Here is a 53,738-nt window from a genome sequence, read left to right as displayed (position 1 = left end):
AATAACAATAATAACTTTGAGGAAAGTAGCAATATATTTAGTTGTAGTCAAAATACCCTTAGAAGAAAATGTAAATGGGATTGCATACCAAACTGCTCATGCATCATTGTTATCAAGGGCGTATCCTGCCAAGGGAAAGATGGCCAGCTGCCTAGGGTGACATCTTTCAAGGGATACCATGGTGCGCCTGCACGACTGCATTACCGCACGTTTGCGCAGCTGGAGGAGATTTCCCCCAGGTCACGTATGCCAGAACCACTACTGATCATCACCACCACCGTCGTCATCAACATCATATTCACCTTTTCCCCTGGTTAGAGTTGTCCTATGACCCCAGTCATAAGTGCTCTGCAGATCTGCTCTGCCTTGCCCTGGGAGTGGGTGTGTCTTTGTGTTTCCGATCCCACCTCCCCATACATCAGTATACCCAACCTAACCTGTTGGAGGAGTTCCAGTTTACTGTTTCCAGTAAAGGTGCAGCCAAGCGCTGAACCAGGAGTCTTTGAATTTTACACATTTTTGTGCTTGCTAACCCTTTGTAAACTTCTCTGTGATTTATCGTAAGTGCGTGACCCTTGACTGTGTAAAGGTGCTGACCCCACATCAATCTGTAATGCTCTATCCATTTGGGTCTGTGCTGGTTTCCCTCCTGCAGGGAACCATTAAGCTGGCTACAATGAGACTGGACTCCCACACTGGCACACCTTGTGGATCCACCTCAGCCCCCACTGAATGTGAGGTTGCCCACAGGCAGATTCTCACATATCTTCTGCTCGTGAATCCATCTCTTACTCTCATCTGCTCCTTTTGCCCAACTTACGGTGGCCCTGAAAGCCCAGAGCACGTCAACATTATCACAACGCAAAAACATCAAGAAGATGCAAAAACATGAAGACAACACAAAAACATCAATGAAAAAAATTAAGCAAATTTAAAAAAAAATAGAAGCAATTTTAAAAAGTTAAAAAGTAGCACGGAGCACTTTAGCATTGAAAACCTCAGCACATTAAGAGAATACAACGTATTAAGAAAACAATACAGTACATTTAAAAATTAAATGTGATTTATTTTTGTCATTTTTATGTTTTTGTGCCTTCTTAATGTTTTTGCGTTGTGTAACTGTAATGTTGACATGCTCCGTGCTTTCAGGGTCACCATACCAACGAGATATGAGTAGTTACGTAATAAACCTCTGTGGAGCCTCTGTGAGTCAATCAGACAAATTGTCAGTCCATGAACTAGATCAAACTTGGTCTCAGTTGAATCAATCAAATATAAAATCCTGTGTGGCATCATAGTCTAGGATGAACAAACTTAGTTAAAAGTAAGAGAAGACTTGTAGTAATCACAACGATGCTATTAATTAACTAGAAGTCATAAAATGTTCTAAAATTAAAATAGATTCGAGTTAGATTTTATTTGGTTAGATTTAATTTCCTTTAAGTAACTTTTTCTGAAGAGCATGGAAAGATCTACACACACTCATTGTCATAAGCTACTCAGTTACATTCTGTTTTTGGGCCAGTGGGGGTTTCCTAATACAACTGCTCCGTACTGGATTATGCTTAACCCTCTTGGATTTGGTTGCATAGGTCTATATCATTTCTTGAAATAGTTTGCATGTGTCTGCATATATTGTATGTGAATTAGGACGCATGGCACCATGTGTTTTGATGTCTTTTGTCCCTGCTTATGACAAGAATATATAGGATACTGTTGAATTTGTATTTGAGTTTTCATTTAGTTAGGTTAGGAACACAGTTGCACTAGTGTGCCCAATGAGGCCACAGAAGACAAGGAGGTTTGTGCAGGGAACACTGCACAATAGGAGGGTCTGTTAAGAGGAGACTGTTCATTCAGGCAGTCTTCCTCCAGTATTCCCTTGCAAGTAGTAGGCAGCATTCGTTTCAGGGTGGTCATCCCCCCAGTATCCAGTCTCCCAGTATCCCCCAGTATCCCCCAATATCCAGCTGCTGAAACCACACATGCCTTTTGCCTTTTTTATTCTCCTCAGAATTCTTCCCAGCGTAGCCTTTAAGATCCACAAGGGAATATTGTCCTGCCCCCTGTCTGGGGCAATCAGCCATGCCTCGATCATTGGCACTTTCTGAGGATACATTTGTCAGCCTGCAAGGTGCCGATCGCTCTCTGCTGGTGCAGAGCAGAATTATTTATTTGATAGTTGGTTTATCTATCTATAATTTTGTAATTTTCGTACCGATAGAGGTTGGAAATACTTTAAAGATAAAATTGTCTTTTTTCTATACCTTATCTCTTCTTTTTTAATTATTATCATTACTTTTTAAATTATTTAAACGGTTGCACAGTCGGATAAGAGCGGTTTAGGAAACATTTCACTGGGTGTTGTACCCCTATATGTACGTGACAAATAAAGAATCTTGAATCTTGAAATACCATGGAATGTAACAGAATGCTATGGTCACAGAACAATGTACCATAGTATAAAATGAAATACTGTTCAAATAGTAGGAATACATACTATATGTGTATCATCATACTGTAAATGTACCATGCACAAAACAGAAAATTACTGTAAGGACAATGCAGTACAACCATACTTTTCTAAGGGACTCATTCTGAATGAAACATGAGGAAGTATCCTTCCCCGATGCACACACACACAAATAGAAAATCACATTATCATCGGTAGGAGGGAATTTGACCATGAAAAGAGCAAGTCAGAGATGTTTCTTTCGGTTTCGATTTACTGAAGTCACTCTGATAGCAGGTTTATAGCCTTTAAATATTTCACAGTCATAGGTATTCTTTCATAACTTTCGAGTAGTTAATCTCGGATCCTTCAGTACATTTGGTGTTCCTCGGTGACATTTAGTGACAAATTAAATAACTTGATAAAGCTTCCCATTTACCGTAGAAGATGTCAGCGAGTGCAGAAATTGACGAAAGCCTATACTCTCGCCAGCTGTAAGTAGTATCTCTGGAATTTATATGTAATATACGTGCTCATCAATTACTGCGTCGTATTTTCGTTATTCGTGTTTTGTGTGGATGGGAGTGTAAACTTAGAAGGCATGTTGGTATCGTAGAAGGAGGTCTTTATTAATCAACAGGGGGAGTTCAGAGAAGCTACAACTAATTAGACGATTACAACAATTAAATAATAAAAAGGAGTATTGGGGAGGTAATCAAACTTGTGTGGCACGAAGCAATTTGAGGGGGGGAGGTGCAGGTGAGGGGAAAAACTGAACTGGGGGGTTGGCGGATTAGTGATTTGGGGTCCCAAGGCAAAGACAAGTATAGGGGGAACTGATGCTGTAATCATCACAAGGGACAGTGGCGCTGTCATCCTCAACAACGGTATCAAAACGTTATCACACGTTGAGAGCGTTATAGGGGGGCTGCTGCTGGGATAGGAGCGGTTGGCGCTATCAGTTTCACATTCTGCTAGCGGAGAGAAAAACGCTGTTACCGTTTGGAGTTTTACAACATATATTTCCTGTTTCCTCTTTTTTTTGCGTTTCTCCGGCCGTTTGGACAACTACGCTTCATTTAATTCACAGGTGTCAGACTCCAGTCCTGGGGGGCCGGAGCCTTGCACAATTTTGGGTTTCCTCTCATTTAACACACCTGATTCAGCTCCTTGTGCTAATTACCACACAGCTAGCTCTTGAGCTGAATCATTTGTGGTGGAACAGGGAAAGAACTAAGCTGCACAGGGCTGCGCCCCCCCAGACTGCAGTTGGACACCCCTGACTTAATTGATTCTACGTTCTCTGCCATATCGCTCTCCCTGTAGCTTCCGCGCATGCTTTACGCGCAGCTGCGCAGTCTGACGGAAGGGGAGGCGCACAATTATTGACGTAAAACAAGCCACCTCGCGACGTTTTGAAAGTGATATTCTGACGAGCGTAAATTAGAATGAAAACATGACTACGTTACAAGCTATTGCTCTAAGACTACAAGGAAAACTCGGCCTCCCACATAAAATTGCCAAAAGAATTTAGTCAATGTATCAATGTAAATTAATGTTATTTACGATTAAAAGTTTAATCCAGTACTTCACGCATCTGGCGTGACACTCACGCTTTCAGACTTACGCTCACGAAAGAAGTCTTATTGGATATCTGAATTATTCCATTATAAACCTAAAATCAGCTACCTCAAAATGTTGCGGTAGTTTGCACTCCCTGCAGGATATTTACAAGGACATAAAACTGTTACATTACATGTAAAGGCGTGTGCACGTATGTACAGACTCATTTCGAGTTAAAATTCTGGCAACCCTGCTAATTGAAACACAGTGCTGATCGTTTCACGGGAATACGTATTAGCAGTTTTTTGGTAGTTTTGTCATTTTTTTCCCGGTAACTTGCTTTGGATTTAATCAAATGTTTTTTGTTTATTGCAGAAATAAATGGTAAGATAACAAAACTGATTAACTACCCTAGAAGCAAAATCGACAGTTTAGACAATTAAGTTGTATAATTTGAGTGAAAACCCTATACAAAAATACAAGAACACGACACTGGGCACCAGATAACCCATATATCCAACACAGTAGAAGCTAGCTGGCCAGCCTTGAACTGACAATGGTTAGGGATGCACAGTTATAAGCTGCACACTCAGCGGTCTGGGGATTTTTTTTTATCTCGTAAAAACAGTGCGTATCAAGGTCTGGGATATAGGAACTGAGAAAAGGCATGTAACTAGCAAAATACAGAAAAAGGAATGGGATGACTAGCGACACCTGCTGGCCACACGAGGAACCAACAGACAGAACAAGACGGACTGAATCTGACAGACAGGCGCCGCTTATTGAACTGTTTTGACTACTAACGTAACGAAAAGTTACGATGAGAAAGTTGCTCATTTAATGCTTACAAACTTGGAGTACCCATGAAGAAATTTGTAGCTGCTAGGTAGTGTTTAAATAAAATGTGATGGCAAAGCAAGCCGAAAAACGAGGAAAAATGTGACAACGCAACTCTGGAATACAATTTTGTGTGTGTGTGTGTGTGTGTGTGTGTGTGTGTCCCGGGGGGGGGGCAAAGTATTCTGACATGGATCACTCAAAACAAATAAACTGCATATTCTAATTGGAGCAACAGCTAAATGACATACGTAAACAAATCAACAAATCATCTACACTCTACATTCAACTGCACATGTGAACAATTGGAAAAAGAATTTCAGAAGAATTATAAGCATTTGTTTGGTTCTCCTGTGTTGGAATAATCATGAATTGTAATATCATTCCTGCTTTTATATGTTCTTTTATTATGAGTTTGTAAAGGAATAAAGACAAACATGAAGCCAGTCTGTGCTGGGGGGATTCAAATCCCGTCCCTGCTCTTAGAATTTGCACGTTCCTCATACATTGTGTGTTTCTTCTTTGTTTTCTGGTTTCCTCAGTCCAAAGACAACCAGTTTGGTAAATTAGTGCCTCTAACTTCACCATAGTAGTGGATAAGCCTTTGTCAGATGGATGAATAATAATAGTACTATGTACTGCAATACTATGCGTTACACACTATGCAGGAAACTCATCATATTTTTTTCCAACACTGGCAATTTCTAAGGTACGTCTTGGGCCATGATGCAATGAGTCGCATGAAATCCGCCAATGTCCTCATCTCGGGGATGGGGGGACTTGGAGTGGAGATAGCCAAGAATGTGATTCTGGCTGGGGTCAAGTCCGTCACCATTCAGGATGAGGGTGTCGCAGAGTGGGAAGACCTGTCTGCACAGGTAATGAACTGGAACGCCTGATGCAGCATGGCATTGTAAGGGTAAGGGTGAGGTCCATTGTAATGGAGAAAGTGAGATCATCCAGATCCTGGTTTGGAACAATCCAAATTCCTACTCATATCCTCTCAAATTGATTCAAGATATAAATAATTTTACTCTTAATTGCAATTCCTTTTGTGCTGCCATATACCTTACGTTCAGCATAAAGCAACCAGTATGTCACCTTTCACTATTATGTGATATGTCATAATTTTGATTTGTCCAACATACATCCATTTAAAAAAAATTATATATAGTAATATTACACAATTATAATATTTCATATGCACACATGCAGTGATTTCATATTTCATAATGTCTGTTATTAATGTATATTGAAGCTGTTATGGTATGTTAGCATGTTAATGAATATTTACATGCTTCTAATGAATGTCCTATCAATACATTATGAAGGTGCAGTTAATTTGAAGCGTTACCTTATAGTTAGTATCTAGGTCTGTCTCAGGCTTATCGCCCCTGTTTTATCCTGCTTTTTTCTGCAGTTCTATCTAGATGAATCTAGTCTGGGGCTGAACAGGGCCCAGTGTTCACTGCCCAAACTGTCAAAGCTCAACACATATGTAAGAGTGTCTGACTACACTGGTCCACTCACTGAGGATTTTCTGACCCAGTTCCAGGTAATTTATTCATGGAATCTCAATTCTTTGTGAAACTGTTTGGAACTGAAAACAAACTAAAATTGCTCACAATCACCAAGGAGTTTTTTTTTTTTTAAGTTTTTTTTCTTAGTTTTTTGCAGCTATCTTTTAGGTATATAGTTGTGTGTTTTTTGATGTTTAGTCCTCTAAAGATACATGCAAACATATGGAATTGTGGAAATATGATTTGATTAATACCTTTTTTTCCAATTTTCAATAATATGTACTTTTCAGCATTATCTACTAAGTTTAAGAACTTCTCGAATGTCTGTAAAGTGAAACTAAAAGTGTTAGGATTCATATAAGCAATATAATTGTGTGAGTGGTGTCTGGGTTTGTTTCACAGGTGATTGTTCTTACAAACTCCTCTCTGGATGAGCAGATAAAATTAGGGACATTCTGTCACTCCAATGACACCCAGTTCATCTTAGCTGATACCAAAGGACTTTGTGGGTAAGGACAGAATAGCAGCATTTCCTGCTGGATATGTTTAGCAGGTTTTTTTTTAAGAAGCACTTTTCTCAGTTTTAATACTGCAGGGTCCTACAGGCCCTAGAATTATGGCCACCATACTACTGACTGCCATGTTTTCAAATCAGTCAACAAGTGTTCTTGTGGTGAAATATTCCATCTTGTGACCATGTGGTTCTAATCCTGGTGGTGGAGGTTATAATTTTTAGCAATCTAAATTGCTGTTCCTAAAGATGCCTGAAAAACAAGGTATGTTGAAGGTACAGGAACAGCTTGTGTTGAATTTCAGGCAACTCTTCTGTGATTTTGGAGAAGAATTTGAAGTCACTGATTGTAATGGCGAAACACCTGTATACACCATGATCTCTCATATTGACAAGGTAACATTGCATTGCATATGATTCAATAAATATACAACTACACAAATTATTTTAGTTTAAAATTATTTCTTCCTCAATCTTCCTGGTTTGCTTGAATAATGCGTGTGCAAACTTCTTCCAATAAAATGAATAACTATTGTAGGCAAAATGTGTGTTTTAATGTACTGAAACCTTTTACAATAACAGGTTGAATTCCTAATTTACAAAAGCAAGATATTTTTTTTTTAAAAGTTTCAGAATCGTAAATCATTTATTCATATATGCATAATAATCATTTAACTCCATCTATTCATCCATGGATCGACTTGTTATTTAATCCCATAGGCTGCATCTCTGGTTTATAACCCTCTGTCTTTTAAGGCAAATCCTGGCATAGTTACATGTACAGAGAAACACAGATTTGAAGATGTAGAAAAAGTCACATTTTCTGATGTGCGTGGCATGACGGAGCTCAACAGCTGCGGACCAGTGGAAATTAAAGTCTTGAGTAAGTTATGAACTCAGAGGATATGAGGAAATATGTAGAGTAACGATGGTGATACTGAACACAAGCAATTGATCATCTTTTATTCCCATGGCTACAGATCCTTACAGCTTCAGTATTTGTGACACCTTGCACTTCTCGGAATATGAAAAGGGTGGAGTTGCCACTGAGGTCAAAAAGTCAAAGACATTTACTTTTGTAAGTAACTAACTTTTCAAATAAGCATAAAATGTCTAACACTGTGTTAAATTCTGTATATTCCAGTAACATTACAGTTCTGAGAAGTGATCTCGTTCATTGACATTTGTCTATTCAACAGAAACCCATCAAGGAGGCTCTAGCCAACCCTCAGATTATGACCACAGACTTTGGAAAAGAAAACAAACATAAAACCCTTCATTTGGCCTTCCAAGCTTTGCATGGCTTTGTGAAGAGCACAGGAAGGTTGCCCAAAACAAGAAACAAGGTCAGGTGCAGTGATCAGTGAACTACTTTCTGCTATTCACTAATTCTTTAGACAGTTATAGTGTGAAGATCTTATGTCTGGTGTCTACTATGCTTTGCTCTGGCTTGCTCCAATTTCAAATACAGTTTTCACTACTTCCTGCAGGAAGATGCAGAAATGTTGGTCTCTATGGTGAGGGAACTGAACAGGGATGGCAGGCTGGAGAAGCTGGATGAAGACATCATCCAAAAACTGGCCCTCACTGCCCGGGGAAATCTGGGACCGATCAATGCTTTCATTGGGGGTCTTGCTTCCCAAGAGGTGATGAAGGTGAGATCAGTTTTCCTGATGAATATGATTTCATATTAAGTGCATATTTGGGTGACTTTACCTCGATAGATATATCATGCACATGTTGTTCTGGATCCATTGTACAAAACAGAATTTATGGAAGAATTGTGGTTTACCTGTGACAGGTTTAGCACAGTGTTTCCCAACCCAGTCCTAGGGAAACCCCAGAGCTATAGGACAGTCCACGTTTTTGCTCCCTCCTAGCTCCCAGCCAATCAGGAACACCGACTCCCTGGTACAGGTGTGCTGGGAGCTTAAAGGAAGCAAAAACATGGACTGTCCTATAGGTGCCCCGAGGACTGGATTGGGAAACACTGGTTTAGCGCACCTCTTGATACAGCACATCCTCCTGTTCCCCTTCTAACAACACTTTCGTGATGGGTAGGCATGCAGCGGAAAGTTCACTCCTCTGCAGCAATGGCTGTACTTTGATGCCCTTGAATGTCTGCCAGAGGAAGATGTGGAAGAAGGAATGCTGCTGACTCAGGAGGACTGTGCAGCAGTGAGATATACTCTCCTTGACTTTTACCAATATTATATACACAGATTAGTCAAAACATTATGACCACACCCACAGGAAGTGAATAATGCTGATTATCTCGTAAAAACAGTGCGTATCAAGGTCTGGGATATATTACATGGTAAACTAACATTTGGTACTCGTAGTTGACATGTTGAATGCAGAAGAAATGGACAGGGGCGAAAATATGAGTGACTTTGACAAGAGCCAAATCGTTCATGTCAGAGCTGAAAGAAGGAGACTTGTGGAGTGCTGGCAGTCAGCCGTGGGGAATACATGCTGAGTGTGCTCAGAGGATGGATAAACCGCAATCCGCCGACAGGATGCTCAGTGGCCAAGACTTGACAATACGACAATGAACGAAGGCTACCCTACCTGGTTTGAACCAAGAGCAGTGCGACTGTGGCACAAATGGCTTATAAGTTTAATGATGGTTATGGGTGTGTCACAGTACACAGGGCATCAAGCCCTGCTGCATATGGGACTGTTGGTGCGTTCGATTATTTCTCTCCAAGTCGGAACTCGGATGAAAACGTAACGATACGTCACGAAAAATATCACTTCCCGTCGGAAACATGCCCCTTTTATGACGTTGAACTCGGACAAGATTTTGTTGTCCGAGTTGCCCCCGTGACGTAATTTCAACATGGCGACTTGGTTTGTTTGTAGTTTGTTTACCGTTCAAAAAAAGAATATCGCTATGAATGTACTAAAATATTTTATAAAGCTTTTAATGTGGTTTGACTAGTTCGTGTTTCTTGTTTGTCTCTCGGAAAAATCTCCATTTTCTCTATTTGGAAAACTCCAAACCTGCTAAAATATAAAGCAACAACACACAGCAACGTGTTCATGGAGGCAGCCATGTTTGTTCCGAGATGTGGGTAGCTCGAACGGGAGATTGTCGGACGTGATGTCACTCAACTCGGAATTTCCGAGTTCTGAGAGAAAAATGAATGCACCATGTGAAGGCACAGATCGGATTTGCTGGGCCAACACATTCCACAAACGCTTGACATGTTCATCCATCCACAAGATGCGAATTATAGTCATCTGACCAAGCCACCTTCTTGCATTGATCTAAGGTCCAGATCCCTAGATCCAACGCTTACATGTATGCACTTCCGACAGTGGACTGGAGCGGGTTTACCTATCCTTATGGGGACATAATGTCCCCATAACGTGATAAATATCTGTTTTTTTTTTCCCTTATGGGTACCGGTTTCCTGGTCCCCATAAGGGAAAACTCTATTTTATAAAAATCGGTGACTGCTATGAAAAAACTAAAAATGCAAAAACTCTTGTATTTTGCTTGGTTACTTATGGTTATGGTTAGGGCAGGGTGGAGGTTAAGGTTGTCATAGTTAGCGTTAGCATTTTTCCCATTGAAATTAATGAGCGGTCCCCATAAGGATATGTATACCCTACATGTGTGGGCTGGCAAGGGCCCTCTAACCACGTCCCATACAATTAACATTATTTGCTTCATGTGGGGGAGGTCATAATATTTTGACTCATCGGTGTGTGTGTGTGTGTGTGTGTGTGTGTGTCTGTGTTTGTGTGTGTGTGTCTGTCTGTGTGTGTGTGTCAGTGTCATAGTATTTTTTTCCTGTGCAATTACAGGCATTACATGTTAATTTATAGGTCAATATTATTGTATTTGTCATAATTAGTGTTGCAGTTTGTGTTTGTTGTTTGATATTTGTGCAAGAATTCACCTGTGTAAAATATTTAATCCTCATATTGCCTCCAGAGAAAGAGTCGCTATGATGGACAGATCACTGTGTTTGGAAAGGCTTTCCAGGAGAAGCTTGGTGTACAGAATTACTTCCTGGTGAGTGTACCAGCATAGACCGTCCAGAGGAGGGCACTCTCAGAATTACATTTCAGTCAGGCTTGGAAACCACGTGAAGCTTAATTTAGAAATTTTCAACTTTTTTGAAATATTCAGACATAAAACATAATCTTGGCTGATATAAATCACAGGAAACGAAAAGGGCACCAATTCAGGTGGCATTTCCTGTGATGTTTAGAGTGTGTAATAAATAGCTGAGATTCTGTAGTGTTCATGGTCATTGACTTTGTGGCTGATACTGTAAAGATTGTGTGTTTAGCACGAAATAATATTCCAAAACCAGATTTAGTTGCAGTATCTCTTCAAAAAATCTTTTAAATTAAAGCAATTGCTTTCTATGGTATGCGTACTTGTTCATGGAAACTCATTGGAACGCACATGGAAACAACCTTGATTCTGTTATATAAGCTGTTGATAAACTCCACTAGTTATACATAAATTGAACTTTTTATGATTCAAAATGTGAAAAAAACACTTTTTATGAATAAAAGCTGATTGGATTATAAAGATATGAAAAATGAATTTTGACTGATTCTCTAAATTCAGTCTTTTTTATGTATCTATTTGTATGCAAGACATAATAGTGTGGCACACATACAGTGATGACAATTGTTAATGGCAATTTGTTTAGGTTGGAGCTGGTGCTATTGGCTGTGAGCTTCTGAAGCACTTTGCTCTGATTGGCTTGGGTGCTGGAGAGGGTGGGTCCATTACTGTGACTGACATGGACTCAATAGAGAGGTCAAATCTGAATCGACAGTTTCTCTTCAGATCAGAAGACATTGGGGTAAGCAAAAGCACACTTATTTGTGTTCTTCCCATTTCACACATGTGGAGACCATCTATATTGACTTCTGGGTATATTATCTTACACTGTACAACTTCATTGTTCTAACCTATAAAATAAACATTGTTGCTTTGCTTCCTTTAACTACAAAGCTGTGTGTCAGACTCAGGTATAATGCAGAGTGTTTTCACAATAGCAGTCTATGTCTATGGGGTCTTTATAAGCCATCCCCTTAAGAGGGGATACTAAAGCTGGCCCACAGTGGGCAATGGCACAAAATGGTACTTTCATATCTGTTTTAACTAGGTAATAGTAATAATAACATACCCCTACCTACCACTAAGGACACTGAGGTAAAGTCCTCAGTATTTTTTCTGCAACTCCAATAACCACGATCCATTACAGGGCACCCCTAGGACAGGATAATGCTTTTGACCTCGGTATTTTAAAAATCTGGCTGCGGCCCAGAATAATAATAATAATTTATAGTGAAAACTACACGTTTTGCCTCTGGAAAGTCTTCTCCCCATTTATTTCTACTTTCTCTTTTCTCTTCGCCTTTGTCCTCCACAATGCTCCCCCCCCCCCCCCCCCCCCCCCCACCTTGGCCAGGGTTTGAAGTCTGTGGTTGCGAAGCAGGCTGTCAAAAAGATGAACCCATCTGTTAACATCACAGCTCATCAAAACCGCGTGGATCCAGACAGCGAGCAGATCTATGGAGACCAGTTTTTCTCGGGTCTGCATGGGGTGGTGGCAGCAGTGGACAGCATAGAAGCCAGTCAGTAGCTCCCATGTCGGGCTTCTACTTCCATGTTTGAAATTTGAGGGTTTCACTGTCGGATGGCAGAGTGACCTTACGCTAAATCCCCCCTGTGAGATCTTGGTGTGGAGCTTGCATGTTCTCCCCATATCACACACGTCCCTCAGGTTTGCTGGTTTTCCCCTACAGTCTAAAGCCATGACGTTCGGGTAGGTCGCTCATAGTGAATGTGTGTGCATGTGCCCTGTAATGGACTGGCATCCTATATACAATGTAAGTGGTAAGAAGAACGACGGATGGGATTCTCTGTGGTACTGTAGCTCCATACATTTTTGTTATTCTTATGGAGCTGACTTGGAGTGCAATGCGTTGGCCCAGACATATTCTGGAATAATAAGGAATAAACTGGCTAGTGTCAAATATGTTAATAGAGGTGCATAGTTCACATTCAGATAATCAAAATCCAGACCAGGTTTTTGTTTCAACCAACCATTTGAGTTTGCTCATAATGTTACTGTGTTACTGACTTTATGCTCAGCTGGTTGGTTGAAACAAAACCTTGATCTGGATTTTTGCTTTCTGGATTCAAACTATCCACCTCTGGAAATGTAATTATTTCATTTTAGTTTGCCTGCTGTATGCCTCTTTGACATTACTGTCTGGATGCAGAACTACATTACACTGATAAATGAACTTTACTAATCAAATCTATAAGAGAAATGTGTTTTTTTATTTTTATGTTTTTCATTTAAACAAGTGCGCTGCATGGCATATATTTACTTTCAGTTATCTTTGGAAGATTAACTTCCCATTGTAATGTGTCCGTAGATTTCCGCAAAGTGAAAGAAGGCAGAAAACTGCCAGAATATCTGCAAATACCTTGTTATTTCTTAACTTGCTTTGAATCGGTTGATAAGGTTTTATAAGACAATAGTCCGTCATCCACTGGTCCAGTACCAGGGATCCTAGAGCCTGTTCCAGCCCGGAATATCCTGGACGGGATGCCAGACCATCACAGGGTACATGCCTTGGGCATTTTAGATATGTTTATTAACTTATCATCTTTGGACTGTATGAGGAAATCCTGCAGAAAACAACAGAAAAAAAAATCTGTTACATAGTAACATTAATACACATGGATGTAATTCATTAATAATGATATGTCAAAGTCATGGGCAGAGGTAGTGAATGCGCTGGCCTTTCCTGACTGACCCTGCAGGAGTCTATCTGGACAAACGTTGCCTCCAGTATCAGAAGCCCATGCTGGAAGGGGGCACGCTGGGATGCAAAGGCCACACTATGGTTGCGGTGCCCTTTCTGACGGATTCCTATGGACCTGGCACGTCCAGTTCTGAGAAAGCCATCCCCCTATGTACCCTGAAGAACTTCCCATATCGCATTGAGCATACCTTGCAGGTGAGGCCTGACATAAATCTTCTGCCCTGTTTATGTCGCTCTTTTAATGGCACACACACGGGTGCACGCTCGCTCCTTCACACTCTGCCCTCTCACCTCTGTTCCTGTTTCCTGTCAGCACCAGTTGAAAAACAGACCAGCTCTTTCTCTTCCTTTCAGCTGGTTCAGGGTTTCTGAGCCTGTGGGATCAAGGGCATGGTGTGTTACTGTGTTTCACTGCAGCGTGATGGTGTGTTACTGTGTTTCACTGCAGTGTGATGGTGTGTTACTGTGTTTCACTGCAGTGTGATGGTGTGTTACTGTGTTTCACTGCAGTGTATTCAATCCTGACAAGTGCTTCTCTGTGATATTTGTTTGCATGTCAGCATTTTCTGGTTCTGAGGCTCTTGAATAACTCCCTCTCCCCCAACCCGCCCCCACAACTTCTCAGCCCAGCATAAAGGTGGGCAAAGGCTTAGAGTAGGGGGCTTCCACATGGAGCCAGCTGTCCTGCAGGTGTTGTCTGTCAACTGAACAGGAGCACTAACATTAACCTGGGATCATCACTGTGTGCGACAGATAGGGAGAGACAGAGAGAGAGGGAGCAAGATACCAAGGAAAATGCCATCGATGCTCATCAGTCATTCAACATTTAATTACGATTAATAATTCATTTCACTATAGTAAATGAGTTAACTTTCTTTGTTTGTATTCATACAAAAAATGCACAAGTGAGAAGTGAGATGAATATCGCCTCTAAGCATTACGTTACATTTCCTTTTATTTAGTGGAGCCCTTTGCCCAAAGCAATGTACAAGTGCACAATACAAATATATGGCTGTCAAGAAGTCAATTAGGTATAAGTGCAGCTAGGCTGAACTTCCAGTGAATGCCCAGGTACAAGTGAAAGCAGCACTGGAGCAAGAGCTATACAGCAAAGCAAGCACCTGATAAGGTAGCTAATTCAACCAGCAGACAAAGATATTAAGAGCATTCAGGGATGGCAGTGCCCCATACTGTATGTTATTAGAGGTCTTTCTGGAATATATGGGTCTTGAGACATGTTTTTATAGTAGAGAGAATGAAAACTGCGCACGTATAGCAGAGGTGACGTTCCAATCCGCAGCCATGCAGGCGTAAACCACCACGTAAACCACCGCCCTTAGCACGTAAACCACCCACCCTTAGCACGTAAACCACCCACCCTTAGCACGTAAACCACCGCCCTTAGCACGTAAACCACCCACCCTTAGCACGTAAACCACCACGTAAACCACCAACCCACCCTTAGCTATTTCTGTGTCTGCCTCCGCATACAAAACCATTCCGTGACTGCATGTCTGATGACAGCTAGGAGAATACGCTTTAGTTTCTGACAGTGCTGTTCCCGAGTAAAGCCGTAGCATGATTTCTAAAATGCCTGCATTCCCTCTGTAATGTGTTTGCCAAACGCAGACTTGTATGGAAGTACTAGTGAGAGGACTCAGCAAGGCCTGAGCTCAGTGAGGAAGCTGCTTCATATGCTGATTGCTTTCTCTGTCATTCCAGTGGGCCAGAAATGAATTTGAAGGAACATTTAAGCAAGAGGCTGAACATGTAAACCAGTACTTGATGTAAGTCCCTCATTTTACTAACTTATACATTTTAATCAGTATTATGCACCCCGCAAAACATCCCTTACATCTACGGTATATATCCTGACCCATATCTCCTCATGCAGCGCTGTACCCTGTCATTCTATGTAATCCCAAATACTGTTTACTCCAAGTCCCCTATACCCGGGTGCTTTAAACCAAAGCTTGTGTTTTTGATGCTGCCTGTAGACCCTGGAGTTAACCAGGACAAAGCTGCAAATTGTGCATTCGTAGAAACCCCTGTTCTTGTTAAGATCATTGCTTACTGTCTTTATGATTTATTTGCTCGTGCATGGGCAGCTTTTTAAGCGTATTTATAAGTGTATATAAACTTTGTGGATATGATTCAAAAATCTAATTATTTTGTAAGGTTCTGATTAGCTTCTTATTCATGGTTGGCTGCTTTATGACCAATGGAAACGGTGATCTCACAGAAAAGGATCTTGCTCTGAGACAGCAGAAGAGTGCATATTGGTAACAAATGGAAATACCACATACATCAGTGTTTCTCAAACCGACCCCCAGACGGTCCACGTTTCTGCTCCCTCCCAGCGCCCAGGGAACTGGGAGATACCAAAAATGTGGACCATGTGGGGGTCCCCCAAGGAGTGGTTTGAGAAACACTGACATACATGACCTGTAGCTTCACTTAAATTTAGCATAAGTACAATATGTAAATAATCTGTGAATTATTTAAATAAGTAGTACAAAATATTTGATATATAGGCATTTAATTTTTCAGACAGATGACAGCCTGCCTCATCTTCCGTCTTTCAATAGTCCCACCTCAGAGTGCAGAGGAACGCTCCAGAATGAAAAACTTTCTGGGCAACTGGATATTTTACAGATTAAAATTTTTTTTAAAAGTTCCCTGTTGCATTAAGTTGGGCCAGAAACAAATGTACGCTCATCTTCCCTCAATGAAAATGATTTATTGGTATAAGAAAAGAGGCTGTTTCCTCGTACAAGTGGAAGCAAGCTTGAGATGAAGGGATTTGTTTGGCATGAGCCAGATGTCTGCTCCGCCATTTCCTGTTTAGGTCCCCTCCTTATAAACATTTGCAGATAACTTTTTTACGTTTGCTCAGCCGTTGTTTAAAATAAGGGTAACAGTGTTTACAGAGGAAGCTCCAGAGCAGCACAGGAACCAGAGCTACGTGTGAGGCAGGCAGATACGGCAGAGGGAGGAACGCCCACCAGCCCGGCACACTGCTGACTTCCTCCCAGTCAGAGGCCTCTGTGCAGGTCACCTGACCCTAGCGGCACAGAATGCAATTAGGCAGTTCAGTCCGTGCTTTTTATGGATTTTCCATTCGGGATGGATGTGAGAGGAATAAATCAAGCTGAGCTGGTGCTGCAGAAACATCCAAGTTTCTAGGTCCTCATCCAAGTCTCTTTCAGCCTCTGAAAAGTCTCATCCAACAGCAGGACTTTTCAGATTTTTTTTTACCAGTGTTTTAAACAGCCTAAGATTTAAACAATGATGCTGCAGAGACTTTGTATCCTTCCCTGCAGAGGAAGCTGAACCAGCAGCAAGTATTTTTACTCAAGAGTCTGAAAGTCCATCGCCCCCTTTCAGTTCAGCAGATATTTATCACATGCCGGACTCTGTCATTTTCCACCCGATACTTCAGTCACTGTAGCTTTTTGCTCAATAATACTGACTGAGGCACCAGTCATGCCTACTTATATTCCGAGTGAGGTCGTGTCATTCTATTATTGTTGTTAAATGTTGTATAAACTCTCTGCCTCCTATATTCAATTTCCTTCGTGCATTTGGAAAGACCCAAATGTCTGACCGGTTTCTAGGTCTTCATGGGTCCATCGGCTTTTGCCGCTATTCTAGCGAGAAATTCCGGTGCTAATGATGTTTCTCCCAATGATCTCAGTCCCATCGGGTGTAAATGGCTGTGTTGGTGTAAGAGGAATTTGAGGGGAGTTTTGCTATAACATTCAGAGGCTGTCCGGAAATGGAGCAACTTCCATCCATGGGAGACTTCGGGCCACGACTCAGGGACAAGTAGCAAAAGGCCGACTGACCAGCCTTCCTCTTCTGCCCTGTAGTGATGATGGATTCCTGCAGCACACTTTAGGCCGGGGGGAGGCAGAGGCGCTAGACATCCTGTCAGAGGTGTCTGCCAGCGTAGGGAGACGGCGGCCGGCTACCTGGGAAGACTGTGTGGGCTGGGCCCGGTGCCTGTGGGAGACCCTTTTTAACAACAACATCAGCCAACTGCTGCATTGTTTCCCCCCAGACCAGGTAACTTTACATTGTGAATTAAAACACTGTCCATGTCTCTGTACTGCAGTGAATCACTCAAGGTGACACCCATCAGGTGGTGCTATTGTCATCCTGGACTTGAAAAAAATGTTTTTGTATTTTCCCGTTTTACAAAGGCGTATCAATACAGAAGTTTTCCGGTATATATTCTGATTTTGTTTCTGTAAATATTTCTACGTCTGACTGAACAAGACTAAAGAAATTACACAAATTGTAGATCTGTTATCTAATCCCAATTAGTCTAGGCCATGGGGCAATACTCCTGTTCAGTTTTTGTCATCAAAAGCCACCTCAGATGCAGACAGGCTTCCTGTCATATCATGCATTTTTTTATGATAGGAAATAAAAAGGCAATTCCAGGTATGAATTCTTTTTCAAAGAATGCGGGGAAAGGTACGATATTGGGTAATACAGTATTCAAAAGAATGCAGTGTGGACGTAAGGCTGGGGGGATTAGTGACCTTGTCTTGTAACCATGAGAAGAAAGTAGTTTTGACACAACTATTGAGTTCTCCGAGTATCCTAGGTTCACACTTTGTGATAACCATTTATCCATAAGTTGTTGAAAAGCTTCTATATATTCTAGTGTTACTTTTTAAATTGTCCTATTCAAAAACAAAAAATTTGTGATAATATTATGATTCTTCTGAATATTACCAGGACTGGTAAGTCAGGTGTACTGGGGAAAGGTAACATTGTTTCTTTGTGACGTGGTTTTGCTCTGAAAGGTCAGTGTGCAGATGCTCCCTCCCATTTGGTTACTAGGGAGGTTTCATCACTCCTTTGGATTGATTGATTGGTTTTAAAATCTCAGCATAGAAATACATCATATGGACAAAAGTATTGGGACACTTTTATAACATCCCATTCTAAATCCATCAATATGGAGTTGGTTTCCCCTTTGCAGCTTCCACTCTTCTAGGAAGGCTTTCCACAAGATTTTGGAGTGTGTCTCTGGGATTTTTTGTCCATTCATCCAGAAGAGGATTTGTGAGGTCGGGCACTGATGTTGTACTTAAAGGTCTGGCTCACAATCTCCGTTCTAGTTCATCAAAAAGATGTCCAATGGGGTTGAGGTCGGGGCTCTATGTGGGTCAATCAAGTTCTTCCACACCAAACTCAAGCAACCATGTCTGTGCACTGGGGTACATTCATGCTGGAACACTAAAGGACCTTCCCCAAACTGTTCCCACAAAGTTGGAAGCATAGAATTGATCAAAATGTCTTGATATGCTGAAGCATTGAGTTCCCTTCACTGGAACCCCTGAAAAACATCACCATACCATTATCCCATCTCCACCGAATTGGCACAATACAGTCAGGCAAGTAACGTTCTCCTGGAAACCGGCAAACCCAGGCTCATCCATGAGATTGGCAGACAGAGAAGTGTGATTCATCACTCCACAGAACACATTTCCACTGCTCCAGAGTCCAGTGACGGCATGCTCTACGCCACTCCATCCGCCGCTTGGCTTGCGTGCAGCTGCTCGGCCATGGAAGCCCATTTCATGAAGCTCCTAGTGCACAGTTTCTGCCAGGGGACGTTTGGAACTCTGTAGTTATTGAGTCAACAAAGTGTTGGCGACTTTCGTACTTACGTACTAGCGCACCTCAGCACTCAGTGACCCTGCTCTGTCACACAGTAGGGTTGTCTACCATTTCATGGCTGAGTTTCTGTTGTTCCTAAGCACTTCCAGTTTGCAATAATGCCACTTACTGTTGGAATATCTAATAGAGAAGAAATATCACAAAACTGACTTATTGCAAAGCTGACATCCTATGACAGTACCATGCTTGAATTCACTGAGCTTTTCAGAATGATCTGTTCTTTCACAGATGTTTGTACACCTGACTGCATGGCCAGGTGCTTGATTTTATACACCTGAGGCAATGGGTTTGAATGAAACACCTGAATTCAATGATTGAGAGGTGCGTCCCAATACCTTTGTCCATATCGTGCATGGTCATCTGGGGGCATTGGTCCAAAAGTTGTTGATGCCAGATAGCTGGAAACTATCATGTGTGGGTGTGTCCTGTGATATGCTGCTACATATGCCTTTCTGGTAATTCTATGTCCGCATTACATCAGGGAATACTGGATTCCTAAATGGATGAGCCAGAATGCAGAGCCCTAATATGGAAAATAAAAATGTTTTTGGTAATTTCTCAGATCAAAAGCACAAAAAACCTGAAGCAAAATGTACAAATTTTACTCAGAAAAAGATGGGTACTTGAGGTACTGGTTGGTACAGTGCAGCGTAAGGGTGTGAAAAACAGACAATGCACATGTACCTGTAATGGCTTCAGGAACAGACACAAGCCAGCTGTTTGCTGGGGGGCTCTAGTTTCTGTGTTTATACACAGAAATTCTATACTTATATACAGTGTATACAAATAGAGCAATATAAACTTAACAGCTGACATCTTGCCATCTGTGCTTCAGTGTCCCACTGTGGGGGTTGGGGGGGGGGGGGAGTGAGGCTTATTTGAGGCATCTCTGGGGCTTTTTGGAAAGTTGTAGTGTCAGGTAGATCAAAGCCCTGGCTGACATCTGGTACTGTGATGTGGATCTGCTCTTTTTCTCGTCAGGAGACAAACTGTTACTAAACACCAGCGTATGTAACACACCCTTACTTTTGAGCCTGGAGAGGACATTCACAGTTATCAGATTTGCTGTGCTGAACTCATGTTTTCAAGATGTAGATTACTTGTGAAATTCTCACATTTTCTTATGTAGAGATAAAATATATATAAAGTTTGGTTTCCCCCCATCAGACGACAACGTCCGGACTGCCTTTCTGGTATGGTGAAAAGAGATGTCCCCATCCCTTAACCTTTGAACCAAACAATGTAAGTTTCATGTCCTTTCATTTCTCCATACATTTCATTGCTTCTATCCCGGTTAGCTAAGAGCCCTCGGAATCATGTTTATAATGTTAACAATTTACAATCTTGGTGTTTTCAGGTATTATTATTGCCTGCTGGATGGATAACATGAATGACTGGGGTCCACATGGACTTTGAGGGGAATTGATGTATAGATTATATATTATCACTCCAAACAAGAAAATAATATTTCCTAATTAGATGCAGTAATGCGGGTGTTTTGTTTCTATTTGTTTTATTATCAGCAATAGGCCCCCCAGGGTTGGGGGTCTAAATCCTGTCCACATTCCTTCAGTTTGTAGTTCCTATGATCTTTCCATGTGACATGGAGATTGTGCTGCAGTCTTATCTATGATTACCTGACATCCTGCCCCAGGATACCTTAAATAGCCTCCATCTCTCTACCCTGTACCATATAATTAGCTGCAAGATGGATGACTGTATACATAGAGGTTGTTTTATAATATTTGCTATGTATTGTTTCACTTGGTTTGCATATTTCAAAATGAGAAATATACTCTTTGTCTTTGTTTTACAGGTGACTCATATGGACTATATTGTAGCAGCAGCTAACCTGTATGCCCAGACCTATAATATCAATGGATGTCAAGACCTTGATGCCATTAAGAAAGTCCTGCAGGGTGTCAAGGTGCCATCTTTCACTCCTAAGGCCGATGCAAAAATCCACGTCACTGAGGAGGAAATGGAGAAGGACAGAGGAAATGTTGGTAAGAAGAAGCAGACATCTAAGCATTCTTCATGTTGTGGCATTAGTACACACGCCTGACAATCTGCATTCACTGTCTTGCAGACACAGTCCGCCTGGAGGAGCTGCAGAGGGAGCTGGCCGACCGTCCAAAGAAAGTCTCAGAGCTCCTGATGAAGCCCATTGAGTTTGAGAAGGTGACAACATCCTCACACTTGATGCCGTCATAACAAACTGGTCATTAAATGAGTGCTGTGAGGGGTTCTACATGGAAGTCTATAAGGCTCAAGCATGGCTGGTTTTCTTGGACTGTAGTAACCCTGTAACTTCAGTCACCATTGCAGGATCACAGATACGCCCTGTTTTCTGTGTTCCCGAACCCCGTACACAAGCAAAGCAGGCTAAGAACAGAAAAAGAAATGAAAAGACAGATTACTTCTACATAGCAAGAGGAGGTTCACTGAATTGTTTGCCTTTGGAAGTGCACTTTGTGTAGCACCACGAGTCGCACACACCAGTGTATGTAGTGATGGGCTCACAGTGTGCTTAGGTCATAATGCTGGGCTTTGTCTCCCAAAGATTGTGAGGAGATGCTCAAATGATGTTTGTGGGTTTGAGGCAATGAAGTCAGAGGCAGAATATCGCGTATCACTTTTGCTGTGAGTCAGACATGCGTGATCATCCCCCAGCTATCCTTCTAGCAGCTGTGTGCTAACTACCTGCCCAGGTGATACAGTAAGTATGTCAAGCGATTCTATGGGCATCAAATTGCTCGAACAGATTACTGAACAAGCCCGTTGGCTAGATATGAGCAACATCCCCCTCCTCAGCCTTTGAAGTTTGGTATTTCTGCACTGTGACATCATATTATTTTTATGCTCTTCAAAATGGAATTTGGACTTTAGTCACAATGTAACTCATTTCCTTGAAGCATGTACATAGCCACCAATGATGCCAATATTGTAACGTAAACAATGATAAAAACAATTAAAAAAAATTTAATCCTAACCTTCCCTTTAAATGCATCCTTGAATACAGGATGATGACACAAACTTCCACATGGACTTCATCGTTGCAGCCTCCAACCTGAGAGCTGAGAACTATGACATCCCCCCCGCCGACCGGCTCAAGGTGAGAATGTGCTATTGTCGTCGGCTAGACTGGCTGTGGGGTCGGTTATACACATGAGGTCAGGGGAGCGTAATGCTAACATTACAGTCTGGGGGCCGATACTGGCAGATACTGTTTTCTTTGCCCCCCCCCCCCCCATCACAATGCCCCCTCACCCCCCGCCCACCCATCCATCCATTAGGGTTTGCATAGCAACGTGCCCCTGCCCTCTGGCAGCTGTGCTGCTTGAATGAGGCATGCCCCTCGTCAACAAGTCAAAACGAACCGCAGCACTCCAAGGTGTGTTACCTGAGCCACAAGTCGGATAGTCAGGCAGGTGGGGGTGGGACTGGATTCTGCAGTGCCAGGAAAGTTTGTTTTAGTTTAGGGCAAAGGTTAATACTCTGCATATATATGTATTATGTGAAACTGATTTTTTTCAGTTGCATTTCCAGCTGTTTCCCGCTTTGATTCTCTCTGTATATCTATTTTTGTCTTAATAACATACGCTTTACATTAACTACACCTTCATAGTACATTCATTATGCATTCATAGAACATTCAGTGTACCTTCATAATGAATTCATAATGCATTCATAAAACATCCATAAGAAACCTGTAAGTATACCTGATAACTCTTTAAGTAAGGCCATGTTTTTTGTAATTTATAAACACATATAACAAATAATAATGCATTCATATAGCATTATAAACATGGCTATAAATATTTATCAAAAGGCACAATGCATTATCACCATGTTTATTATGCATTATGAAAGCTTTTTGAAGCTCTCATCTATAATGCACTATAGGTACCTTTATAATGCATTATAAATTATAATGGTCAGTATAAGTATTAAGGATGCTTTGTACTGCATTATAAAGGTACCTATAGTGCATTAAAGATAAGAGCTTCATGAGGCAGCCATAATGCATAATAAACATGGCTATAATATGTTATTCCTTTTTATAAATATTTATAGCCATGTTTATAATGGCTAAATGAAAGTGTTTATAAATTAGTAAAAACATGGCCTCAAGAAAAGTGGGACCACATACCTTATATACCTTAAGTTATATACCTTAGCAGCTTTAATATACATTAATAATATGTGTTATTATCATATAATGCTTGATATTAATGTACATTATAGCTGTTAAGGCATACAGGTAAACAGTGCAGGTTTTTTGCATGTGTAAGAACACAATGGAAAGAAATAATTGATGCATTGTAAATTGCAGCATATATTTTGTTTATCAGGTTTCCTTATACTGGGAAAGGATACTTGACAGTAGAAAATTTAAAAAAGAGAAACAGGAGAAACTGAACCTCAAAAATCTGGCTGTCTTCAAGTCACCTGTTTTAAAAACCTCTATCAAGTTCAGCTTCTTTAATAAAATGACAAATGTCCTGCTCTCAAGTGGATAATCTAAGACCCCTGAATGGCTTTTGACTTATAACAATGAATCATGTTTTATGTAATCTTTCATTATTGGGGGAATAATCCTTGATGAGCACTTCTGGATTTAGCCCCTGAAGCAGCTTAACCACCATGGTACCTGACGCCCACAGAGCAAGCTGATCGCCGGGAGAATCATCCCAGCTATCGCCACCACTACGGCCGCTGTGGCCGGGCTGATGTGCCTGGAGCTCTACAAGCTGGTCTGTGGCCATTCGGAAATGAAGTCGTACCGCTGTGCCTACATCAACCAGGCAGTGGACCAGCAGTGCATCCTGCACATGCCCTCGCTACCCAGGAGGTTCAAGGTAAGTCTGCAGAAGCATGTTAGTAGGGGGTGGGCATGAATCTGTACACGAAGGTGCAAGATTCAATTCTCTAAATTCACCAGATTTGCACTGCCTTATTGTCTTTTGCACAAAGTATTTAATTTCGTTTAATTTTATTTTTAAAACTTGTATCTGTCTTGCTTGTCTGTCTTGGGTGTCTGTCTTGCTTGTTGTTGTTAATGCACTCACAGTGGAGTCTGAGAGTAATGTAATCTGTGTCCTGTACATACGGCACAATTGACAATGAAGACTTTTGACTTAGACTTCACTTGACTTTTCGTCACTAGGCTTTGTACATGACATGCAAAGTCTGGGATAGCAGCCCCATGAGTGGTGCAAACAAAACACAGGACAGGACAAGACATGTGACATTTAACAATATATTAAAATACAGAATAGTGAGTAAGTCAATATGTGCAGAACATCTACACTAGGCTTTGATTCTCTTTGATACTGTTGCTGTTATGTATAGGCAGAACTTTGCAAGCTCTATTTTCTGTTTTAGAGAGCAATAGTGAGAGATATGAACAAACAAGAGACAGGAAGATAATCTGTGTTAAACACTCACTGACCCAAGCCTGGAGTAGGAACACAAAGGAAGTTGAATCAGATCTTTGCTACTACAGGCAGCTTGGGGGAAGATCAGGAGAGATAAACGTAGACTCCTACAGAAGCTCTGCATTTTCTTCTAAAAGAAATTCTTTCAAAGAATTCCTCATACAGCACTAAGATTGCTGAGAAAAAGACATATGACCTTTGACCTCTGCCAAGGGCCAGAACTACTGCACACTCTGTAGGTCCTAGATTTTAGAGGAGCAGCATAGATGGATAGAGAAATTCCACCCAATCAGAATGATTCAAATTGCCTCACACTATAATATAACATTAATTTGGAAAAAGCTATTCTTTTTCCATTACATTTTCTGTGTTTCACGAGGAAATCTGTTTATGGCAGGGGTGGCCAATCTTATCCACAAAGGGCCGGTGTGTATGCGGGTTTTCTCTGCAGCTCCCTAATTATATCACTAATTAGAGGACTGATTGGCTGAGGAGTCCTCACACCTGGGTTTGAACAGCTGACCTACAGGTTATCCCAAAAACCTGCATACACACCGGCCCTTTGCAGATAAGATTGGCTACTCCTGGTTTATTGGTTTGTGAGATATGGTCCAGTGATCTTCCATTTTTGGAAGAAGTTGCCCTGCAGTCAAAGAAAAGTTTGGTAACACTTTACTTGATGGAGCACAAGTAACTTCATTAGTTACTACTCAAATACAAATCATGAACAAATATATTAACTGCATGAAATACATGAACCGTTGATTAATGATGAACGAACATGGAATCAGTACAGAACTAACACTTAGTTTCTGAGTAATTATTACATAGTGAGAGTGCACTACTCCATTATTTATGCCCCTCAAATAAAGTGTTACCCTGACCATGTTATTATCCATCCATCCATCCATCCATCCATCCATTACTTATCCAGTACAGGCTGACAGGGGCTATGCTATAGTCTGTGGCTCTGCAGACTACGAGTCTGTGCCGATGTCCTGAAAGCTGCTGTCTCAAATTCCGGGTGCCAGACAAATAGCTGACCTTTCGCTCTGACACTAAGCTTTTCTCTCCTGTACCTGTGTGCGTCTGGCTCATAGTGTGGTAAGATGGGTCATGAGAAGTCTGAACTTTGTTATTCTTGCTACCAGCACAATGAAAATACATGTATCCCATTCTATTTATGCAAACCCAGCCGTAGAGGCTGTCCGGTTTGTCAGTTTTCATTCAATAGATAATTATTTTCAGCCCTGGAGCTGTGTTAAATGTATTGTAATTTTATTTTAAAATATTCCCTACTTGTCAATTATTAATTTATCATTTCCCTCTTCATTGTTAAATAAATTAGACTGTTTTTCCCCCTAGGTAAGAAAGTACAGATTATTTTTGTCTTTCTTGAGATAAAATATATCTTCAGCTCTTCATGCATGTGTGCTCTCACTATTAGTAACATGTGTGCTGTATTCACGTAATATTTGTACCTATTATACTATGGGACGTGGTATGTAGTCCTCAGATCTGATTGGAGGATAGCCGGCCTATCAGAATGAGGGGGCAGGCACAGCCCCAGAACTGCGCACAGGACACAGGCAGTAGCCGAACCCGCTGGCTACACAATGATTTTGTACCATTCCAAATGTCATCACCCTCCCCACAGCGTCGCACATTCTTCTGACCATCTGGGCACCTTCTTTTGTCCTGATGTGTCCCATGTCCACTCAGATGTTTGGTCTCTTGCAGGTTTTGGCTACATGCTAATGGAAGTCATTCTTGTGTCCCTGAGCTTTGATGTGCGTAATGTGCAAGCAGGATGTGCCAAGGGGGGGGGGGGGGGGTATATGTGTGAGGGCTCTGATTTTGTTAGCAGGAAAGTTATAGAGACTTTTTTTGACAAAAAGCTTTATTTGTTGAAATGTGTGCAGCTCGTGAGGAAAAAGTGTTAATCATAGTATTATGAAGCTGTTCTTCCAAGACTGTGCTCAGATTTTCCAGCTCACAGTGGCTTTGTTTCCTGTGTGAGAAGCTGTGTTTTCTGTAGCACGTCGAGCTGTGGCCCAGCTTGTAACCTGAGCCGCAGTGTTTCAGAGTTTTCTCTGTCGATTAGATTCCTGGGGGGGAAAAGGGACCTCTTGCTGTCGGGGGCACCTGGGCTTTGACAGGTACCCGAGGTGACAGACCTGCATATCAATTGCATGACCTCATTAGTCTTGCACCAAACCAGCAAGCTGACCTCACCAAGTTGCCACGGTGTCCTCATTACAGGGGCATGATTCGTAAAATGTTGATGTAATCTTCATATCAAGACTATTTCATATGAAACCCTGGGGTCTACTGGAGGTTGCCAGATGAGGATTTTTCTTAATGTCTTAAGATGTTGTTTTCTTTAACTCCAGAACTGAAGAAGGATTCCTTCCATTGAAACCAGGGCATAGCTGAACAAATATTACTGCAGGCAAAGTTGGTATGGTTAGGTATACAATTACACTGACCGCAAAACCCCACAGATTACCTGATCTACTCTTGTTTAATTGAGTTAAGAACTCATTTATTTGCTGTAGACGCTTGCTTTAGTGTTACCCTTCGTGGGCAATGCCACAGGCTTTCCCTTATTGGAAAAACATGAACAGTAGATTTACTCGTGATGGTTAATGTACTGTGCATAGGTACATGTATATGCAATGAACTTACAGGAATGGCTGCATGACGCCATACTGTTTATCTCTATACCGATTTATGGTGGGGGGTCACAATAAACAGCCCATTCCTACAAAATTCCTATCCAACATAATTTATGACACTGATCTTATTTCTGATTTACATTTTGTTTATTTAGTGGGTGCTTTTTATCCAAAGTGACACTGTTTGAAATAGCAGGGTCAGCCGGTCCCAGGACCAGTGGGGACCCATCAGTGGGATGACTCTGCTGACCCTGGGACCCCCCAGCCCACTGAGCCACACACCATCCTTGTACCACTTATTAATATTTTATTTATTTACATGAAAAAGACACACTACTTAAAGGAGAATTGCCAGGGTTTCATGGTGGAATGTGACATAATTGTGGAAAGTGCCAAGCTTTGTCCCTGGAAAGTGTAGGATCTGCTTTAGTCACTGTTTATAAACACTGAAGGCGTCACTGTCATTTTATATATATTTTTTTTTCCAGCAGACTAAATTTCCTTGAGGATTACAGGAGATTTTATCAAGATGCTTTTGAAAGTGTCAACAGCTGCAGCCGTTGAATCTCACTTAAACTATTAACTACTGAAGGCTTTCTTCAAACTGGAAAAACAAATATTCAGGGTGAAAATTCACTTGTTTATAGCTCTGCTGCATTGTTGACGGTAACTTTTTTCAAAGGCCCTGATTAGTAATAATCACTTCCAGTGAAACGGAGTGGAAAAGAACCTTTTCTGCATGAACGAGCACAAACACCAGTGAACTCTCCTCTTACACACGTGCAACACGATCTGCGTTGGCTGTATTTAAGTGTCTGTGTCTATTGTCACGGCGCCACTTACCCAGAACTAACAGCCTCACAGGGATCAAGGCCTCTGTATGAGTAATAATGCAGACTGACATGCTTTGTGGAGCTGTCCGGGGACTGTGCGTTAGGTATGGGGAGCGTGCCCATCACTCCCGTCTGTCTACCGCAAAGCTCTTATGGGGGGGGGGGTCAGGCTACCTTACATATTCTTGGACCAATTCTTCATAGAAAACTGCAAAAAATTGTTTGCCTGCATTGCTCTCCTTCTGCCTCTGTTTTGACAATAGTAAGCTAAGTAGCAGTGCTCAACTATATGTATACCTAGATGCTAATCTAGATGCTAAGTTTTCGGAAGCAAGTTTTTAGACTTTAGATGTTTAATAATTGTATCACCCTTTAGCAATGACAGACAGGAGACATGCCAGTAGTGGCTTTTGCCACAGCATGAGTGATTTATCTTCCCTGACAGGAGAATAAGTTACACATTACATGGTTAAAGGGCTTCTTACTAATGTTTCATGACATTCCTCTAAAGCCTTACTTATTAATGAATGATCTCTTTTCGTGAGAAAATTAAAAATGATTATGGAGTTATGGTATGGTATTAAGTTATATTAAGGAAACATGCAGTGATACTCTCCTCACAGCAGCCTAATTATTTACTTAAAAACTTTTATCATCTGAATAAATCTAACGAAAAAAACATAGTAAATAAAATGCATAACAAATGATTATTTTTGTAAGTTTAAATGTTTCTTTTGAAGGTATTATTTACTATCCTTTGTGGGGCCATTTGATCTCTGATTAAAGTCCAAAGAAGTAGTGAGGATCATATTTAAAATTTAAATAAAATTTCCTTTGATGGTGCAGAGCTGTGGCATATTAATTTTCTCTAGAGTTTCGTGTTTTGTTTTAACATGGACTGGGTTACTTCCATTACTCTTCTTTTGTTTTCCCTGAAATGTTGCTCACTGACTCCTCATGTACTAATGCATCCATCCATCTATAAGACAGACGTACTGCATGGCAGAGGATTTTGCTCTGCTGTGTTGATTGTAACACACTGCCGAAATGTTACCTCTTGATTGCAGCCTGGAATGTACTTTTATTTTTAATGGGATCTGTATCCCCTTCAGTTATGGTATTAAAACCACAGATACCATTCTGTCCAAAGTGTGAGGAGTCTGCATTGAGCAGGACATTTCTTGTAGATGGAATCTAGCTACTTTGTAGCTCTCCACACTGTTTTCTTTCAAAGTGTCTTCCTGCTTCCTAAATGAAATCAATTTGTCTCAGAAGTTCAGAAGTAGCTGAGGCGCGGGTCCCACACTCACAGGCAACTTTTATTAGATTTTTGTCGAAATTATGGCCATTTCCTGCCTTTAGAGGAAGTGCCACATTGAAAGCAGATTTTGCACAGCTCCTTTTGATCTTGCTTCTTTCGTCATCACATGAAAGGGCTTCAAATCCCATCTGAAATACTTTTCCCTCACATTTCTGTAAAGGGTGAAAGGCTCTGTAACCATCCCAGTGTAAAGCTTGTGAGATGCACAGCATTGTTTGCATCAGTCTCACTCTGTGAACTATGAGAGGAAATTTATTATCATCACTATAAAACTATAAAAAACTAACAAATCTAGTTTCTGTTGTTTGTTTTTTTTACTAAATATAGTTACAAAGCACCATCAGCATTCAGAAGAAAATGTCTGATACAATAAAAAAAATGACAATGCTTTACTTGAGGGGACACAATAACATAGTAACTCAGTTACTATTCAGGCACAAATCATGAACAAATACAGTACCTGCATGAAATACATGAACCGTCATGATTTGTTAATGATGAACGAACATGGGATCAGTACGTAATTAACACCTATTTTCCGATTAATTAATACATTAAGTAATAGTGTACTACTATATTTGTGCCCTATCAAGTGAAATGTTACTGTAATGTAATTGTAGGGTTATTCGGTTACGGGGCGTATTATTTACTGCAGCTTTATCAAATGCTTCTTTACTCTCCATAGTGATGCATGTCCTCACCAGTCATGTGGGAGATCGGGGTTTGACTCCCTGATGGAGATCACAGATAACACGTTTTTGGGGGCAGTTAGTGGGTTAGGATCCATGCCGCTGGTCAGAAGATTGCAGGTTCAAATCCCAGTGTGAACAGGCTGATGGTGTAGTTGGGCCCATGAGCAAGTCCCTTAACCCCGAATCGTGCCAGGGGCGCTGGACCCCAGCTGACCCTCTGCCTGCACCCCAGGCTTTGCTCTCACATACATGTGTGTGTGTATCTCAAAGGACAGCAGGATGGGATATGTGAGAAGAAGCCTTCCAATGCACCTGTACTCATACTTGTCCAAAGGGCAAATAAAACATCATTATTATTCAGTATTCTAAACACCTCAAGTGCACTTGTTTAACAGTTTATGGTTTTTGCTAACATTACCACCCAGTGACAGTGTGGATTGTATACAGGACTATAAAGGTCAAAGGTATTTGTGTCACTGCACTCACTGAAGGTTTACACAAAGGGGAGATATTTTGTACTATTCTAAAGGGAACAGATTGGCAGAGCAGCCTGAAAGTAAGTCAGACAGTAACTAAACTTACCATACTTTTCAGTGTTGCATGAGACAGTCGAAGGTTCTCAAAGGGAGACCGTTTGAGGGTGAAGGTATGTTTAATCCTGGATCTGTCCAGTACACATATTGATTCCATTTAAGGTTAAGATTACTGCAGTAGAGCTTTGGTAGCCCATAATATGCCATTGTAGGAGGTTACAATATGCACTATACCAAAAATGTCTATGCGGTCTCCACATTGGTCTTTTTTTCTGCAAGGATAATTTGAGAGAGAGTTTCCCTTTCTTATGGTGGCAAGCTAAGATTGACCAGAAGTTTCCAGAATTCCCTGGGTGGGGCTTTTTGAAGGGCTGGCTGAGCAGTAGGTCCTCTCCCGAGAAACGGCAGCCGCACATGGCTAATTGCGTACCCCGCACGCCGACATTCTGAATCACGATATGTTGTACAGTCATTGAGGTTTCCTTCCCTTTGGTCCCAGGCCGGCATTACCAGTGCGACACTGGAGTGTTTTCAGGGCTGTGCTGCTCTGTGGTCCCGCTTTACCACACCCAAACGTCCTCAAAAGTGACGAAGACATGCAGTTCAGACACTGCAGTAATGAAGCACTTCTAAAGGAAAAGCCTGGTCTCAATTTCAAGAAGGGTTGGGGTTGTTAAATCAAATCAATTGTGAAACTAATAAATCTGACATAAAAACATCATTGTTGGGCATTTCAGATCCAGAAGCCACAAATCCAGACCAAGATTTTATTCCTACCAACCAGGTGAGTCTCTGTGACTGTGACTCTTTATGCTCAACTGGTTGGTAGAAACAAAACCTTGGTCTGGATTTGTAGCTTCTGGACTTGAAATGCCCAACACTGAAGAACATATTCATCTTCATCCTTTAGGTCTCATTCTTATAGTTAATGTCATCTTTATCTCATTTATATAGTTAATGGTTAATCTTAATGTAAATTTGGGATTGTTTTTTCTTTCACTGATCTTTCTTTGTTTTTTTCCATTCATTCATTCTGTAACAGTGGGTTCACCCGAGTTACCCGCCAAGCCTTTGTTCTCCTCACTTGGACAGTACAGCCGCTCACCTCGGCAGCTGTTCTAACTGAGATGGGAGTTTCCTGACAGGTGATGTAGCACTAAAGATAAGGAACAGATGGGGGCACCAGTCAGTTTAAAATCTAGCTGAAAATATTGAAAACTGTATTATTTAGAGATATATAGATCAATTTCAAAAGATACGGTATCTTCGCTTATGCAATTTTGACTGTCAGGCAGCCAGTTGATTCATTGCCTCATTTTCACACCTCATTCACACTTATTACCTCATTTTCATGTATGTGAAGGTGTGTATGATACAGCTCGTTAATTAACAGAGGGGATGCTGAAGTTAGTGCAACAAACTCTCTGTCCTTTCAGAGGCCTCCTGAGAGAGGCGTTGTCTCACATCCCAAGCCTACCACACTAGGTTCACTCCTAGTCCACAAACTCCGCTCTGTGTTCAGTTTACTGTAATTACCATGTGACTAGAGCTCATGGTGGTTTCCAGCCTATCATTAAGATAGAAAAAGCCACAGAAGTATCTATATTTATGATCTCACAAACCCACCGGTCAGCGACACATATGCAAGTGCTCAAAGTTTGAAAGTGTTTCTAAAAATGTGGCACTACAAACTGAAATTAGTGAGGCTGCATTTCCTTACTGTGCTGTTTTTTCTTTGAATGCAGCAAAGCCAAGTGACACACTGTGGTCTGGCTAGGCTGAGCCTGCCAGGGCCTCACTGGCCAATAGGAAATTCCCTCTGTTGGCTTATGATCTTTATCTGAAATTGCACCAAACGAAAACTTTTCATTTTCCTCAGTGGACTTCTTAAGAGAATGAAAAGAATGGGCCTGTTCTGCATGTGAAACCCAAACTGCTTCTGTGAAGCATCTATCCATGATGTGTATGTGAAAAAGAAGTCTTTCATCAGCAATAAATTTAAACATTTACAACAGCAAAATTTAATTACTGTGCCTTTGTATTGTCATGTCTACCTCTGTCCCAACCAAGTGCGATCATTGTTTATTTTGTCTTGCAGTTATTTCAAGGGTAACAGCACATTACTTCATCAATTTTCAGTGCAAGTTTACACTGGCTTCACAGGGTCATTAAGTTTGGATTTCCCGTGTTAAGTTCGTCCAGTTAGGAGTCACGCTTACGGGCTGTTAGCAGCCCAGGGTTACACTGTATGGTAAAATCTCATTTCCAGCCCATTAGCATCTCTGTACTCTGTATTGAATTAGGGAAGCATGTGTGAGTGATTAGGTGAGCATGCGATCCAGTGAATGTCAAAAGCTCCCCCTCTGCCAACACCAGGCCGTCACACTGGGATGTCAGGGGAGGCAGTGCAACCCCGGGTCCCAGTGCAGGCTTCTTAATGGGCATAATTCAGTTATTGTGGCTCGGTGATACCAAACTTGACTTATGTGTTTATGAGCAGTCAGCTGGGACTGTATCTGCTGAGGCCTGGAAGATGTGGCTATACCTTTAGATTTACACCCCCCCCCCCCCCCCACACACACACACACACACACATATACCAGAAACCTTTTTTACAGCAGTGTTACTGCAGTCTTCAGTGAGAAAATGTGTGAATTCAGAAGTATAAGATAATACACCAAAATTCCACAGTCATTGTTAAGAGCAGGGGTGGGCGGGTTTTCACTGCAACTCCCTAATTAGATTACTAATTAGAGGACTTATTGGTTGAAGAGTCCTCACACCTGGGTTTGAACAGCTGACCTACAGGTTATCCCAAAAATCTGTACACACACCGGCCCTTTGCGGGTAAGATTGGCCACCACTGGTTTAGAGGGATTTCCCTTATTTCATTACTCCCACATCAGGTTAGCTTTTCAGTCGCATGCAGTACAGTGATATTGTGAGTAAAATGAAATTTTCATTCATGTTTTGACTTTATTATTATTATTTTTTTTGAAAATGCATCATGTGAATCAAATAGGAGCATCTTATGGGGGGGGGGGGTTGTTAGGACAATTCCAAGGGCCCTAAAAAATTTGGAAGATAGAGCATAGTTATAGTGATCAACCACTCATATGAATCAAAAAGCTTGGAACAGAATCGTTCCTGTACAAATACTGTTTAAATAATTTGCTTATAGTATTCACTTACTGTGTTCATTCTGGGGTTTTTATACAAAACAACATGTGGTAAAATAAAAGTACAGTAGTTTTTCTTCTTTCTTACTTTACTTTGATAGCCCTACTTTGCCTTGTGGTCCCCTGTCTGCTTCTGGCTAGCTACCTGCTGCATGCACAGTAAACATGACGGGAAAAAGAAAGTCGTTTTCTCTCAATGAAAACTACAGACTCCTCAAAGCTTATGATAAACTGCAAAAATAATGAGCCAACGAGATGCAACAGCGAAACCACAATAAGCTATATTTTATATACAGTATGATGATAATGATCATCCGCTTATAGTGATCAGTTTCACCCAGACACACATGATCACTATAAAAGGTTTCCACTGTATTTGGATTGGTCTGGGTTGGAAGCCTAATATGATATGCTTTCATGGGGCCCAAAATCTATAGTGGAGCCCCTGGAATCAAATTAGAGAATCTTAAATTAGTTGCTAACATTCAAGAACTTTGCTCTTTTCTGCAGAGCTTTTATATAATCCAGCTCAGTCTTAAAACAGAGCAGTCCTGTTGTTTTGAACAACAGGAGAAGTGTATTGTGCACAGATGCAGGTGTGACATTTTGAAACAATTAGGTTAGGGGCTGTTGTCCGACTGAAACTGAGATTTGTTACACAAAACTGTTTGAACTGTTAGTTCAAAAACAAGTGATGTTTAAGCAAATTTCAGATGCTAGGGGTTTGTGTCTACCTTAACAGAAAAATATATATAAAATATCAGTTAAGGCATAATAGGAGACTAAAAACCATTTTTCATTTCCAGATTAATTAAGAAAGTGTCATTTATATTTATTTTAAGCATATATTCCTTCCAATAAGATACTAGGAAACTGATGCTTGTGATGAATTTATAATGTCCGGCTGGGTAGAGTTTCACACATTTTGCTCTTTGTTGCAGTTCTGTTCATTTCTTCTCAAAACAGCATTTGTTTTGTTTAGCTTCAAAATTGTTCTATTAGCGACAACACAATGCTTCAAAGTTGTTCTTCACCAAAACATTAATATTTTTATATTTTGTCTTGTTTTTGTATGAAAATACAAATATCCCTTATCATAGCTAAATGATAAATGAGCCAAACCAATCAGGCGCGGATTTCCCCTCCAGATTATACTAACCCCTGTAGTTCAGTACTTTGCATTTTATATAGTGGTTATATAGTTTGGCTGTTTCCTACATACCTGATTTGTTTATGCCCACTTTCATGAAAGTGGATTTGAGAAGACGTCAGTAATGATGAAAAAGAGGACGGATGAGGACACAAAGGAAATGTTCTGATTAAGCAACCTTGCAGTCTGGTGCCAATTAGTTTGATAAGTGTGAGGATTTCGTCTAGACTGCAGTATAAATGCAGCAAAGTATGGAACCCTGTGGGGGGTGATTAGGGCCAGGGGGGGAGAGACACCTCTCACATCTGAACAAGAGGGCAAGGTTAAGGCAGGCATAACAAGCCATTTGGCGATGACCAGATAAGCTAATTTATAAAGCAATTACAATATCAGAGTAGAGTGAAGAGGTGTATGTCTGACAGCTAAAATTATCATTAGGTTGATAGTTATCTTTCAGGGATCTGGTGGTTGTGAATCGCCTTCAGTCTTTTAGGTGAGTTATTCAGAGAGCCAATTGTAGACAATTATGCTCATAGTGCCTCTTGTCAGTGCCTTGCTCTTGTTTAAAGGCCTAGAGATGATGTGTGTGCTCTCACCACAAAGGACCATCAAAGCCAAAAGACTCACTCCCACATGCTAACAAGCTCATTATTAAAATAGCCTGCCAAGTGGCCGGGGGGGGGGGGGGGGGCAGGGCAGGCAGTCACCATGCTCAGTGCTGTCGTCTCCTCTCGCCTGCAGTCTCATTGCTTCTCTAGCTGCACTCTGTAAGGCAGTCATCTCTCTCCCATGTTGTGTTGTACTGCGAGTCTCGGGGCTGCTTTTTAATCAGCTGCATACTCACGTCAGGTCAAGTGTGCGATTTCAGCATGACAATTTTGGACCAGCACAAGTTTTTGCAGTGACCCAGTCGATGCAGTTAGAGAGGTGGATGAGACTTTTTTTCACTGAAACTACAAGGAATTCTACTTTAATATACAAATTTAAGAGAAATAGAGCAGGATATATACAATGCTTGTTATGTCATTGATTCTGGGGGCTGTAACGATTAATTTAGGACTCTTCATATACATGTTTGTTTTACTTTTGTCTCATGAATGCATTTTGACATGTAATCCATGTGTACGTTTCAGATTAACACAGTGCACTTAATGATACATCCTTTTTTGTCCACCATCCTGGTTTGTTTTGTCTTTTTCCAGAAAAACACTGTAATTCTGTAATGAAACATAGGAAGTTTCTTTGAAAAACAGTGTGAGTCAGCAGTGATAATAGGGAACTTAAAGCACAGAAAAAAGGGGAAGATTTTTAAATGCCAACACTATAGTGTAATACATGTGTTATGTTTCTTTGGCCAGCACTGCACCCTGCACTGTGTAGTGCAGTGCGTGGCTCTGCAGATCAGGCCTGTGTGCCTGTGGCCGGATGATCGGTGGTTCAAATCCCAGAAACACTGCCAAGTTTATGTCACTGTGGGACAGTTTATGTCACTGTGGGACAGTTTATGTCACTGTGGGGCTCTTGAGCAAGGCCCTTATTCACAGTTAAAACTGACCCTTTCTCAATTGTACGATACTTTGAATAAAAGTTTCTGCTAAATTAATGTTAATGTAATACATGCATGTTGTACAAGATGTATCTCCAGTGTATCGCCTCTGCTGTACTATACACTGTACCCGAATAATGCTTGACAGTGGGTACAATCATAGATCTGAAGTCTTCTGTAGCAACTGTTTCTGAGGGAGTCAATCTTTTTTTTTTTTGCATTTCTATCTGTATTCCCTGAACAAGTAATACATATGGTTTTGGGACTGGTATGGCATCACAAATACTTATCTCATTAATGCAATAACTCAAAAATTATTTGACGTATCTTTTTTGGACTTTTCAGATACATAGTATGTGGGAAGATCTGGAAAATTATCAAATTTTGCAACATATCACACCAAAGTTAAAGCGGTGCCATGGAGCAGGAGCAAAGAGAAGGGCAGCCTCAAACATTTGATCCTCATCAGCACGATAATTCAAAAATTATTTGATGGATATTTTTCAACCTTTGCAGACACACTGTGTGGGTGAAGATCTGGAACCAGTCAAACTTTGAGACAAATCACACCAAAATGAAGCTGCACCACATATATAGTAGTATCAAAGAGAAGGGTAGCCGCAGGTACTTATCGCGTAACTCAAAAAGTATTTGTCAGATCTTTTTTAAACTTCACTGGAACTTCACTTTGTAAAGAATAAGCTTTGGAACTCATTTAATTTTCAGGCAAATTGCACCAAAATTAAAGCAGTGTCACTTAATCATGGCACATGATAGAACAGCCACAGACCCACATCTAATTAACCTGATTACACTGAGACAAGTCACATAAATTTGGGCTTTTAATAAATATTTTTTGGGGAGGGGGGGCACTAGAGATTGTAGACAGTTGGGGGGGGAGAAGTAAATATTAGAATGGGGAGGGGTGACAGGGTTGTCCAGAGAATACATTTTTGTCATTCCGACAGCATCTAGTTTCATTTATTCAAGGGGATTCTGTGTTAACTTCCAGCTTGAGATCCCTTCAGAATAGTAAAAGTATGCCTCTATTTAGCAGCATTAATCATAACTAGGACCACAGGAACAAAGTACTGTCTGCCACACCTGGGTTTTGGAGCACAACAGGAAACGGGGTCCAGGCCAGAAGTCTGACCTTCATTGGCTAACCAGAGAGGGGACAGAGAGTGGACTCAGAGAGTTGGGACCAGAGTTCCTTTCTATACCTCTATAACTGAAAACTTTCCCCTGTTATGGGATCATGAGAAGCCTTCTAATTTCAAATACTGTATTGTGCAGTCATGGATAGACATAAAAATGTTATAAAGTCCTGACATGGTATGAGATTAAGGAGAATTTTTCTGCTGGAATTAATGCAGCAAACATCCTTCACCCTCTGTAGTGTTTTGCTGAGCACACCCTCTTCAAATGGAACAGGTCTTTATTAATTCAAGCTCCTATATAAGTGGTTCTTGAAGCAAAGAACATCCTTCTGAAAAGCCTGAAACCAGAAAATCACCCTGAGCTAGCCATTATCCATGAGTCATTGACTCTCCATGAGTCATTGACTCCCCATCAGCCAGTGACTCCCCATCAACCAGTGTCTCCCCATCAGCCAGTGTCTCCCCATCAACCAGGGACTCCCCATCAGCCAGTGTCTCCCCATCAAGCAGTGTCTCCCCATCAGCCAGGGACTCCCCATCAGCCAGTGTCTCCCCATCAGCCAGTGTCTCCCCATCAACCAGTGTCTCCCCATCAGCCAGTGTCTCCCCATCAGCCAGGGACTCCCCATCAGCCAGTGTCTCCACATCAGCCAGTGTCTCCCCATCAACCAGTGTCTCCCCATCAGCCAGTGTCTCCCCATCAGCCAGGACTCCCCATCAGCCAGTGTCTCCCCATCAGCCAGGGACTCCCCATCAGCCAGGGACTCCCCATCAGCCAGTGTCTCCCCATCAACCAGTGTCTCCCCATCAGCCAGGACTCCCCATCAGCCAGTGTCTCCCCATCAGCCAGGGACTCCCCATCAACCAGTGTCTCCCCATCAGCCAGTGTCTCCCCATCAGCCAGTGTCTCCCCATCAACCAGTGTCTCCCCATCAGCCAGTGTCTCCCCATCAGCCAGGGACTCCCCATCAGCCAGGGACTCCCCATATTCTGCTGCTGTGCTTTGTGAAGAAAGCTCTGTACATTTCCTGTCATGTTCACACTACCTCTGCAAACGGTTTTCCCAGTGATGCAGTCAAGCCTGGTTATTTTTAGGCAGTTATTAATCTGAAAGGCTCCATCTGCATCAAAGCTGCAGTGACATCACCTCTTTGCGATCTGCATGCGTTTAGGCAGGTACGTCAGCCGTACATTTTTATTACATTCCGTGATGTCAGGGGGAAATACATCTGTTCACTTTTCTGTAGTCATCAACGGAAACTAGGATACAAAAGCATAGATTAAAATTCCTGAACGCATGGTTTTGGGCTTTTCCCTGTCATGCAGAAAAGAATGAAATCATGATGAATTTTTGTGTATGAATTAGGACTGCCAAATGACTAATCAGTCAGTTTTCCATGTTGCAAAACCCTCCAAAAAGAAAAATTTTAGGAGATTGTATCGTATTTAAATTTATTATAGTAATTTATTTTTCCAAACAAAACTCAGAAGATAAAATAAATTATGTCTTTATCAATGGTGCATGAGTCAAATAAAGCAGCTGTAACAAAACAATTTTGCTCTAATTTTATGTACATCAACAGACGTTTTTTCTGTTTATGACACTGCTCTCAAAACAGAAGGCAAATGTTTAGGACAAAAATCTAACAAAATCCAAAACCTATTTAACAAATGGATCTAAAAACAAAAACAGCTGTCTGCAATCTTTACAAATGAAATAAACCAAGTGACAATGTTTCTTCACTTTTTCCTACGTCAGCTTCTCTGTGAGTCAATAGCTGAATATTTGGATTCTAGCTGTGAATTCTGGGATTGTGCAACATCAAGACTGAAGCTCTGACATTTGTTTGGAAACAGGGAGAAATATTGTAGGTCTCTTAAAAGTCTTTCTTCATGCTGTTCTCCCACTGGTGGTGGGGGGGGGGGGGTGGCACAGCAATAGCACTGTTTGCTCAGACCTCTGGGACCAGCAGTCTTCACTTTGGCTCCGTGTGTGGAGTTTGCATGTCATCTCCCCGTGTCATCGTGGGGTTTTCTTCGGGTATTCCAGCTTCCCTCCACAGTCCAGCAACATGCTGAGGTCATTTGGAGTTACCAAACTGTCTGTCTATCTGTGTGTGTGTGTGTGTGTGTGTGTGTGTGCCCTGTGATGGGTTGGTATCCTAGATTATTCCACGGCCTGCAGCCCTAGTCTCTGGCATGGGGGTGAAGGCCCCCCCAACCCCGCACAGGACAAGTGGGTATAGAAAATAGATGGATGGATGGATGGATGGATGGATTCTCCCATTGAGGTATCAAAATGGACTCATTATGCATTAACTTTGCCAGCCCTAGTATATATTCTGTGTTGCCGAACAAGTTAAATACAGGATAAAAGCTCACTTTCCATTAGAAAAACCCCTTTTATTTAAACATCTTCTTCAAAATAGCTAGCATTGAACTGAAATTAATAGGGAAGATGCTTCGGAGGAAATCACTGCTAAGAATGAACTTGACACAGAATCACTAGACGTAGCGGTGGGCAATATGATGATAATTAATCATAATCTGTTGTAATTGCATCAACGGTACACGTCATTGTTATTGTAAGAGTCACAATATAGCACTACATTTACATATATATTGGTGACACAATAGTTGACCTTGGCAATGACTATAGTAGGCCACTACTTATTCTTATCTTTGAGAATACTGCCCCAATCGCCATGTTACTGGTGTACCATGAATGGCAGTGCTGAATCAGGGAAGGCCAGTACTGGTGCAGCTGTTAAAGCCTCCTGTAGTCACTGGACGGTCCCATCACACTCTGTGGACGACTGGAACATTTTTCTGTCAGGTGGTAGAGTAGGGCAGCAAAGTCGGCAAACCTCTTGACAATCTAGGAAGTGGTAAGATGCCATCCCCAGGAAGCTCTGTAGCAATGCTCTTGATTGTGGTCTTTGTCAGGTACGCACTCCAGTGGTCTTGTCAAGATCAGTTATATTGCCACTGGTGTTGACCACATGCCCCAAAAACTTGACCTGCTGCTGAAGAAGGCTGCATTTCAGCTTTAGACCTGCTGTATGGATGGCACTGAAAACTTCTCAGAAATCATCCAAAACTCAACTGAAAATTGGTATATGGACCAGCGGGTCATCCAGATGTACCTCACAGTGGTTACATAGTACGGCAGTCAACACTTGCTCTATCAGCTGCTCGAAAGTGGCAAGAGTATTGTATAGCCTGAATGGCATCACCTCAAACTGCTACAGGCCCTGTCCCAAGATGAACAGCGTCTTCCCTCTTGTTTCTGGGGTGAGTGCCACCTGCTACTAGCCACTCCACAGTCCAGGGAGCTGAGTCACACTGACCCATTACAATGTGAAAGAGCGGGTAGGAGTCCACTTTTGTGATGGTGTTCAGGCAGCGGTAATCAACACAGCACCACCAGCTGCCAATCTTCACTAGGACAGCTGGTGCTGCCCAGACGCTGCTGGATACGTTGATGACTGTTGCAGCTGGACTCTCCTTGACTCTCTGCTCCTCTGCCTGCCAGCCAGTGGGAGCCAGTGGGGCCTCAGGTGAATTGGGGCTGCCATTCTAATGCCAGTCTGATGCTGCACTAGGTCGAGGTGTGAGCAGTCTTTGTCTTGCACTGCGATTATGTCCTAGTTTGTCTCTAGGAACTCTAAAATGCAGCCTGCTTCTGCACACTCAAACAGCTCCTTTGCCACAGAACAGCCTCTCTTGCTGCCCCACCTGGCCTGTCTTTCACCATAGTGACCAGTCTCGCAGTGACTTTCTCACCAGTCATACTGCTTCTTCACTCTCATTTTTTGGTTCAGCTGCACTGCAAGGGTATAAATCAGGGTAGAGTATCACCTCTTCACGTTCAGCCTCAGCTGCACTGCAAGGGTGTAAATCAGGGTAGAGTATCACCTCTTCATGTTCAGCCTCTGCCAGTGCCTTTTCCAGTGTCACTGCTGCTGGGCTGCCTGCAGTTACTCCTACTGACCACATGCCTTTACCCCAAATATCGAGAAGGACTATCAATGTCTTACCCTATAGCGTGAGACTCTACTGTACCACCGTCAGCTCTAGTGACCTGTTGTAGTATTGTGTTGCCATCTCCACCTGTGTCTTGAAGAGCTCCCATACTACAGTCCACTCGGGGGAACACCTGCTCTTCACGAAGCGGGAGTCATGCTGACATCTCTGCTGCTGCAGTCCGGACACTCGGGATCTCCCATAATGGCTGCCTGGTGCCGTGGTGCCCTTCAGCACTGTGCAATCAAGGCAGCTTTCATTCCAGGTCACTCGTGCTGGCTTCCCGAGGCCACACTGTCTCAGCACTGCATTATGGAGTCAGCTTTCCACTGACAGAATCTTCTGTGGACGTTTTTTCGACAACTCCTTTCCTGCAGAGTACAGTGTCCTTGTCGCTTCTCCTATGAGCTCGTCAGTTTTGCTAGTCATCATCTTCTTCATGCATTGCTGCTATGAGTTGGGTGTAAATCTTTTATCCAGCTTTTGACACCAATGTCAATGCCGAATGGATAAAACACAAGACGAAAAATGTGCTTTCTATTAGAAAATGCTCTTTCATTTACATGGCTAGCTCAAAATAAACTTAACCACCCAGCACCGAACCTAGTAGTGAACATGCTCTGGGGTGTGCAGGGCTGACGTCCAAATTAGCATCCAGTCAGTGTCACTAACATGAATAAAACTCACTGTACAATACTGCCCGGGATAAGCAGCTGGAAACTGCATGGTTGCAAATAATGACTTCAAAAATCAGTTTGTTCAAATAAATAATGAATATATTTACATAGTTTTCACTGAAAGTTATATCTGTGTTTCTACCTGTTTTTTTTTAATCTCTTCTCATTGCTGCCAGCTCACTTTCCCCATCCATAGTCACTCAGTGTCTGTATCTGTTTCTTGTTTCACCTTGCAGTCACTTGTTGGTTTCCTTCATTCGCTTAAGCTTACCTTTATTGTTCTTGATCATCATCATATCATAAGAAATTTACAAATGAGAGGAGGCCATTTGGCCCATCAGGCTCATTTGGGGAGAACTTAACTAATAGCTCAGAGTTGTTAAAATCTTATCTAGCTCTGATTTAAAGGAACCCAGGGTTTTAGCTTCCGCTACACTAGCAGGAAGACTATTCCATACTCTAACTACATGCTGTGTAAAGCAGTACTTCCTCAAATTCATTTTAAAATGTTCTCCTGCTAATTTCCACTTATGGCCACGAGTTCTAATATTTAAACTAATATTGAAATAGCCATTTGGCTGAACAGCATCCAGTCCCGTTAGAATCTTATAGACCTGGATCATGTCCCCCCTTAGTCTCCTTTGCTCGAGGCTAAACAGATTCAGCTCAGCTAACCTCTCCTCATAAGACATTTCTCTAAGACCAGGAATCATTCTCGTAGCCCTCTGTTGCTCCTTTTCTAAGGCAGCAATGTCCTTTTTAAGGTATGGTGACCAAACCTGCACACAATATTCTAGGTGGGGTCTTACCAAGGAATTATATAATCGTAGCATCACCTCCAAATCATCATAGCAAAGAGCCATTCTGGAAAGAACCTCCTCAAAAAGAGTGTAAAATACAATGGTTAGCTGGTGTCCTTTAACACTTTCATTGTGAGGCATTGGCATTTCGAAATGAATTAAAATGGGTTGTCTTTCAAGAACAAGAAATTACAGAAAGATGTTTTTTTAACCTAACGAGAAGCTGTATGACCCTATTTGGTAAGTAGTAATACATTTTATATAGTATTACCAAAAGGATAGGGCAGATAAATTGAATTATGTGAAGTACCAGTCACAGAAAATAAAAATATGTAGCCCTTTGAAGTCCTTTCTGGCCCCTTGTGCAGTTGTTTAAAAATGAACCCGTTGTCAGAATCTGCCAGTAATAGATTTGTATGCTGCAGAAGAACTATTGTGTGAAATTAACATTTTATAATGCTGTAGAGGAAGGGAGTTTATCGACAGCAGTGCTCTGAACACGGCTTCCTGCCTCAGAGAATGGGCTATTGTGCATGCATGACGATGATGTCATTTCAGTTTAGTCATACTGGGCTATAGTAATGTTGTGACTATACGTGACATTTTGAAATGCACTGCCCAGTTGTGCTGCCTTGTTGACTTGGTGTTCTGATCTGCTATAGTTCTGTTATCTGTGACCACCTTTGGTTGGTCAGGCTAGACAGTCACCTTCCCGTGACTCCCTCCGCTTGATACATTCCCTGCAGATGTGCAGTTAAGGTGCTTTGGCTTTGATCAGCCTGGTCCCAGGCCCCTACTGTGTGAAGCTACATTGTCCACCAAATGGCTTCTGTTTCAAGGGTTTATTTACATTCCTAAGATATGTCAGTAAGTAATTTAATCACTCCTTCCTTTTTGTTCTTAAGTTGTTACTCTTATTCCACGTGGCAATGTTTGACAATTGTGGAATCGGGTTACACGTAGTGTGATTGTGAGTTTACACTGTGCTTGTTGACTTAGTGGGATATATTCTGTCATATGGGAAAACTTGCAGGAAAGTACAACAGAAAGACACTCGCACAGGTATGACAACGACATCATCAGTGTCATCAGGGACTTTCTTCTAGTTAGATGAAATAACCCCCAGCTTTTTCTTTGGAAGTTCCATATATTTTCTAGGTACTTGGTGTGTAGCATAAACACACCTATCAGTGAAGTGGGAATTCTCCGTTTCTTCTGGCTCTGCTTCACAAACCCTGGAGGCAGAATAAATCCTGGTGGTGTGACCTGGAGTGTTTAGCTAGATGCATGTGCCCTGAAACAATGGCCTGGTGGCTCATTTGATCTGTTTGAAAAAGTGCATGTGAAAGGAAGTTTTGTTACTGGAGGTTTTAAGCCATGAAAACATAAAGGAAAAGGCGTTAATGGCCAATTGATTTGTGATAGTGAAATTTACATCTTAAAGGGAATGTCTTCTACTTTGTCTTAGGCTGTGAGATCACCCCACATCGCTGGGCTTTGAGGCTTCCATTCTGAAACGAGATACAGAATGCCTGTCTGAGGCCTAACAGAGAAATGTATCTTTGGGTCTTAGGCTGTGATATGATTGAAGCTAATGTGTTTGCAAAAGGAGCTGAAAAGGGCCAGTCCACTCATCATTCAGCACAGTGTCAGGGAGACATGGGATCTCCCTGGCACCAACAGCGTGGGTTATATGCGCAGTGGGGCCTCGACCAGCCACTTGTTCATGCTCCTTTGAGTGCTTCTCACACAATCCTTGAAGAAGGTTCTTCCCGAATAATATTTTAGGGTGTTACATTGTATCTTGTCATGTTAATGTGTGATATAAAGTATGTACAGATTTTCTGTGTGCGATTAGCTACATAGTATAACCCCAAGACTAACAGATTATGTAAGAGGAAAATGCAGAATGTCATCGCATGATAGCTGGGAAAATTGGCTGTCCTCCATGGTTAAAGGGTGAAATCTTAAGCACTCAGTGAATGAAGGCAGTCTGTCTGCTTCTAAAGACTTCTGAAGTGCCCAACATGCTTCGAAGGCAAGCCTGAAATTAATGTATATTGCTACATTTTACTAGGTTTTTACGAATTATCGGTCTACAGATTCCATTCTCCAATGAAACGACATTGTTACATTGTCTCCTTACATTGTCATGTGGAGTTTTAAGTAACATATGCTGTAATTCTTTGGCATAGTATTTCCTATTGTTAGAAACAATATGATTTGCCAGAAATACACCAAATATGCAATTTTAACTGGGATGTGTGGACATTTTCGATCCACTGTAGTGTTAGATTAAGAAATTAATGCAGATATGCATTTTGTTGATATACCTTTATAGTTGCTATTGCATAGATATGCAGTGTTCGCTTTTTGCACCGTTATATCTGTTTATAGCTGTAACACAGGCAGCATCACGTGTTACTATGGCTGCATGTGATTGGTGGCTTACAGGCTGTTATGTTGTCTCTCATCCTGCTGCGTTGGGCTGGCATGCGTCAGTAACACAAGTGGTCTTGTATACGTCTCTTTATAACAAGAGACAGAGAGACTAAACGTAGCCTGTTTTACCCTATGCGGAACCTTTATTTATGTCCTGTAAATTCCCAACAAGCAGAGATGAGATGGTAAAACCCAAGATTTAAAGGAGGCTGCTTTTAGTAAATAGAGAATCTATATATATATATAGATTCTTCTTTTGAAGAAGGTTTTCAATGGAATATATTGAATTTGCTCTGTTGTGCTATAATGTATTCTTCTCTTAAACTTTTCTTGTAGCCAGTTGAGCATCCACTGCAAAAAATATTATCAAATCCTTACCCGATGCTAATGCCACAAGTGCAACATAATAGTGAATTTATTTAGGCTTATCCATCACTGCTGAAATCTATTATGAACTTATATGGTCAGTAAAAATATATCAGTGGGAGTTCTGCATGATCTGTTACTCATGTTTGAGCCAAGATATGATTGAAGTTAATTTCTGCCAATAAAAATAGTGTTGGTGAAGCCCAAAATGTATATAGTTAATTACAAAGGAAAAGATTAGACAAACAATGGATTCTTTTGACATTTTCCAAGGTTTAGTCCAGTGGAAAAGAGGGTAGATTATACTAGCAGCAAACAGGTGTGTGACATGATGTTATTTTTGCATGTCTTTGGTCCTTCCCAGTGGTAATAGGATAAGTAATATTTGCAGAGGTTTAACTTAAGCCTCGACTGCTTTCACGGATATGGTATTCTGTCTGTATTTTAATCTGTGGTAGATTTTGCAGGGTACATTTGCTGCACGCATAACGGTTACCTTGACATATTCCCTTGTGAACTTTATCTTGTCTTGTTTCCACAGATAAGAGAAAAATCTTTCCAGCTGAAATGCTTTTGAATGCATGTCTTTACATCAGTCAATTTAACATACACTTCAGAAACAATGACAGGTCTTTAGTTTAGTTGTCACTTGTGGGTCAACTATGCATCAATCATCCCAAGTCTCTGGTCATTGGCATGGAATTTAATGAGTATAATATTAATAATATGGCATACAATATAATAAAGAGTATTATTAAAATGTGACGTCAAAGGCAAACTGAACTCTTCAGCACTCTTTAAACTTGTTTTCCTCACCCCTAAATTGTATTGTGTTCAGACTACAGCTAATATTTTTTTAGTTATGCAGCAAATTATTTAAGTACTGATGATGAGTTGAAATAATCTCAGAAAATGTACTTGCACGGAGAGCCTGATAGCTTTTAAAATTTGACTCAGTGTACGTAATGTCTTCAAGTCCATTCATTACTCTGGATCATATATTATGTAGCTCTGTCTCTATTCATTTCTATTCATTTCCTGTGCTAATCAGATATAGAAGAGATACAGAGGTTCTGTTTGGACTCAAACTGAAGTACATGTACAAGGCAACACAGGCATTTGTTACGACGGCTCTTTTATCTTTCAGACCCCATATTTTCTCTCTGTCTCTATGGGAAGTTAATTAATCAGCAGCAGGCGCTGGTCCTTAAAACCAAAACTTTGGAAGGATGCCATGAACAATAGCCTTATTTTGGTAATGTAGTAAAAATGATTATACAACTAAACATTCACCCCTTTTAAAATGGTTGAAATGGTTTACATTTTCTTTTCCTGATGTCCTCTAACTTTTGTAATAAGATCAATGAAGGAATTGCTTCATTTTTAGATGACCTGTTGACTTTCAGTGTCATTTACCTTGGACTCTGGGTAAGGACTGTGGAGTGATTCCTGGTTGACAACAGGCAGACAATAAAAACTCCCCCCACCGCATCAAATTTCATTGTAGTAAATACTCCTAGTTCTAATATAACAAAGTTAAGAATCGTGTATTGAAAGGAAGTGAAAGTTAATGTCAATCCCCCATAATGGTAGGTAAACAAACATTTATTTGTACGTGTAGAAGAGAGATGTAGGCCTGCTCTCTCTCACTCAAATGTGTGTCTGCGTAGGTTGCAGGAAAAGAGTACTCCGAGTGGGATAATTTCTCTGTCCAGGGCAGACATGAGGAGCAGGAGGAGATGACCTTGAAAGAGCTCATAGCCTACATCAAGGTAAGAAACCCCCCGCTACCCGCCCCCTCCCCATCGCTGCACACTGTAGAGATTATCCAGCCTTGCATGTCAGGACACACATCTAAACAGCTGTACAAGGACAAGGCAGAGTGCACTGAGCAAATTATGGATTATAATCTTTTCAAGGAGAAATCCAAGAGCTTCCAAACAGGGCTTTATAGATAAACTTGCCCACGTGGGAAGGGGATGACTGCAAATCCCAGTATCTAAGGCTCTGCTGCAGGAGTGGGTGCACTAACCAGTCACGGAATGATGAGATGAAGGATGAGTCCTGTATGAACCCCTCTCTCACAGATCATTAAGGCAGATGTGCACACAAACATCACGCCCCTTCAGTTAGAGGCACAGAGAACAACCCCTTCAACACATAACATGTGCTTATACTGTATCCTCCAAGCAGCATAAATGTATAAATCGCCTTGGTTCACGTGTGTCTGTGTCACTCTGCTGTTGCCTTAGTTTCTCATAATGACTGTGAGTTAAACCAATACTTAATACCACACTCTTTCCATTACAGCAGAATGCTTACTGTTCAAGAATGTGTCACATGTGTGTCCCATTACTAAAATGTATCCTGATCTGCCAAGACTAAACACGTTAATCACCCAGCTTTCCCATGAAGCCAGCAGGGTACCTATAAAGCCAAAAATGCTATAAAACCTGCAGTTTTGATCGCTAGGTACAAATGGGAGTTTGTTAGAATAACCCAATACCCCATCTTCAGAACAATAGCAGTAAACTGCAGCTCACATCCTAGTGGTTTGATTAAGCAGTTGCACACAGATGTTTCTGTGGGGCTGTATTTGCTGGCTTTAGGAAATCCAGGCTCCAAATATGGATAATGAATATGTGGGTTTGCCTTGGATTACAGGTGGGAGAAGTGGTTGTGAATGGAATAAAGTAAGGTACAGTACAGGCAGAGATACTTTATGTAGAAGGGGGATACAATATTAGCATTAAACAGATTGGATGTAAGTTGATAATTCTTTACTTGCTTTTCTCACTGTGTATTCATATACAAGTCTTCTTTTTAACCTGAATCAAATGTTACAACTGCCCATAAAACAAGTATAACATCTGTACAACAGGAAGTACAGTACTTTGTGTTTTTTAACAGAAAATCTTAACTGGCTGTAGTTTGTGTGTACTCAAGTTACTTCTCTTAAGCTGAACCTTTTCCACTCTGCGTATATAAATACAGCTGTACATATTTCCATTTGCGATTTTCCTGACACTCACAATAGCAAACGCTGTTTGTGTACTGCTACTTTATAACAAAGGCATAATGTATTTCTAGACATATTAGGATGCTTCTAGCATTACCGTGTTTGTTTTAGGTTGCTACTGTTGCATGTAATCATGCACTAGGTTGGCTTTTGATGAAACAACACAGAAGGTGCTTCTTAGGATTTCGTCATTGTAACATATTGACTTTTATTATTTACTCGTGGTCAGACATTTTCCAAAAGTGCTCACAGGCAATAGTAGATGCTGTTTATATGCCCTATGATTTTCCTGTAACAGTTACCTCTATTTTACTTTGTTTTTCTTGCCTGGTAATAAGTATGTATGGGTTACATACATACATACATACATACATACATACATACATACATAAGATTCTTTAATGATGGTACATTGTTTTGGCAGTAACCCATCCATTCATCCATGTTTGCCTCTGTGTCCTGGACCCAGATGAGCAGAAGAAAGTGGATGCATGGATGGATGGATGAATGGATAGGTTACTGCCAAAACAATGATATGCCATTAAAGTAGAACATTGCATGCACTTACTTAATGCTTATGCCATAAAAAATGTTCATGGTTTGGCAAACAAAGACATTTGTTTAATATCAACAAAGGGGTACACATTTTGGAGTACAGTATTTACAATATAGCACACTTTTTTCCTCTTACAGCAAAACCACAACTTGGAAATAACTCATCTGTTCTACAAGAACGCCATGTTGTTCAGCAATTACTGCCAGAACCAAGAAAGGCTGGATAAAAGGTACGTTATCCATAGCAGTCAGATCTAAAGAGCTGATATTACCCAGCTGACAACTGCTGTGCTTCCATACTTGACTGTATTTTGTGAGCTCTAAATCCCTGAGATTATAGTATGATTTATTGTGTATCTGATAACTTAGTTGAAATATATATGTCCTCAGAGACCATATAGGTTATTTGTAATGTATATGCTGGTGGGGTTAACAGATGTCACAGGTCTTTACCTCAGTGCATAATTATTAAACACTACTATGTCAGTTTATTGGCAAGATCACTATATCAATAGACAAGTTTAAAATTAGGCTTATTTAATATGGTTATATTTAGTGTTGTGTTCCTTGAATAAACCTGTAAAGTCCAGGTTTTGTGAGAATCAAAACGACCTTTAGTCATAATCATAGGTCTTAATCATCGATGCCAAGAAACCATGTCCTTCTGGCTGCAAAGTTGTTCCTGTTTGTGTGGATGTTATTGTTCCAGAAAGATTGCTGTAGGTCAATGTTACACTGGGGCTATCAGCTAAATCATGGCCATAGGACCAAAATGAAAAATGCGAGGTGCTTTGCTGCTTATTTCAGGCGAATGTTATCATAAAAAATGAACCGTGCACTGAATGTTTCTGCTCACTAACAGTATCCCTTAATGAGATGAATGAAAGCAAAATAAAAAAGTAATTAAACCCATGGCACAGAGGTGTTTGTCATCCTGCTGCACTAAGTAAACAGAAATGATCTCACTACACTCCTGAATAGCATTCAGTGAAAACAAGGAATGTTTATTGCATAATGAATACTGTTTTACTTACTTTCTGCTACCTGAATTCTGAGTCTTTGGCCCCTGAGACATTTCACACTGTTTTCAGTCGTGTCGTAAATTATCCACTTAAATGTTCACATATCAGTTATAGCATCCCAAGCGAGCGACTGTTTCTCCAGGTACTTTAGGAGTCTGTTTGTTGTTTCTAGGATTTATTGGTAAGGTTGAGTTTCAGAGGGCGGGGGTGGGGTGGGGGGGTGTTCCCAGAGAATTTCATTCATCGGCTTTGAACGAAGGGGGGTTTCCCTTAGGGTGACCAGACAATCCATGTCAGGGAGGACACTTTGAGCTACTTCGGGTTTTACAAACTACTTTCTAATTGAAAGGCTCCTGTGCTCGGCTAAATAGTTTAGCTCTTCTTGTGCTTTGACTGGTTTGTTTCCTTGACTGAAAGACTCATCCAGCTGTTTCACATTAGCATTAATGACACATGCATGATTATAGGAGACTGACCAATCAGCACACAGCAAGAGCTCAGTGCTCAAGTGAAATCCAGGTCCGTTTAATTGAAATGGTAATTTACAATTCCTGTCCTAGCTCAGAGTGTCCTCCCTGACATGGATTATCTGGTCACCCTAGTTTCCCTCCCCTCTGGCCTTTCTGCTTATTATTATTATTATCAGCTCCAACAAGTGGAGGAGCTGAAAGGCGCCATATTGCGGCCGTCTTGCCCGTCTCTTTGGGCACTGAGGGATGTCCTTGATACGGGGAGGACAGAATTCACTAGGAAAAGCACCACCACTCTGCAGCCATTCACACGGATGCCTTGTAGTGCCAGACAGCACATATAGGCAGAGCCCGGGGGGGTTGAGATGCTGGTGAGATATAAACCATACTGCTACTGTGAAGCTGACTGGTAGCACTGAATGTTGCTGCCGACTGGCTTTAGAATCTTGTACTAAAATATATATCCCTTAACTGGATATATTATTTTATACTCTCCTTCATTTACTTTGGATCTTTCGTTCTGTTCCAAAGTGCTTGTCAAAATAAGTGATCAGCTATTGGATATATTAATGACAGCAGCAGGTGGAAAACACCATGGAACTAATGAAATGCAAATGTGTGACGAGCGCTTGCAGGAACCCGGTCTGGAAAATTCTGCCGTGACCCAGCATGGGCCCAGCATCCCATCAGACACCACCCCGATTCCCAACAATGGCTGGACAAGGCCCATTATGTGTTAATACCTCAGACACCTAGATGGATACATTTCTTTGACGATTCCCTCCACCCTTCCACATCGCAAGGCCATTTTCCCAGGCAGGAAACATGCCCCCACAGACGTGTGGTGAAGCTCTGGGGGTTGATACAAGCGAGTTTGCGCTAGTTTATGAAAACATCCTGACTCAGACACTCCCCCCCTCCCCCAATCCACCACCCGCCACTTCCTCTCCATCCAGCGGCCTCTTGTGCTCTTCCTGACAAGCAGCCAGTTTCCTCCTTGGCTCTGTGCTCATCTCCACCTTGCAGGATATGAAGACCTTGAGGAGCTGACATTCACTGCTCTGTTTTAAAAATGCTTTTTCCAGCTGCCACTTCCTGTGTTGTCGTGTGCTTTTCAAACACAGAGAAATGTAACGTACAGAGATTCACTGAAGCTAGAATCAGGATAATACTGCAATACTGTCATTTCAAACCAACATAAAGGAATCATCTAGTCTTATTTGTTTTGCATACGGTAAGCTGTACATAAAATAATCTTCATGGTCACCACTAGTAAAAACTTGGCTACCCCCTGTTGCCACCCCAAATAATAAAAACGAAATATGGATTATTTCCTTTTCTAAGTGGAACCACAGAAGTGACAGGGTGCGGTGTGGCCACCACCATAAACATAACTGGTCCCTGAAGGCCAATCCCATCAAAATTTTCTCCAGGGGTCACATTTCGGCACATTTGCATATTGAATTGGGAATGCATATATAAAGCAGTTCAATTGTATTAACCTTAAAAACCATGCTTGTTCTGTTTGTACGTGTGTGTGTGTGTGTGTGTGTGTGTGTGTGTAAATAGGGTATCTGAAGTGGTGGAGTCCATCACCAACACAAAGATCCCCCATCATCAGCGCTTCTTGGAGTTTTTTGCTTCCTTTGCTGAGGATGAAGACTGCGAGACGGTTCCTCCCATCAGGTACCAATTCAGATGATGTGCCCAGCCGGACTGTCGTCTCAGAGAGCCACTGCGCTACATGGACCGACTCTGGATTTAAAAGAAGTAGCCCAGTGTGAAGGGAATTCCAGCAAAAATCTGGTGATTCTCCAGTCATTAGCAGTCACTTCTCAGTAAACATTTTGCCTGTACCTGCAGTAGTTCTTTAACAAGTCATAACTGGAAACTGAGAATTAAAAAATGGAAAATTGAATTTTTTGTTCAATGCATGAATGTTTTATCATGATTGATCATACGTTATAGACTTTGATTTTTGAAGAATGTTTGTGTTTCATATTAGAAAAAATTCAAAAAATATTTTACTGTCCATAAACATCCAATTGAGATCAATGCTTTATTGTATACATACAGAAATTCATGATTTCAATTTTAAATTCTTGAGTTAAATGTCACTGTATAAAAAATACATGATGTCTGTTTCCCAACAGATATAACATGTAGTCCCATTTTACAGTTGACTATTGTGTGATGAAAATCAAATAAAGATAATGACTAATTTAAAAAGAATGGGTTCCATTGTTTTCTTTGTTACGTGGCCCAACAATCCATACAACTTAACATTATCATTTCCAATTGATATTCAGCATGAATGCGGTAGGATGACTCCTGATAGTGTGATACAGAAGAATCATTCTCACCCCACGAACAAGCCAGGAAGTGGGGGGGAAGGTTTTTGTTCACAAGTCTCCCTCTCGAGTCAGTTCACC

The 53,738-nt window shown here is 41.2% G+C and overlaps 1 protein-coding gene across 1 annotated transcript; it reads left to right on the top strand.

Moving 5' to 3' along the window:
• The first annotated feature begins 2,683 nt into the window (after positions 1-2,683).
• uba7 (ubiquitin-like modifier activating enzyme 7) lies at positions 2,684-53,532 on the top strand. Its single transcript, XM_023805588.2, has 24 exons — positions 2,684-2,946; positions 5,562-5,730; positions 6,273-6,407; positions 6,775-6,881; positions 7,189-7,279; positions 7,640-7,766; positions 7,864-7,961; positions 8,083-8,229; positions 8,374-8,538; positions 8,945-9,061; positions 10,830-10,910; positions 11,563-11,718; positions 12,331-12,496; positions 13,698-13,894; positions 15,422-15,486; positions 17,572-17,767; positions 20,564-20,638; positions 21,213-21,402; positions 21,486-21,577; positions 22,419-22,511; positions 24,064-24,258; positions 47,911-48,012; positions 49,953-50,044; positions 52,876-53,532. Exons 1-24 carry the CDS (start codon positions 2,900-2,902, stop codon positions 53,006-53,008), a joined length of 3,036 nt encoding a protein of 1,011 aa, XP_023661356.1. The 5' UTR covers positions 2,684-2,899; the 3' UTR covers positions 53,009-53,532.
• Positions 53,533-53,738: the final 206 nt, after the last annotated feature.

Source organism: Paramormyrops kingsleyae, chromosome 6 (assembly GCF_048594095.1).
Source record: "Paramormyrops kingsleyae isolate MSU_618 chromosome 6, PKINGS_0.4, whole genome shotgun sequence".
NCBI lineage: Eukaryota > Metazoa > Chordata > Actinopteri > Osteoglossiformes > Mormyridae > Paramormyrops > Paramormyrops kingsleyae.
Note: the sequence above shows the minus strand (reverse complement) of the source record. Positions and strands in the feature narration are given on the sequence as shown.

Bases quoted from the DNA above. Each gene is read 5' to 3' on its own strand.
- uba7 (XM_023805588.2), top strand. From the start codon at position 2,900: ATGTCAGCGAGTGCAGAAATTGACGAAAGCCTATACTCTCGCCAGCT. The intron at 6,408-6,774 runs GTAATTTATTCA...TTTGTTTCACAG, and splicing joins ATTTTCTGACCCAGTTCCAG to GTGATTGTTCTTACAAACTC. The intron at 8,539-8,944 runs GTGAGATCAGTT...CGTGATGGGTAG, and splicing joins CTTCCCAAGAGGTGATGAAG to GCATGCAGCGGAAAGTTCAC.